Source organism: Lactuca serriola, chromosome 4 (genome assembly GCF_051521515.1).
Source record: "Lactuca serriola cultivar US96UC23 chromosome 4, Lser_US96UC23_V15, whole genome shotgun sequence".
NCBI lineage: Eukaryota > Viridiplantae > Streptophyta > Magnoliopsida > Asterales > Asteraceae > Lactuca > Lactuca serriola.
In genome coordinates this window covers 114,935,671-115,007,759 of record NC_136411.1, presented here as the reverse complement: position 1 = coordinate 115,007,759, position 72,089 = coordinate 114,935,671, and the positions used below count along the sequence as shown (strand labels likewise).

Sequence of the window (72,089 nt, the reverse complement as noted above, 5' to 3'; positions counted from 1 at the left end):
AAAGTTCAAAGACTTCAAGCATGAAGTGGAGAATCAATTGGGCAGGAAAATCAAGATGCTTCGATCCGATCGATGAGGAGAGTACCTAAGTCTTGAATTCCACGACTATCTCAAGGAATGCGGAATAGTTTCACAATTGACGCCACCTAGGACACCGCAGTTGAATGGTGTGGCAGAAAGGCGTAATCGAACCCTGTTAGACATGGTTCGTTCTATGATGAGTTGTGCTTCACTACCTATCTCATTCTGGGGGTATGCCTTAGAGACTGCCGCCCATATCCTTAACCGAGTCCCTACAAAGAAGGTTGCAAAAACACCTCACGAGATATAGACAGGGAAAGCTCCCTCGTTGGCACATATCAAGGTTTTGGGCTGTAAAGTTTTCGTAAGACGAGAAACTCATGAAAAGCTCGAACCTCGTAGTGAGCGGTGTATTTTCATCGACTACCCGCAGAAATCCTTTGGATATCTCTTCTATAGACCGAGTGACAGTGTTGTCTTCATTGCGAGGAGAGGGGTTTTTCGAGAGCGAGAACTCATAAGCCAAGGGGACAGTGGGAGGCAAATCGATCTTGAAGAGATTCAAGAGTCGAGCGATAAAGGAACCTCTAACGCTGGCGCTCAACCCAAGAAGGAAACTCCGGTTGAACCGATTGACGAGTCCTTACCCCTTAGACGTTCCGAAAGAGTTAGAGTTCAACCCCAGTTTTATGGTTTTCATATTACTACCGAAGGGGACACGTATATAAGTGATGGTACACTAATAAATCTAGATGAACCTAATAGCTATAAGGAAGCCATGGTAGGCCCAGAGTCTGTAAAATGGAAAGAGGCGATGGACAGCGAGATTCAGTCCATGTATGACAACCAAGTTTGGAATTTGGTGGACAATGTGCCCGAACGTAAGACGATTGGGTGCAAATGGATCTTCAAGAAGAAGACCGACGTGGATGGGAATGTGCACACGTATAAGGCACGATTGGTGGTGAAGGGATTTACTCAAACTCCCGGAGTTGACTATGATGAGACCTTCTCACCAGTTGCTAAGATAAAATCTATTAGGGTGATGCTAGCCATTGTTGCATTTCATGATTATGAGATATGGCAAATGGATGTCAAGACCGCTTTCCTTAATGGGAAGTTGGCTGAGGATGTTTACATGGCTCAGCCGAAGGGTTTTGTCAATCCGAAGCATCCCAATAGAGTGTGCAAGCTTGAGAAGTCCATTTATTGACTTAAGCAAGCATCTCGTAGATGGAATCTTTGCTTCGATGAGAAAGTCAAAGAGTTTGGATTTGTATGAAGTGAAGATGAATCATGTGTATATGTCAAGGCCAGTGGGAGTATAGTTAGCTTCCTCGTTTTGTATGTCGATGACATACTGCTCATAGGAAACGACGTCCCGACTTTGCAGGAGGTTAAGTCCTGGCTCGGGAAGTGCTTCGCCATGAAGAACCTCGGAGAGGCTTCCTATATTTTGGGAATAAGGATAGTGAGAGAACAAAGTAAGAGACTAATAGGACTTAGTCAGAATACTTACCTGGATAAAGTACTAAAACGTTTTAGTATGGAAAACTCGAAGAAGGGATAACTACCGATACAGAGTAATTCCAAATTGAGTAAGACTCAAAGTCTGAGTACAGAAGTCGAGATAGCTGAGATGATCCGAGTACCCAACGCTTCCGCATTTGGCTCAATCATGTACACTATGACTTGTGCTCGCCCTGATGTGGCCTTTGCTTTGAGCATGGTCAGTAGATATCAAGGGAACCCTGGCAGAGCTCATTGGATTGCGGTTAAGAATATACTTAAGTACCTTCGGAGGACCATGGAATGGTTCTTAGTCCTCGGAGGGAATGATGACTTAAAGGTGCGAGGTTATAGTGACGCAAGCTTCCAGACCGACAGGGACAACTACCGTTCGCATTCGGGCTGGGTCTTTACCCTAAATGGAGGAGCAGTGACTTGGAAAAGTTCCAAAAAAGAAACCGTAGCTGATTCAACGTGCAAATCAGAGTACATTGCGGCCAGCGAAGCGTTAAAGGAGGCGATGTGGTTGAAGAACTTCATTGGTGATCTTGGAGTTGTGCCTACCATAAAGGAGCCTATGGAAATTTTATGTGATAATGAAGGAGCGGTTGCCTTGAACAAGGAACCGAGGGATCATGGTAGATCTCGACATATCGACAGAAAATATCACTTTATTAGACATCGAGTAGAAGAAGGACACATCGTAGTAAAGAGGGTATCGTCAGAGGATAACCCAGCAGATCCGCTTACGAAGGGACTGAGCAGGGTTAAGCATTTGCAGCACGCTAGGAGCATTGGGCTGAAAGACGATATTAGTTTAGATCAGATAGTTTTGGAAACATGTAATAGATAAATGTAATTGACATTTGATGATTAAATAAAGGAGTATTATTTATAAGTAAAGCTAATGTCTTATGTTAATTGTTTAACTATTGTTTCACTTTGCATGTTTTGACTTCCTGAGTAACTGAGTTATTAAGAATAATCAAATTATTCAAATGGTCCACAATCGTTCATATGTTGGAAGTAGGTATGAATGATGATTGTCATGAATTGGTGTGTAGATTGTCTAAAAAGGTATTAGACATAGCAAAGGTTTGCTGCAACGTTCATGAGTGCTTATGAACAAGTTTTGAGCATTGGAATAAACCCGCGCTTGCTGGAATCACTTTTTGGAATGAGACACAAGTGATCGCAAGACGATAATATCATATGGTCTTAAAACCAAGATATATGGTTTATTGTTTATTAATTGGTTGTGCATTGATAATGCGAAACCGCATCAGTAAATTGATGGCATAAAACGCATTGTTGTGTATGATTGATTAGTAAATAATAAATGCATATAAGTCGAAGTTTATCTGTTACTTTTATCCTAAGATGGTAAAAGCGATATCAGGGCCGCTCGATGATTTGATTTGACTAATGTGTCGGGCCCGGTCAGGACTGAATTGATGTGTTCAATTAAGTTCTATGTCAAATGAATCTGAGATCGAGAAACCAACTGCTGGACAATAAGTTCCATAAGATTGTCTGCATAATATCTAAACAGAGGACTGTACAATCCCTTATCTAAAGGACAGGATACTGATAAGATCAAAGTTTGACAGTGTCTTTGAGAGCTACGGTTGATAATCGGGTTGTGTTTACATATATAGTTACTAGACTTATCCAAGTGGGAGACTGTTGGATTAGTGTCTAAGGCAGTAACTATATTTGGTAAGTACTTGACCCGATTGTGCATGGTCCTTTTGGGTTGCCTTCACCATAGCAACTTCACAAGATGATTTGTTAAGAGAGAAGAGATATCATTGAGAATAATATATTAAAGGAATAATAATGTTATTTGATTAATATAAGTCATATATTAATTGAGAATTAATTTGGTGACTTAAAGAGGTTAATTGAATAAAGGGGCATAAACTATCAAATGTGTGATAGTTGTGTTTTGGGCTATGTATCCTTATGGATATAAGGGTGGACGGATTTTAGGGTTAGGAGACCATAAAATCGTCCAAGCCTAGTATCTAGGAGGATCTTGGATTGCTTAGGGCCTAAGTTATTCAATTAGGGTTAAGGGTGAAACCCTAGTAGCTCATGGTATAAATAGATCCCTTGGGTGAGGGAAATCGACACTTATGCAAGGCAAAGAACCCTAGAGCCGATTTCTCACCCTCCTCTCTCTCAAGATCATTCTCTTGCTAGTTGGTGTTTGCAAGCCATTAGAGGAGTGACAATTGTGACTCTAAGCTCCAAGAAGAAGAAGTATCAAGCAAGTAATCCAAGGTATTGTTCTAGATCCGATTCCATATGATTAGACTCAATTTTTTTCATTAGATCTAGAATTGAAAGTCTTGGATACAATGCATGTTCAATTAGAGAAACCTAGATCCAAGCAATTAGGGTTTGCATGTGCACATAGGAAAGTTCTTATGGCTCAAACCCATCAGATGTTTCGGATCTAGGTCCTTAGAGGGGTTACAAGGTAGAAAGGAGTGGCTTTCACACTCAAAGAAGGCCCCATGCATTGTAAGAGCTTGTTTTAGGACCTTTTGAGCTAAAAGTCCCATGCAAGCACGTAAAGGTTGTAACTTTACGTGCTAGATCGATTGTAGAAGCTTAGATCTATCTTTTGATCAAGTGTTGTACATCAAAAATCAAAGTTTTAGTGGGGGGATGTGACCGACTCGACAAGTCCATTCTTGGACTCGGCGAGTCCAAGGTTTCTGTCCCATATCATTTGAGGGTCAAAAGGACCCAGCTGAGTGTGGAAAGGTTTTAGGGAGGGTCCCAGGGAGTGACCCAACGTTATGGACTAAGCCATTGTTCTGGAAGTTCATGGGACTCGGTGAGTGCATGAACGGACTCGGCGAGTCCAAGGCAATCTTCTAAGCTTGAAGATGAACTCGACGAGTTGTTCATACAACTCCGCGAGTCAAGGACAGGACATATGTATCAGCTGAAAATGAACTCGACGAGTTGTTCAGACAACTTGGCGAGTCGGATGAGGATTCAGTCGATGTTCATTTAGAAGGAAAACTAGTCGAGTCATCGCCTAACTTGACGAGTAGAGACGAGTATAAGGACAAATGGAAGGATAGGGACTCGTCGAGTTGGCGAGCCAACTCGACGAGTCAGGTCAACTGGAAGTTGACTTTGACTTTGACTTGGTCAGGGGTAAAATGGTCATTTTACCCTAAGAATAGTTAGCAGTGTATGACTAAGTGTTTTGTGGGAATTATAGCCGGAGGATTTCCGAAGCAGCAGCGACAGCAGTCAGAGGATTCCCGCATAGTTCAGCAGCTACTACGAGGTGAGTTACCTTCCAGTAGCGGTGGGTCTACGGCCACAATGTCGGCCCACCAGTAGGAGTTGTATGTTAGATGATTGTCTTTTGTGATATCATCTAGGTTTGCTACTACCTGATATGTTATATGTTGGCATGATATGTTATATGTGATAGTAGTAGAGTTCGGTTGTTAGGACCGAAGGGTAGGCCAGACACCCCAGATATGTTTGACGGTATGTGATGATATGTTTATATGCTGGCATGATATGTTATATGTGATAGTGGTAGTAGGAGGGGAATAGTCCCCAAGTTAGGTTGTTAGGACCGAAGGGTAGTTCGGACACCCCATATATGTTTGATAATATGTTTATGTTATGATATGTGTGATAGTTGCAGTAGGGGGTGGAATAGTCCCCAAGGGTCGGTTGTTAGGACCGACGGGCAGGTCAGCATCCCAGAATGGCTTGACACGGGTAGGACGGCACCCCAGAATGGCCGCATGAGTAGGACGACACCCTAGAATAGCCGCATGGGTAGGTCGGCACCCCAGAATGGCAGTATGGGTAGGTCGGCACCCCAGAATGGCCGGCAGTATGTATGTTATGTGATTGTATGGTATGTGGTACGATGGGGGAACTCATTAAGTTTCGAGCTTACAGTTTATAGTTTTGGTTTCAGGTACCTCTTCAGCTAAGGGGAAGGAGCTAGCGCGGCAGAGGCACATCATACACACACATTGTTTTCTGCACTATGAGTTATTCTGGGATTTGTACTCTGACATTATTATGTTTTTACGATTCATTTTTCAGACACGAGACATGTTTTTATTAAATGATATGATCGGATGATATTTTGTTACAAATGTTTTGCAAATCACTTAATCAAAATAAAAATAAAAAAAATTGGACATGAAAATTGGTTCGTTACAAGTTGGTATCAGAGCCCTGATTTGAGGGATTCGGACACACCTTCGGGGGTGTCTTGACTCAAATCGAGGGATTAAAAGATTTTATAAGAAAACGACTTTCTAAAGAATGAGACATAAGAGTTTTTGAGAAAGAACAAGTGTGTGATGTGCGCGACCGGCCGAGCTCAAGTAAGTATTCCCCAAAGTACCCATACAATGTTATACTATGTTTATCAGATTCAGTAGAACATCATGCTAGAATAGGACTAAGGATCTAGGAGTGATGCCTTAGGTTCCTGCTCTATGTGCTTTAGCTTATGTGAATTTCATGCTAGTATTGAGTAGACAACAGTAGGATAGCCTGTTTAGGTTATGCCTGATAGTATGAGCTTAGCATTGTATGCTAGTGCAACTTCTGATTATGAGAACATATTTGCTTGAGTAGTTTTTCTGCGTACGAATGTCACTTGCTTTGTGCTTTGAGGGACTCTGAGTGATGGGAGTTATCCATTAGGTGAATACGCCACGTCACATGTGATCAGGGTTGAATAATCTCAGAGTGCTGGATTTGGCCCTATTGCGCAGCTCTTGTCTGAGTCTAACCGTTGTAGAGACGAGTCTGTTACTCGAAGGATTATCTAAGCCTCATCACATGTGATGGTATTCATGTAGTGACTAATTGGCATTACAAGGAGGCCCACAACAGCTGAGGACCGGTTTCGGTGGAGTCAGAGATTTTCCCTATGGTAAGCCTAGAATGGGAATAACAGAGAATCAGCAGTGGTGAAAGGGACTTGGTGGAGTCAAGGCAGACCTTGAGGAAGGAACGGATAGATGTGGAAAGTAGTATGGGCCCGTACTACTGAAAGCAGAGGATCCGTACCCGAATTAAGGAAGGCCGAGACAAGACCAGGGAACTTGTAGTGGATGTGATCCCTCTAGAGGTATCGGTATCACTAACGGTTGGTATTATGTCTTGCAGAATGGTGGTACTACGACAGAGGCCAGTGGTTGGTAGTTCAGGAGAGGGATCGAGTTCTGGATCAGGTTCCAAGCCAGCAGATGAGAGGCTACGCGAGTTCATCGCGTCAGAGATCACCAGAGGCATCCTTGAGTCGACCCCCATCATCTTTGGGCCGATCAAGGAAGGGATTATTGAGCTGATGGAGGATCACCTCAGGGTGTTCAGGAGTGATATGACATCTGGCCAGTCAGGATCCCACACACTGTCCTTTAAGGACTTCAGGGGTAGTGGTGCGCCGGATTTCCATAGGGTGAAGGACCTAATTGCTGCCAGACGATGGATTGCAGACATTGAGTCTGCACAGTTGACCAGCTTTTGCCCCGAGGGGTCGAAGGTGAGATATGTAGTAGGGTGTTTGAGAGACAAAGCTAGAGACTAGTGGGAGTCTGTTGGTGACTCATTGGGAGCCTCGGCTGTGGAGGCTATGACCTGATCAGACTTTGTGACCAGATTCAGGGAGGAGTTTGTGCCAGTTGTAGAGCTTCAGCAGCTGGCCAGAGAGTTTTTGGACATGAGACAGACTACGGAGACTGTGGCGGAGATCACCGCCAAGTTCCGGGAGAGGGCATTGTTGGTGCCCCAGTATGCGGGAGATGAGGATATGAGGAGGACCCGCTATCATGACATGCTGCGAGCCGACATTCGGGAGCATGTTAGTTTTTCAGCTTGCCTTACCCTGGATTCCATGATTGCCAGGGCTAGGGAGAGGGAGATTGATCTGGAGCATGTCCAGAAGAGGAAGACTGAGGAGGGTCAGATGACTGGGGCTTCGGGGAAGAAGCCCAAGGGATCAGATGGTAGGCCGAAAGGCCAGTCAGGATCGGGCCGCTGCAGGAAATGTGGCAAGCCACATGAGGGGGCGTGTAGATTGGGATCGTCGGGCTGCTACAAGTGCGGCAAGACGGGGCACTTCAGCAGGGACTGTACTGCCCCTGCACCGGTTATTCAGACGTCTAAGTTGCTACGTTTCCACTGCAACCAGAGGGGCCACAAGAAGGCCAACTGCCCCCAATTGACAGCAGCATCAACGCCAGTGAAGGCGCCAGCTTCAGTGACCCTGCGGATCACCGATGGCCGACAGGGCAAGGCAGAGGATCCAGTGGTGAGGAGTCGGGCATTCCAGTTGACTACCGAGGAGGCACGCGCTGCACCTGATGTGGTGACGGGTATGATCTCTTATCTTTATGCTTTTATGATGCACTGCTGTGATTTTGATATGTTGTGTATGTGCTCTGTTTAGGATCGTTCCATGTGAACGGTATCCCAGTTCATGTATTATTTGATTCGGGGGCTACCCGATCATTTGTCTCTCTTACGCTTAGCAAGAAGTTTCCTGACTCTTCGGGCATGTTGGATTGCCCTTTAGAGGTAGAGATTGCAGATGGTCGATCGGTGAGAGCATCGACGGTATTCCGAGACTGTGTGCTGAGATTATTCGAGGAGCGTTATCTGGTAGACCTGGTTCTTATTCCATTGAGAGGGAACAAGGTTATTATAGGCATGGATTGGTTGAGACCCAGTGGGGCGGTGATAGATTGCACACAGCAGCTGGTTCGGATCAGGACCCCAAGTGGGGGAGAATTGGTAGTTCAGGGCGAGAGGCCACAACAAGGACCAGCAGTATGTTCAGCAGCGAGGGCTATCAGCAGGGTTGCACAGAATATGTCGCTTATGTCATGGACACCTGGGAGACGGGTAGGGCGATAGTGGATGATGTGCCCGTGGTGCGAGATTTTATGGATGTATTCCCTGAGGAATTGCCAAGGATACCTCCGGAGAGACAGGTGGAGTTCAGGATCGACCTAGTCCCTGGTGCGGCTCCGATAGCCAAGGAACCGTATCGGTTGGCTCCTCCTGAGATGCAGGAGTTGTCTACACAGCTGCAGGAGCTGTTATATAAGGGATTCATTAGACCGAGTAGTTATCCCTGGGGAGCCCCGATTCTGTTTGTGAGAAAGAAGGACGGGTCGCATCGAATGTGTATAGATTATCGGGAGCTGAACAAGGTAACGGTGAAGAACCGTTACCTACTCCCGAGGATTGATGACCTCTTTGACCAGCTGCAGGGAGCATCTTGGTTCTCCAAGATTGATTTACGTTCAGGATATCATCATATGAGGGTCAGAGAGGAGGATGTACAGAAGACTACGTTTCGGACGCGCTATGGCCACTACGAGTTTGTGGTGATGCCCTTCGGGCTCACCAATGCTCCTGCCGCGTTCATGGACCTCATGAACCGCGTGTGTAGACCGATGTTAGACCGGTCGGTGATAGTGTTTATTGATGATATCTTGGTTTATTCCAAGACGTAGGAGGAGCATGAGGAGCACCTGCAGGAGGTGCTGGAGACTTTGAGGAGGGAGAACTTGTATGCTAAGTTCTACAAGTGTGAGTTCTGGTTGCGCGAGGTGTAGTTCCCTGGGCATCTCGTCAACCAGAATGGGATTTCGGTGGACCCGGCCAAAGTGGAGGCCGTGATGAGATGGGAGGTTCCGAAGTCTCCATATGAGATTCAGAGTTTCCTAGGATTAGCCGGCTACTATCGGAGATTCATCCAGGATTTCTCCAAGATAGTCGTACCCCTGACCAGGCTAACAAGGAAGGTCGTGGTATATCGTTGGGGGCCTGAGCAGCAGGCCGCGTTCGAGACACTGAGACAGAGATTGAGCGAGGCGCCGATCTTAGCCCTGCCAAAGGGCATGGAGGATTTTGTTGTGTACTGCGATGCGTCCATCTCAGGGTTGGGCGCAATATTGATGCAGATAGGGCATGTCATCGCCTACGCGTTGAGGCAGCTGAAGCCTCACGAGGCGAACTACCCGAAACATGATTTGGAGATGGGGGCTGTTGTATTCGCCCTCAAGATTTGGCTTCATTACCTCTATGGGGTTCGCTATACCATCTTCACGGACCATAAGAGTTTGAGGTACCTCACGGATCAGCCGAATCTAAACATGAGGCAGCGTCGGTGGATGGACGTGGTAAAGGATTACGATTGCGAGATCATTTATCACCCGTGGAAGGCCAATGTGGTGGCTGTCGCTCTGCTGCAAGGCAACGCCGATCAGGGATATTTGCCTGAGGATGACAGAGGTGACTCCGTTGTTGGAGCAGATTCGGGAGGCCCAGCAGGAGGCCATGAAGGAGGAACATCGAAAGAGCAAGCGGATTGTGGGGCAGGTTTCCTCCTTCGACTATGACAGCCGAGGATTACTGACACTACACCGTAGGGTGTGGGTTCCGTACCACGGGGGTGTGCACCAGGTTCTGATGGAGGAGGCACACAAATCTCGATTCTCCATTCATCCCGGGGCGACGAAAATGTATAGGGATCTTCGTCTGGACTATTGGTGGCCCTGCATGAAGCAGGATGTAGCATGGTACGTGGAGCGGTGCTTGACCTTCCGGAAGGTCAAGACCGAGCACCAAAGGCCACACGGAAAAATGCAGCCGTTGGATATTCCGCTGTGGAAATGGGAAGGCATTACGATGGATTTTATCACAAAGCTTCCAAGGACCGCGCGGGGAGTGGATTCAATTTGGGTCATCGTCGATCGATTGACCAAGGGCGCCCATTTTATCCCGATTCAGGAGAGTATTTAGGCCGAAAGGTTGGCCAATATCTATATCAAGTAGGTAGTGGCGTGGTACGGGGTGCAAGTATCGGTGATTTCAGACAGGGATGTGCGGTTCACTTCCAGGTTATGGAAGAAGTTTCATGACGAGCTGGGTACTCGTCTACATTTTAGCACCGCCTTTCACCCGCAGACGGATGGTCAGAGCGAGCGGACCATCCAGACCCTGGAGGATATGCTGCGAGCTTGTGTGTTAGACTTCGGTGGTAGCTGGGATACCTACCTTCCATTGGCAGAGTTCTCCTATAACAATAGTTATCATGCGAGCATTGACCATCCTCCCTTCGAGATGCTATATGGGAGGAAGTGCAGGACCCCAATATGTTGGGGCGATGTTGGCCAGAGGGTGATGGGGAGCACTGAGGTAGTGCTCAAGACGACAGAGAAGATTCAGCAGGTCCGGAGCAGGCTTCACACTGCTCAGAGTCGGCAGAAAAGCTATGTCGATAAGCATCGATCAGACCTGGAATTCCAGGTCGGGGATATGGTTCTCCTGAAGGTGTCGCCATGGAAATGCATTATCCGATTCAGGAAGCGGGGCAAGTTGGGCCCCAGGTACATTGGACCGTTCAGAGTTATAGTCCAGGTGGGCAAGGTGGCGTAGAGGCTGGATTTGCCAGCCAAACTCAGTCAGATACACAACACTTTCCATGTTTCTCAGCTGCGAAAGTGCCTAGTGGACGCCTCAGCAGTGGTACCCTTGGAGGACATTCAGGTTGATGGCAACCTGAACTACATTGAGCGACTGATGGCAATCCTCGACCGGAAGTCGAAGGATTTGAGGAACAAAAGAGTGGAACTCGTGAAGGTACAATGGCAACACCGAAAGGGGTCGGAGTGGACTTGGGAGCTGGTGGACGAGATGATGGAGCATTACCCGAGCTGTTTTAGGATCGAACAACAGACTTCGAGGACGAAGTCTAAAATAGCTGAGGGAGATTTGTAGCACCTGGTTCTTGGTACGTATTCTCTTCTTTAAAATATGTTGCATTTTGGCCTTGGACTCGACGAGTTGGGTCCCGGACTCGGTGAGTAGGTCCTGTTTGGACAAAAACCCTAACCCGAGGGTTTGCACCCTATTTAAACACCTTAACTCGGCCTCCTTCGTCCAATTTGCTCCTAGAAGACCCCCATAGCAAACCCTACCCGTTATTGAAGCAATCTAAGGCATTTGGAGTGATTTTGGTGCTTTTTTGATCCAAGGAAGGAAGGAAAAGCTTGAAGGATCAAGAGTAGGCTAGAGGGATCCGATTTTGAACATCATTTGCAGTCTTCAGAAGGTATAGAGTCTATAACTTGTTTGCTCTTTTGATAGATCCCATTTTGTGGAGTTTTAGGTCTTTTCTAAGCCATTTTGGTCACCAACCATGTTTGCAAGCATGGTTGGGGGTTGATGTTTCGGATCTAGGTCCTTAGAGGGGTTACAAGGCAGAAAGGAGTGGCTTTTGCACTCAAAGAAGGCCCCATGCATTGTAAGAGCTTGTTTTAGGACCTTTTGAGCTCAAAGTCCCATGCAAGCACGTAAAGGTTGTAACTTTACATGCTAGATCGATTGTAGAAGCTTAGATCTATCTTTTGATCAAGTGTTGTACATCAAAAATCAAAGTTTTAGTGGGGGGATGTGACCGACTCGACGAGTCCAAGGTTTCTATCCCATATCAGTTGAGGGTCAAAAGGACCCAAGTTGAGTGTGGAAAGGTTTTTGGGAGGGTCCCGGGGAGTGACCCAACGTTCTGGACTAAGCCATTGTTCTGGAAGTTCATGGGACTCGGCGAGTGCATGAACGGACTCGGCGAGTCCAAGGCAATCTTCTAAGGATGAAGATGAACTCGACGAGTTGTTCATACAACTCGGTGAGTCAAGGACAGGACCTATGTATCAGCTGAAGATGAACTCGACGAGTTGTTCATACAACTCGGGGAGTCGGATGAGGATTCAGTCGATGTTCATTTAGAAGGAAAACTCATCGAGTCATCGCCTAACTCGACGAGTAGAGACTAGTATAAGGACAAATGGAAGGATAGGGACTCGTCGAGTTGGCGAGCCAACTCGACGAGTCAGGTCAACTGGAAGTTGACTTTGACTTGGTCATGGGTAAAATGGTCATTTTACCCTAAGAACAGTTAGCAGTGTATGACTAAGTGTTTTGTGGGAATTATAGCCGGAGGATTTCCGGAGCAGCAACGGCAGCAGTCAGAGGATTCCCGCACAGTTCAGCAGCTACTACGAAGTGAGTTACCTTCCAGTAGCGGTGGGTCTACGGCCACAATGCCGGCCCACCAGTAGGAGTTGTATGTTAGATGATTGTCTTTGTGATATCATCTAGGTTTGCTACTACCTTATATGTTATATGCTGGCATGATATGTTATATGTGATAGTAGTAGAGTTCGGTTGTTAGGACCGAAGGGTAGGCCAGACACCCCAGATATGTTTGACGGTATGTGATGATATGTTTATATGCTGGCATGATATGTTATATGTGATAGTAGTAGTAGGAGGGGAATAGTCCCCAAGTTCGGTTGTTAGGACCGAAGGGTAGTTCGGACACCCCAGATATGTTTGATAATATGTTTATGTTATGATATATGTGATAGTAGCAGTAGGGGGTGGAATAGTCCCTGAGGGTCGGTTGTTAGGACCGACGGGCAGGTCAGCACCCTAGAATGGCTTGACACGGGTAGGATGGCACCCCAGAATGGCCGCACGGGTAGGACGGCACCCCAGAATGGCCGTACCGGGTAGGTCAGGCACCCGATAATTGCCCGACAGTATGTATGTTATGTGATTGTATGGTATGTGATACGATGGGGGAACTCACTAAGCTTCGTGCTTACAGTTTATAGTTTTGGTTTCAGGTACCTCTTCGGCTAAGGGGAAGGAGCTGGTGCGGTAGCGACACATCATACACACACATTGTCTTCTGCACTATGAGTTATTTTGGGATTTGTACTCTGACATTATTATTTTTTACGATTCGGTTTTCAGACACGAGACATGTTTTTATTAAATGATATGATCGGATGATATTTTGTTACAAATGTTTTGCAAATCACTTAATCAAAAAAATGAAATTTTTGGACGTGAAAATTAGGTCGTTACAATGTGATGCTTCAAATGCTTCACACAACACCACCAACAATTGGAATAACATGAGAGAAGATTGTATTGCACCAAATTTGGCTAGTCCTCACTTGTGTAACCTTAAGTGCTGATTTTACAAGTATAAGGCTTCTTTATATAATGTGCTCATTAGGGTTACACCATGTAACTCATGTCTTTCAACATTCTTCATGATCCATGGGTTTTAACCTCCATGGAGTCTTTGTGGGTCACCACATGGGTTTAGCCCATCATGATGAACTACAGATCATAAGCCCACTTTATAAGAATGAATGATTTACCAAATCAATCCCCATTTATTTAATTAGTCTCTTTTGATCACAAAATTAATTCCAAAATAGTTCTTGATCAATACTAATTAAATAATTCATATTAATATATTAGAACTTATAATATATTAATAAACCATAAATATCCTCTTCTCACAAAAGTCTATCCAAATTGTTCCGATACCATGCAACCCAAATGGACCATGCTAAATCGGGTCAAGTACATACCAAATATAGTTATTGAGTTAGACACCTTATCCAACAATAGCATGGTTTGTGGAGCAGTGCTTGACTTGCATGAAAGTCATGGTCAAACATCAGTGACCTCACGTCAAAATGCAGCCGTTGGAGGCGTGCCTCGTACTCACTTGGAGGCTTGTACACTACACGTACTTGCTTGTACGCCTATCATACTCACTCAATCAGCCCCAAATTGATTTCCCACTTAATCCATTAAGACAAAGCTCCACAACATAGATCTGACCTTATTGAGTTGGACTAACGCATAAAGTTGCCAACTTTATGTCCATACATGGCTAAATGAAGGTCTTAAGCTAAAAAGGGACTTAATGGTTGACTTAATGCATACATGACACCATAAAGCACATAAATCTTGCACCTTTATGCCCAAGGACACTAAAATGAACTTAGATCTGAATGGAAAAACCCATAAGCAAACTAACTCATCCATAAACCCAAAAAGAAGACCAAAACCACACTAAACTAGCCATGAAGAGATCTAATCACACATAGGTCAAGATGAAAACTTGTTACCTCAAAAGGCTTCCCCACAAGGTGATGATTCTTGATTTAGGGTCCTTCCACCAAGCTAAACAACTTCAAGTTTCTCTTCTTTCCTTCCCAAGGGCAAAATGTGCACCAAAAGCCTTCTAAGAGCTCAATAACACCATAATGAGGCTACAAGATCGATTTAGGGTTTTGAGAGGATGGAGGATGACTTAGAAATGAAGAAAAGGGCTAACATTATGCTTATATATGGTACAACCCTAAAATTAGGGTTTCAACCTGACCCTCGTACGCCCAACGTATGAGGTCTCGCACCCCGACCTAACCTCGCACTTACAATGTGTGTCCCTCCAGATACGCCTCGCGTAACCTACCTCGCCTCGTTATGTCATGTGTACCACCTTGGTACGCTCCGCGTACTAGGGTTTTCCCCAAAGCCTAAATCATTCGAAGACCATAGCTTTCTCGCAATAACTCTGATTTCGACCATCCCTATATCCATGAAAAGGTATCGATACAACTCTGATTTCTTGATACAACTTTCTCAATGCAAACTTTATCTCTTTAAACCATACAAATCAAATCATAGGGACCAAAACATGACATAAAACCTGGATCTTAGGAGGTAAGCATTAAAAGATGGAAACTTGAGGACTTACAAAGAGTTTAGAAGATGCACACAAGTGAGGGACATGTTTTCTAGCAAGGCACCAACTCTTCTTCTTCTTCCTTCAAAACCACCAAAAGCTTGCAAAATGAGCACAAAAAGCCCCAAGAGGCTAAGGTTTGCTTCAAGGGTCGATTAAAGAGGTGATGTAAGTTGAGGGTGGAGGAAACTCTAGCCATCACTTCATTTAAATAGGGCCCATGCCCGCAAAATTAGGGTTTCGATCATAACAAGTCACCCCGTCGTGACCCAAAGAGTGTCACGTTGTGGGATTCAAGATAAGGTTCGCGATCAACCTTGTCATGCCATGTCGTGGTGGTGCCACGTGACCCTTCATTTAATGCGAAAGTCAACAAATAATGTAATAAGTAATACCTCAAGATTTCGGACGTTACAAAAATGCTAAAAAAATTGTAATATGTAAAAAATAAAATTTGGTCTAAGGTTTTGAAAATCTTATTCATTTTATTTGTAAAAACTTCATCATTTAATAATATATATAAAAAAAAGTTTTTATCAATTAAGAAGTTTAACTGCTATACTTGATATTAAAAATAAATGGTTTTTAATGTTTGATAGTTATAGTTTAGAAAAAATAATTTATCATCATTATATTTTAATTTTAGTTTATATCTATATGTATTTTTATATACTTTTATATATTAAATTTTTTTTTTATTTATGTCAAAAACTCTTCTACTGTTCTACACATAAAAATTCTAATTTTCATTTGGGAGTTTTAACGGTCCTAAAAAAACAAACAAACACGATTATACAAAAAAGAAAAAAAAAAAACATAATTTTTATTTTTATTTTTATTTTAATAATTATTCATTCTCGTGACATTACTTTGGCTTCAAAGAAAACAGATTTTACCCTGAAGTTCATAACCTCGTCCTTCTCTCCTGCAACACCTCAAAAACCCCATTTTCCTTCTCACAGATCCTCAAACTTTCATCAACCAAAAAACAAAATCAATCTCCATACAAATTCAGCATCTGGTTTCCTTTCGATCTCGATCTGCATCTCCGTCAGTAGAAATACTTTGCTGTGTGTGCTTCATTGGTGATGAGAGAGAAACAAAATGCGAACACCATCACCAAGTGTAGCTCCATTGAGCAGTTGTAGTACAAGCAGAAGTACCAGCTGTACACTTGTAGGTAGAGGTGTTGGTGAAGACGATCAACATTGGAGGAATTTCGATAACTCGGTCAGTGCGGTGTCGTTTGGACTTGTCGCTACTGCAATTCTCATTTCTATGTTCCTTGCCATGGCTCTGTTTGAAAGGTTTCTCCGGCCACCTTCCTCCGCCGCCGCATCCACCGGCGCCCGTAATCGTGGAGATCTAGAGTCACAAATGGTTGCCCATGGGAAACTGGAATTTCCATCTCCAAAAGTACGTTATCCTCCTCCTCTGCATTTCCCCAAAAATAAAAATTCTTTCAATTTTATTTTTTATTACTTTATTTTTATTTGTATGCTAATTTATGGGACAACGTAGCCTTTTTTTCCTTTTTTGATATATTATTATTATTTGTTTTTTTTTTTGAATTGCAAGATTTTCTATTTTGAAAAAATGATATAGTATATTTGAGAAAACGAATTAGGGCAAATTGTTAACTTATCAGATTAAGTTTTTGTCGTTGTTAAGTTAATATAAAAGTATAAACGCCAACATAATTGGTAAAAAAAAGTATTTTATTCCTTTTAGGGAGAATTATAATGAGATGATACGCATCCACACCATTCAAGTTGGAAGGACAATGGGTTCGAATCATTCTGATAATTAATAAAACAGGAATTAAGACATATTTATTGTGTGTTTTAAAGTGAATAATGGCTTTATTTCAATTTTTTTCCATAATTGTATGTGTTTAGTGAGTGAATAATTGCTGTTAGTGGATTCAAAAGTAGATTTTGGGAATTTTTCCATATGATTTTGTCCAAAGGGACGGAAAAGGGAGATAACTGATAAAGATTAGACAAGAGAAGATTTGAGATTAAATAAAGATAAAATTAAATCGGGGAATTAATGTTTTAAGCTCAGTATTATGTTTTTAAACAATCATCATGCAAAGCAAAAGAAAACACACGAGTTGGCATCAAAATTGTGAATAAAATAGTTATGTTCGTGAAATATATTAGTTAATTAAAGGGCTAAAACGTCAGAAATAACAATGTAGTTTTATTAACAATGTGCTTTGGAAAATCTGTCTAATTATAACTATGTCATTCAAATACAAAACATTTTTTTTATAAATGAGTAGATTTTTCAAAATACAGCACCTTTAATTGATTTTTACCATGTTGTAATTAAAAAATTGTTGAGTATTATTCTATAATACACACATAAAAAGGTTAGAATTTAGCATGATGCAAAATGCTAGTCATCTACTCCATGTGTTTTCTGTTAGTTATCTTTCATTGACGTTAAATATTAAATATTTATTATTATTATTATTATTTTATTATTATTTTATTATTAACTTTAACACCATATATTTGTATTTCTGTCTTGTCTTTTTTTATGTAATCATTAGTTTCTCTTCAAAAAGTGATAGTCAAAAATAGAAAACCAGTCACTATTTTATTGATTTAGTCATTTAACTGTTTTATTTTAATAATTAAAACCATTGTATAATTTTATCCTTCAAAAAACCATTTGATTAGCTACGTGTTCTTTTGAAAGGCATAAAAATACAACATATTTTCACTATTTTATCTATTTAATCGCTTAACTATTATTTTTATTTGATTATAATAATATTAGTTCAGTGACTAAATAAACAAAAAAGATAATAGCTTGGTCATAATCAATAAAAAAATGGGGAGTTTGTGTTACATCTTTTCCATGGCATTAGAACCGGGTAACTAAAAAATAATTAACGAAAATACATAGATTTTTTTTAATATATAAACAAAAATAAATGAATGTTCTTTCATTTTCAAATTATGGTTTAATTGACGCTTCATGTGCATTTAACTAGAAATATTATTTTGTTACTGACAACAAATTTAAATGTTTCGTTACTTTTACATCGTCAACTTTCATTTTGTGGACCACCTTTACATAAACGTCCACCGCCATCATAATGTCATATAAGTTACCCAATATATATATATATATATATATATATATATATATATATATATATATATATATATATATATAAAATAATAATAAAACTAAATTTAAAAAATAGATTAAAAAAAAGTAACGATAATTCCCCTTTAGTTGATGAAATTCAAAAACCCAATAAAATGTTGGCAGTTATCAGCAAATTTTCAAAAATTAAATTCTTGGATTGTCGTGTGGTCATTGTACTTGATACATTTACTTAATATTTGCCTCACAGTTTTATGTGTACTATATAATCATAAGGACAAATTGCAATAAATTACAACGTACATGACTCTTTTCACCAATTAAGCTATTTTGTTATATTATTTACTCATAATAACAATGCATTTACATTTCTTTACCTATAATAGCAATATACATTTTTTATGATAATAGATAGCAATATGTTACTTTAAACTTGAAGAATCTAATTTATTTATTATTACTCATGATAACAATCTACTATAATAGCAACACACTTTCATTTCTTAATAACAATATATAATAAAAAGAATAGATTGTCCAAAAAATACATGTTTGATGTTGTTATTGGTTAAAAAATAAAGTACATTACCGACTATTATCTTTTTTTGTAGTTATAAAATGGTTCTTTTCCTTAAAAGTAGTAGTAAGAGAGTTAATAAAATAATAATAAAAAAGGGGAATTATTAAACAAGTTGAATAGAGTATAATGGTGTGTTTGCTTTTTATGATTTGTTAGGACCAAGAGGTCACCTATTTAGGCTACAAACATGTGGTGATGTCCAAGTTTCAATTAGTAAACCAAACAAAACTTTATCTACTTTTAATATCTCCTTCAATCTTGGTACCCTAAAAACATTATTGTTTATTACCAACCCCATGTGACTTTTAGGTACAACATCAAAATAACATACATTTTTCACTCATTCCTTGTCATCTAACTTTTATTTTTCTCTACTATAATAATATTATATTATATTTTTTTGATATATCTATCTTGGTTATATCAAAATTTATATTTGGATAAATCTTTTCGAGATATAATGTCTTAATAAAAAAAATTAGTTGTAAAATACAATGTGCAATAGCCAAATATGTAACATCGTAGCGAATGTTAAATCGATAAGTTTCCATATGCTGATGGTATGTACAGAAACTTAATTTATTAAATAAAATAAAATCTAATCCATGATTTGAGGATAAAAGAAGTCAAACGTCTTCATGTCGTCTGTCTTTTATTGATTATTATAGATTAATTTTAACCCAACATATTGTCTTATGTATTAATATGGTGATATAAGAGTGATTAAAGTCAAAAATGCCTTCTAATGATCGCCTATGGCAGCCTTAACTATATTGATTTTTCATATATGATGAATAAAAAAATACCAATTACTTGCACATTTGTTTTTTTTTTCTTATTTAATACAAAATTACAAATAGAGATATTTAGTTTCTATTAAGGTCTATATTTTCTTAAATATGTCCTAGTTTATATTTCGATCAAATTTTAAATACTTTTTGATAATTATTTCTTACATTTAAGGTACTTTTTTACTTGTTATGAGTGCATGCAGGCTAATATTTATGCAAGAGAAGTTTCTGTATTAATGCCCGGAGAAGAAACCCCGACTTTTATCGCGAATCCTGTCCCTTCAGTAAACAAGTAAAGAACATGTTTAGAGGAATTTTATTTTTTGGGTTCATGTGTTTTTATATTTATTTTGTGTATTTTTTTTTATGTTTATTTAAAATCATGTATTTGCATACTATACAAAATGCTACAAAAAAGACAACGCGCCATCATTTTATCGTTTATTTAAGCAAATAACGGGGATGGTTAATTTGATAAATATGTATTAGCCATTAGGTTTAAATGTTTATTTATGTAACAAAGTGTTTTTTAGACAAAACATATGATAACGTTTTGATGTAGGAAAAGATATGCAATATTTCACATGTAATATGTTTTGAAGCGTGGTAAATAATTTGTTTTGGTTAAATATATTGCAAAAAAGTGAAACAGTGTTGAATGATGTCTTTTTTATAGTAGGTATCTAGCTAATCGAGCCCATGAGGTGAATGATTGTGTGATAATGTTACATAATGTGGTTGCAAATTTTTCTAAAAACATGTTATTGCATAAATTGGAAGAAATATTAAATATGTTTGTATAAATTGGTGACATGGTGAAACATTGTTGTACAAAATTGTAAAGAAATGAAACATTAGTGTGTAAATTGATAAAAGGAAAATAAAACAAACTATATCATGTGGGCCTTACTTGTTTCAATAACATACTATATCATGTGGGCCTTACTTGTTTCATATTGCATTACAATATTACATAACCATTTGTTATGTGTTTGTCATGCCCTACACCAACAGTTGAGATCGAGACAAACATCACCAGAACAAAAATTGCAAATATTACGTACATCTTTTGTGCAAAAGATTAAACTATTTCGAATATATTTGACACACACAATATAACATTCGAGGAAAAAAAAACTAACACACATGTTTTATCAACAAAATTAAATTGATAACTAAACATAATATAGCGCGGTCTAACAGTGGCGGACCTATGTGGAGAATTGGGGGTCCCGGGCCACTGCTCAATTTCCGGATCGTAGTGTAAATTTTTTTTTAATTTTTTCTTTTAGGTGCACCCGCTTGAAGTATGAGAGACACCCCTACTAAAATAGTCTGCGCCCGCCACTGTGGTGTAATATCGTCCGCCCTCAAGACTTTGCAAAACAGAAATACATATTTAAATAAATGAGTGAAAAAAATTATCCTATAAAATGATCAAAATACCATCTTAACTAAAAATGGAACTTAATTGCTAATTAGAAAGGGGAAAATGCTACAAAAGTCTTTAAGTTTGCTTTTTTTTTTTGGGTGAATTTACCCAACATTGAAGTTTTTGTGTGGAAGTCTTAAATTGTAAAGTTTTCCAATATTGATATTTATCAAGTAACTATTCTCTTATTTGGTTATCTCTATTGATTTCGCATTCAACATGGTCGTCAAACCCTTAAAACCAGGGCCGTTCCAAACGTATTTTGGGCCCAGGGCGAGAGAAAAAAATGAGCCCTTAAAATATATAAATATCGTCAAGTTTTTATTATAATAACTCAATTACGTACTTGATCAATCATGATTTCTTGGGTATTTCAAAGAAATAATCACGAAAGAAGTGTTTAATAGGAAACAAAATGTTAGATTTGTATTTTATTTAGAATCAAATAAAAGTTTAGGTAATTCAAGGATTTGGATAAGATATACATGCACAAAGTAAGTTTGTATTAGTCCAAATTAATGTAATTTTTGTTATCTTTCTTTAATTTTGGTTTCTTAAAAGAATGTATTGGGTTTTTGACATTTTGGTGGTGTAATGTTGTGTATGTGTTAGAAATGGCTTCATTAGTGGATTATTTCAAGAACCCATATGTTGGTTTATACAAACCCTTTTTGGATCGAATGGAGTGAACTTGGAGCTTCATGTTACATGGATCATGAACTAGAGAAATAATCCGTTACAACAATAGATAAGTATAAGGACATATTTCTTAATAGTTTTATTGAGTGATGAAAATTTACATAATACAAGTATAAGTGATGAAATTAGAGCTCAAGTTTACAATGCTAGTGGATGGCAAAGTGAAGGAGGATGAGGAGGAAATAAGTACCAAATACATGATTTATGATCTAACTACCGAATGGAACAAAATGAAACCAATGGTTGGTGATATTTGTGAGTCCCTTGTGCAACTCAAATTTTGTATAGCAAACTATGTTGTCTCAAGTTGTTATCATATTTCCTTAGAGAAGTGTGACACTACAAGGATTGTAACAAGATAGGGAAAGAGGAAAGAAAAGAACTTATGCCCATTTAAACTTTATGCAACATAAATGTACAAAGAAATATTATTCCAAATTAAAGGTGTGATTGATACCCATAAATATTAACGGAAGTTTAAATTTGTGTCTATATGATAATGGACTTAAACTGCTGATGTTAGTCAATCTAAGGATTATGTTAATAAAGTTGCTACTGTTGAACCTGAGTTTGATGAGGACATTGAATATCAGAATATGATAATGTCTTTAATATAGTGATGAACTTATCATGTTACTAGAGTCACGGTACAAAATGAGGAAATTGAAAGCAATAGACATAACAAATTATACATCATAACATGCAACCGGTTGGGTTGGTAATACTAAAGTCATTATATTTTTAAATTATGAAACATTTCTACATTTGTCCTATTACTTAAGCTATATATCTATATATCAAAAACATGAATTAAATGAGGATGATGATGGTGATTGTGATGCTCAAACACATGGTGATTGTGATGTTGATGAGGGTGTTTGTGATGCTCAACCACATGAAGCAAAATTTGATAAGGGTAATGTAGGTGATGATGTATGGAATGAAGTTGATGCTAAATGGTTAAAAGCTCGAAACAAGTTGAGTCGTAACGAGCTCAAGTTCAAACCTAAAACAAAAGTTCATTTAATAAGTGAGCTTGATTTCGAGCCTGTATGCGAGAGTTCGTTATAATATAATTTTTATTTTATAAATTATTATTTATTACTTATATATTAATAAAATATAAAATAAAAAAAATCGGTCCCAAATTTGACAAGCCAAGCTCAAGCTCGAACCTTTAAAATCTTAGAGCTGAGCTTGACTCAGTTAGGTGTTGTTTGTTTTTTCGAAGCGAAAATTCATGAAGTCTGCGGACCACCTCTGCAATCCTCTGTAGCAGAAGAGATGGAACAAACGGCTGCAGCCTATAATAAGAAGCATGTTTGTTTTTTAACATCTGCAGACTGCTGCAGTAAACTGAAATTTAAATAAACTAATTTTATAAACTGAAAATAGTTCTCAACACCGAAATTTAATAATTCTAGTTTTAAAACATTGAAAAAATAATAAAAAGAACATATAAAAAAACAAAAATATAAAACTTTTTTTTTAAAAAAAAAACTTTAAAAACTGTAAAAGAAGCTAATAGTTTTATTCTAGAAAAAAAAACTAATTTTAAAAAACATTAAAAAAGAAAATAATAAAAAAATTAAGAAAGTATTGCAAACATTGTCTACAAAGTTCGTAAAAAATTACATACGTTAAAAAAGATGCAACTGAAATTGAAAATATTATTAAAAAAACGATAAAAAAAATTAAAAAAATTATGTTAAAAAAAATCGTGGAAATTATAAAAATAAATTGTGTCACATCCGTAAATAAAAATTTAAGAAAATCAAAGTTTTAAAAAAAATTTAAGAAAAAAAATTATACAAAAATTCTTAAAAAAACACTTAGAAAAAATGAAAGCTGAAGAGGTTAGAAGAAACAAGTCAAGTGCTGCGCCACGCAGCACACGCGCAGAGGTTTTGTAGTCTGAAGTCTTCCAAAAAACAAACTGCTGCGAGAGGGAAAATGTTGCGCGTGTGCTGCGCCGCACAACAATAATTGGTTTGAAGAGGTTTTTATAGAAAAACAAACAATCAAGCTCTAATTGACCACATCTCCATGTGGAGGTGTCCCTATATGGCACACAAACCAGCCAAAGAAATGGTTATCTGATTAATGCCAACTTTGAAAGAAAAAAAAAAACTTTGCATGCTTTTGTAGCATTTTCCTAATTAAAAAGTTGGATGTTAGGGTAAAAAAAAATTAGCAAATGTAAAAGCTTTTGTAGCATTTTCCTAATTAAAAGGTACTAAATAGTAAATACGATATTTACAACCCAAAAAATATCATTTCGATGAAAAATAAATAAGTACATTTCATCAAAAAAAACAAGCCAAACGGCGTCGTCTAAGTCGGCGACTTGGCACTATAGGAAAATGAAACACTCTAGGGAAACAAGAGGGTTTTCCAACGACTCGGTTGTCTGCGGCTCCGGCGAGGCAGCACCGTCGTCGGCCTTTTCCACCGTACTCTTTTCTTCACTTTCCACGGTGTTAACAGGTATCACGTCACTGGATTTCTCAGCGGGACTTCTGTCCCTTACTTTCCGACGTTGGCCTGCTTCACCACGCACTGCCGGTGACCTCGATCTCCGAGCCGTGACTTCTCTCCGGGCATCATTGGGTTGTCCTACATTTCGTTGGCGTTGTACGTTCGTCGTAGTCCTCGACGGCGACTGACGTTTTTTCTCCGGAGAAGGAGCCATTTGCCTTCTAGCCGCAGGTCTGGTGATTCGTTCCTTCTTCCCAGCAAGTTCGCCTGAAGTCACCATCGGGCGTTTTCTGACAACCCTCTTGGCCGGCGGAGACCTGATTTTCACTTTCTGGGTGACTTCACCTTCGTCGTCCATCTCGATTTCGTCTTTCTTAGCATCCGCCACCGTCGCCGTTGTTGCAGCAGAGAAGCTCTCACTGTAACTATACATCTCCGACATCTCGGAAACATTTTCTTGAACTTCCTCTGATGGTTTTTTGGTTAAATCAACGGCGCTGCGTTCCTCCGATTGAAGAGTCTGTGGGCGGTCTACGATGACTGTCGGTGGAGTTTTGGGGACGATGGGGGTTTCAGAAAGGACTTCCTTTACCGTCTCTTCTTCGAATGCCGGCGGAGGAGAGTGGGAAGCTGGTCGAGGCTCTGTTTTGAGCTTGGATTTATCCGGTTGACGGTGGTTTGCGGCGGTGGTGCCTAGACAGCAACCCATTGGGAAGGAGGATTTGGTGGTGGGGTCTGAAGAGTACAGTTGAATTTGGGGATAAGAAATGCTAACTTGCTTAAGGTTGGTGCATTAAATTGGAGCAATTTGAGGCGATAACTTTGTGTTTGGAAACTAGTGATAAAAATGGTATTTTAATTTTTAAGGGAGGTTAAAAAGAAAAAGAGTAATGTGTAATAAAAATGGTATTTCAAATTTTTAGCGTTATACTAATTTATAAAGAAAAAAGAGTAGCGTATTTTTATTAATTTGTTTTTAAAATATTTCGTTTATATTTATACTAAGTGTGAGACCTGTGTATTACACGGGTTAATTTACAAAAAGATTAAACATTAAATTAAAGTGTAAACATAAAATATTTTTTAATCTACAACTTTAAAATAAGAAAGATAGAAATATTTATTGCAATTTAATATCATATATATAATATTTAATATTATATATATATATATATATATATATATATATATATATATATATATATATATATATATAAATATATGACTTTAATTAAAACAAACCAAAAATTGATAAGTGTATATTTATTTCAAAAATAATACAAAATCACAAGTGCCAAAATTCATGAAAGATTGAGGTGTGACAAAAAAAACTTTTATGAAGGAGGATTTTTATGAATTCTAACCTTTTGTTTCTAAAATCTAATCCAAATAAAAAAGTGTCGATAAAATACTATAGTAGCCAACGCTAAGGTACGAAGGATAGGGTTATATTTTGTTTTCGACAAAATTGCAAGTTTGGTCCCTGTGGTATGTCAAAAATTGGATGTTTGGTCCAAAAAGTTTTGGGGTTGCGCTGGTGGTCCAAAAGCTTTGATTTGTTGTGGAATTGGTCCAAAGGCTTAAGAGCCGTCTACCCCCTCCGTCTGTGTGAGGGTATTTTTGTCAATTCACGCCCATTCCTTTGATATCTTATTAAATTAAACCTCATCATCCTAATTAATTGATACCTACCGCCAAATCCTCTGTGCATTTCGTCGATTGACTCTCCTGTCACTTTCATCTTCATTCGTTACCCATAAGCCCTAACCTCCAAGTTGAGTTTTTTATCGTGATCGGTGTTATTTCAGTGTATGAACATACCAATGTGGAATATAAGGCTCTTAGACAAACCGTTCAACGCAAAGGTGGCTTATGGTAAGAATTTTGTAATTTCTCTGTACATTACATGTTTTGTATGTGAAATCATGCTTCTGAACTTATTTTTGTTGTTGGTTTGAAGATGGCCACCCAACATTATTTACCATCAAGGTATACCATGGAGGAGTTCACCAAATTTCCTGATGTTCAATACATTGACGAAAGTGTGAACTATGTTGACATGGTGGATATAGACACGTTTTCAGTTCATGAGTTGGATGCTATCATGAAAGGGTTCAGGTACTGTGTTCCTCCTGTGATTTACTATCACTTCCTTGTGCCTGGTGGAGACTTCCACTTTGGTCTTAAACCCTTAGGCAATGATGATGATTTACAAACTTTTGCCCAATATGTGTGTGATCATAAAATCATGAGGGTATATACTGAACATGGTGAGACAAAGTTACTTACCTACTTTATGAATCCTAAACCTGTTAAGAAGGTAACTATTGTACAAATGGATGAAATAGATGAAAATGATGACAATGAAAACCACACAGCTGAGGTACAAGATTTACCAAGCCCACCTAGATCATCCCCTGTTGAAGTTGAGGTACAACCATTACATGATATTACAATCAAATGCAGATGTTCATGAACATGTACAAGTAGAAGTGGAAGAACATGTTCAAGATGAAGTAGAAGAACATGCACAAGTAGAAGTAGAAAAAAATGTACAAGATGAAGTGGAACTAGATCATGGACATGAGGCTGTCATGGAAGATAACTTGGATAATTACATAAACAACAACATGGATGATTACATGGAGACTGAAATGGAGCATGAAAATGGGAGCAAATCTGATGGAGAAGATGGGAGCATATCTGATGGGAGCAAATCAGCTGTTCTAAATTACAATTGTCTTGCAGGTAGACCAATCACAGACATGCTTTTAAATAACCTATGTGAAGTGTTTAACAGTAAACTGATAAAAGGTAGGGATAAACCAATAATCACATTCCTAGAGTACATTCGGGAGTACATGATGAAGAGGATTTGCAATGTGATAAAGGTTCAACAGAAGTGTGCAGGTCCATTAACTCCAACAGCAACAAAGATCATGGAAACAAACACAACAAATGCTTCTAACTACATAGCCAGGTGGAATTCCTCAGACAAGTATGAAGTACAAGGACCATGGCAAGATCAACATGTTGTTGACATGGGCCAAAGGGTATGCAGCTGTAGGAAATGGGAATTAACAGGAATTCCTTGTAGGCATGTGATTGCAGTCCTATTTGATAAAACTGACAATGGTGAGGATGTGGGTGAACTTTACACTTATGTACACAAGGTGCATCGGCTTGAAACTTGGAAAGAGGCTTATTCCTACAAGGTAGAACCAATCAAAGGTCGTATCATGTGGCCTGTTAGTGATTGTCCAATAAAGATCAGCCCTCCTCCACATCGTAATCAGCCTGGTAGGCCCAAGAAGAAGAGGCAAAGATCAATGGAGGAAAAATCTCAAAGTCAGGCTCAAACTCAGAGCCAAACTCAAAGTCAAAGTCAAATAATTGGTGCTAGTGGTATAGATGGTCATGGTCCAGGGGGCAGTGGAAAACTCACAAGGAAGTTCATTACTGTCACTTGTAGCAAGTGTAAAAACAAGGGACATAATGCAAGAACATGTAAGGGGCAAGGAGGAAATTGATGTGTTGTCTTGTTGGATTAAGACTATGTAATGTGTTACTTTTGGGAACCATTGTGTTGTTCTTTTGGGTGTCTGTTTTATGGTTTTGATGTTTTTTGGACAACTTTACCCTCCGTTTAGAATGATGTTTTTTTGGGACAAAAACAAGAATTTGGTATGTGCAAACAATGGTTATTAACTTTGGATGTTCTTTTGTTTATGCATCATTGTCCTTTACTTTTTAGCATCTTTATGTTACTATTAGGTTATGTTAAGCATTAACAGTTTGTCCCATCACTGTTATGTCTAGTTGAACCAAAATATTTGGATGTTTGAAACAAATAACTTCATTACCCACTAACCATAACAATACATTCACTTGCATGTCCAAAAGATTACATTCACAAACATAGCAATTTTCCCAAATCTACCACAAAATAAACCACTAAAACATGGACGAACTACTTCATCAGAAAAAAAAAACACACCCAAAAAAACCCAGCTACATATCAGGTACAACTTTAGTTTTGATTTTTCTTCCTTTATTTTTCCAATATCATACTTGAACATTTGATTTTCTTCCTTCAATTTTCCAACTTCAGTCTTTAGCTTGTTGATTGATCTCAGCAACCCAGGTATTATTGATTTTGATCGTTCACACATTTGAGGGTCGATCCATCCCACAAACCCACATGTCGAATCCTACCAAAATATAAGAAGGAATTGAGTGATCAGTGAAAAATCTTCATAACCAACTACATGAATACTAACCTCTTTAGGGTATCCCCAAAAACATCGACCAGGGTTCTTATCAGTCCAAGTCGTTCGCACTATCGCCATTTGACCACAGAAACACCTCACCATTGTTGATTTTGAGTTTGGAAGACACGATTTTGATTTTAGCAGGAGGAGATATCGATTTAGGGAAAAGATGAAACACACGTTCGATCTATTAATAAGGAGAGTAGATGTTAGTGGGGTTTAATTTAATAAGATATCAAAGGAATGGGCGTGAATTGACAAAAATACCCTCACACAGACGGAGGGGGTAGATGGCTGTTAAGCCTTTGGACCAATTCCACAACAAATCAAAGCTTTTGGACCACCAGTGCAACCCCAAAACTTTTTGGACCAAACATCCAATTTTTGACATACCACAGGGACCAAACTTGCAATTTTGTCTTTTGTTTTCTTTGCTAAAGCAAAACTTTTTCACATGTTATCAATTATTTTTTTTTCTCATTTATTCGGTTCTTAGATAATCTTTTGTAATACATAAAGTCTTATTTCTCAAAAAAAGAAATCCAAATGATCAAAAATTTAGAAAAAAGTACATATTTTTCCCAGCATGATGTATTTATTTGACTATGTGACATAATCAAATAACAAACTCAAACCTTGCAAAAAATGTCACAATTAAAAGGAACAACCTAGCAAGTAACCATCTTTGATGATGTTAGTGGTGTCATCAAACCTAACAAGTAACTTTCACAAATCACGTATTAAAATAATTACATATTGATGGATTTTTTAGTAACACAATCCAGTTATTATACTCAAAATTTCAAGCATATATGTTTGTAGAATAACAATATTGTTGGTCCTATGTTCTAGAAAGACAACAGTCTTGTTGGCCTTGACCTGGAAGCTTGCAAAAGAGCTTAAGGTAAATCACTAATCCTTTTCAAGTCTTGGATCAAATCCAAAATTTACAACATGTAAATGTAAAGCTCCTGATATGTGACATATAATGACTATCTAAAATTTACAACATGTAAATGTAAAGCTCGTGAAATGTGACATATAATGGTCATCTATTGCATGAGTTCATATATACCCGAAAGGATATTTGTTTTAGTCATAATGATGTGCATCGGGGAGAAATGACAATTAGAGAAACCTTGGTTTTCTTTAATTGATTCCAATGAGTTGCAATCACATTATGGTTACTTGTATTGTTGTTGATTACCATCAATGGCGGTCATTAGGTGTGCGAGTGGTACGGTTGCTTTGGGCTTTCGAATTCAAGGATAAATATATCGTAATGGTGTTGGCATTTTCATAAATACATTTTGTGTTATTATTAAAGAAAGTTAGCATTTAGCTATACACACAATGTAATATTTGGTTGCAATCTTGAAGTAATTTTAATTGTGAAAAAATCAACGAAATCAATAAATCAAAATCTTATCATAAATTCTATTATTTATCAACAATATAAGGAAAGTATCTATATCAAATAATACATATATATGTTTCTAATATAAGTTCAAGAAAACATTATAGATTTTTATAAAACTCATTAAAAAGATCAAACCCTAGCAAACCAGATAATAGTGTTAGTAGATCGTCGGTATTGCTTGTCTCTCTCGCCGGAAACTGCTTTTTTGTTGTCTTGAATCTTGATATCTCGATGAGTGGGCAATTGTATTTTCCTCCTCTAAGTCCTCTAACTGACTCCCTAACTACATGTTAGTATCTCTTATCTCTTTAAATTTTCCAAGTCCCAACCGTGCTTAACTACTTTCTCTCCGAGGCTAGATTTTCATTTTTATTTAAATGATTTATTTATGAATTCATAATGAAATTAACGAATAATGAAATAGAGAAAGTCAAAAACAATGTTTTTGGTTTGTCCTTTTGTATAGTATAATGTCTCGTGAATTGTATTTATGACTCAATCACTATGTTTTATTACTTTAGCGTTTTAATGTATGGTAGAGAGGGTCAGAGTAGGGCATTAGCAAATTTTAGATTGGGGTTGGGGGAGGGGGCAATGGGCTTCTTATTTTTTGGCTACTAATATTAATATAATATAAACTAATACTTAGAATTAGAAAACAAGAATTTTGTTTCATGATCTAACTATTTTAAACATTAAATTTTTGATAAATATTACAAGTATATAATGTTAAGTTATTAACATTGATTTTTTATTTAGAAAAGATGCATTTAACTAGAAAATTCGAATCGGGTTATTCTAAACATAAAAAATACAATTTATTCATATTAAAAGATGATATATCAATCGATTTATCATCAAATAATAATCGGAATACCATCATAATAAAGAATCGGTTGTGGAAGAACAAAATGAAGAGTGATAAAAAGTTGAATCGTGTGTGCCAAAAAATGTGAATGAAGTTGTGCAAAAACTTATAGAAGAGGTTCATGGTGCAGTGGAAGAAGCTAGATAAGAAGAAGTTGAACTACAAAGTGTTATGAGATATTCCTTGTATACATGTAACACCTAAAAAATCACAATAATATTATTATTTTTTCAGTTTAGTAAAAATAATTGTTTCAATCAAAACCCAAGTCATAAGAACCAAATATCCAATACAAATATCTCAAAATCAGAGTATCATGAAATCCACAAAATCACTTCACTAAAGTAGGGATGAACATATGGACCGAGGAACTGGTCGGAACCGGTCGGGCCGAGACCGGGACGTTGTTTTTGTGGATTTTTAGAACTGGGAACCGGTAGGAACCGGAACCGGAAAAAACCGGAACCATATGATGCTCTTTTTCGAGGACCGGTTCCAACATTTGAAGACACGACAAGAACCGATAGGGACCGGGAACCGGTAGAACCACCGGGCCGGTTCGGTTCTTGCTTTTGGCTGAGGCCGGTTCGGTCCTTTTTGCTCATCCCTACACTAAAGGATGTGTACGATCACGCCCTCGCCTTGCCCCGATCACCAAAAGTACCTTAAACATAACACTTACATCGTAAGCCAAATCTTAGTGAGTTTCCCCAAAATACCACCATATAACATATAACAACATGCATATTGGGTCCACAACCATCGTGTTGGATTACCCTTGAGCCTACAGACTAGGGTACGAAACTTCTTCCCATAAAAAAGCTCAAATGCTTGCGCACGGATATTGGAGTGATAGTTGTTGTTGTAAGAAAGCTCAGTTAGGGGAAAGTAGGAGCTCCAACTTTGACCAAAATCTATGACACAAGCTCTCAACATAACCTCAAGTTTATGAATGGTCTGCTCGCTCTGGCCATCAGTCTGTGGATGATAAGCGGTGATGAAAAGCAATTTTGTACCAGGTTCGTCATGGAAACCTCTACCAAAACCGAGAAGTGAAGTGAACATCTTGATCAGATGCAACGGAAACTGGAACACCATGCCGAGCGACAATCTCGCACACATACACATCAACTAATTTCTCAACCGAGGGGCTCTCCCAAATAACCCATATCACATCAAACCCCTTAGCTGTATGAGGTAGCTTGATGATAAAATCCATGGTGATATGTTCCCATTTCCACATGGAAACCTCCAAAGGTTGAAGCTTTTCGTGCGGTCTTTGGTGCTCGAACTTGAACATCCGACATGTCAAACACCTCTCAACATACCATGCTATTTCCCTTTACATGCACAACCACCAGTAACTAAGTCTCAGATATTGGTACATCTTGGTGGCTCCAGGGTGTATCGAAAATCTGGACGTATGTGCCTCCTCCATCACAGTCTATCTGACCCTGCCAAAATCTGGCACCCAAACCCGACCACACCAAGCCAACAATATGTGGCTCTCTCGGTAGAAAACTTGTCAATCTCACCCCTAATCCACTCCTGCTTCCAATTTTCCTTCTTGACTCCCTCGGTTTGAGCCTCCCTAATCAAATCCAAAAGTGGAAAATCAATAGAAATCCTCATACATAAGCCCTTAACATAAGAACTAAATGACTTGTGGCTCAAGGCATCTGCGGCCACATTTGATTTCATTGGATGGTACAAAATCTCGCAGTCATAATCCTTGACCACGTCAAGCCATTTACATTGCCTTATATTCAGATTCGGATGATCCATGAGATATCTTAGACTCTTATGATCCGTGTAGATGGTACACATGACCCTATACAGATAATGTTGCCAAATATTGAGGGCAAACACCACCGCCACAACTCCAGATCATGCGTCATATATCGAGCCTCATGCGGCTTCAGCTGCCTAGAAGCATACATAATAACTATCTGTTGGGTTTTGAGCATTCTAACACTCCTAAGTGTACATGCAACCCTAAATACCTTGGATCTATGTTTTCTCTATTATACATACAAATAAGAACTTCCAAGGTATTATCCTAATCTAGCATACAAAACAATAACTATAGCAAGATAGAATACATACCTCTTTGATGTAGAAAGTCTTCATGAAGCTTGAGTGCCTAGTGCCCCAAGTGTGACACCTCAAATGGAATCACAATCATCAAAACACTTAGAATAGCTTGAGAGGATTCTACACTTCATGAAATCGGCTAGCCCTTTCTTTTCACACACACTAGTGGCCGATTTTGGTCAAGAATAAGATGCTTATATAGTTAGGGTTACACCATGTAAACCCTAATTGACATGGCCTTTCATTTCCATGATCCATGGGTACAAATACACCATGGAGCATCCATGGACCATCCTATGGGTTTTAGCCCAACTTGATTATCCATGGAGCATTAGCCCACTATACAAGTATGGATGATTTACACAACCAACCCATATATTTAATTAGTCTTCTTTTGATCACTTAATTAATCCTAGATTAATTCTTGATCAATACTAATTAAATAATCTTATTATTCTTATTATTAATATACTAGAACTTATAATATATTAATAACCATAAGTGTCTTATTTCTCTCATTATAGTCTATCCAAGTGCATGATGGTATGCAACCCAAATGGACCATGCCGGGTCGGGTCAAGTCTTACCAATTAAAGTTATGGACTTAGACATTAATCCAACAGTCTCCCACTTGGATAAGTCTAAAACTATTATTGCGTATGACTTCAGGAACCAACTGGCAATCGTAGCTCTCAAAAGCTTCTGTCGAACTCTGACCTTGTAGATGAACTCTGACCTTTGTCAATGACTTGTCCATTAGATAAGGGATCATATATTCCTCCATTCTACATATCATATGGACTGAGACATGGATTATAATCATTCTCTTTGTCCATTTGTTGTTTCCCGATTTCCGATTTATGACGACTGACTAATTGAATAAATCAAATCAGCCCTGGCTCGGCCGAGCACTTCCATTTGTCATCATCAAATCATCGAGGGGCCCACAGATATCGCTTTTATCCCGAAGGTAAAAGGAACGGATAAACTTCGACTCATATGGGTTGTTCTACTACTTGTTGAATCATACACAAAGGCACGTTTTATAGCACCGAGTTACCAAATGCGGTTTCGTGCAATCAATGTACTATCAACTCATAGTAACAACTCATATCTCTAGGTTTGAAGAATATAAGATATTATCGTCTCATGATCACTTGTGATAAAATCCATGAAGTGATTCCAATGAGCACGGGTTGAATCCAATACTCAGAACTTATGAGCACTCATGATTGTTGTAGCCTTGTCCAACACCTTAGACCTCTACAACCCATCATGACAGTCTTAATTCATATCTACTTCCAACATATGACCGACTGTGGATGGTTTGAATAACTTAGTAATTCCGGAAGAATAACCTAGTTTATTCGGGAAGTCAAAACATGCAAAGTGAAACACAATAATAATTGAATCCAATATGGTATCAAAACCTATGAACATAAATAAAACACCTTTTATTTATTACCATATGATTACACATTATTCATTATATACTGTTTCAGCTATCAACTTTATTCTTGAATTTAAAACAATAATTGTCCCATGCTCCAAGCATGTACACTATGTTTTCTAAGCACTAGTCATGCCATACACCAAGTATGCATACTATGTTTGTCTATGATCTTTACTTTGTGAACTAGATCAATTGAACATTACTTAAATGATTCTCTTTTCACACTCCCAAATCCTTACCGCAATTACAAGAATTCCAAATTCATGCCATTTACTGAAATCTGTTAGATTCTAAACTTATATGCATTGATCCTCTTGTAATGATTATGCACAAAGTCAGAAAGACTTGACAACAAACATTACAGAGCATTCAAAAGGAGATCAACTCCTTTGGAAACATCCTTCTTGCATTAAGTTTCCTTAATCTTACACAGATTGAAAATTCTAACTTTGAAACATTTCCAGAATCCATTTTGACTATCACTTCTGAACAAGAGTTGCCTCCTTCCAGATTATGTCAATATGGTCCTTCCAGAATTATCACTATACTTCCAATTGTCCTTGAGTAACCAATCTTTGGTAAACCTTAGATTTTCCTTGACAATTGTTTAATCCTTTTAGTCATATCCAGTTCTAAACCTTTTTCCCTTCTTAATGCCCTACGCATTTGGAAAATTTTAGAAAGGATGAATATAGCACATGTAATTGATCCTATATCCGAAGCATATGGGACACGATTCATGATGTCTTACATAAAGACTAAACCAGTCTTTTGCTATAATATTTCCATTTCAATTTGCCAAGTTCTCATAATTCAGATTATGAAAAGGGATGCCGTAATCATAATCGAATTTAAGAACGCAAATAATGGACTCATATACAAAATTTCCTTATGTTGAGCCATTCCAACATGAAATTCATATATATCCTTGACTAAATGATTAAAACCTCACGATCTAAGCTTATAGATTTGAGATGAAGTATAATTTCCTCTCCCTTAATTATAGCAAAACAACTCTTTCCCAATTGAAACTTTTGTTTTCTATAATTAACATTGCTAACTTGCAATACTTATCATAATTATCATGCTCCCACTAACATGATGATTATTAGCATAACACTTATGCTCCCACTAGCTTTGACATGTACTCAAAAATCAGCTAACTTTCTTACCAAAGTTCAGATTTCTGATACTAGATTGTTTTGATAAGACTTTATCAAAAATCATACACCTTCCTTTAGATAGCACACTTGTGTGTCTAAACAATTATGAAGAGGTATGCTGTAATCATAATGGTTAGACCTTTTTGCCACTTCTCACAAGTCCATATTAGTGTGCCGGTTAACCACACGCGCTCCACTAACGACTTTGAGAATGCAAATATCACAATTGCTATCTAGATAAAATCTACTTAGTGAAAGTGTTTCCTCACCATCATTTTTCATGAATCGGAGAGAAACCTTATGACACTTAGATTTAATGGTGTATGAGTTCCTACCCATATGAATTTATCAAAACCATAATCATAAGACAAAGATAATGACAACTCCAAAACCATATGGATTGAACTCAATCTTAACTTCTTGCCACTTGGCAGCTCAAGGGCCTGCCATTGCTTCCAAGTTGTTATGCAACACATTGAGAACTCTAAGAACTCATATGCAAAGCCAACTTCAACTGGAATGAGCACAGTATATGTCAACACAAGAGATTATAAACCTCAAATTGTGTGCTAGAGAGGAACTTTAGGTTTTATTCTTGATTAGTTCTTGAGACTTTCAAGACCTTTAAGACTCCCACTGTCCTCTTGACATATAAGACTCCCTTGTCAAATATCCAAGAGATAGTGTGGATTCTAATCAAGACAAACACTTCACACAATTGGCCTAAGTTGGTCTTTGTTTTATCCAAAACATCACAACTTACCAATTTCAAATGTACAAGAGTAGAAAACTTTTACTCTTACATTTGACAAGTGTTTTAACCTTCTTTTGAGACATGTCACTCAAGTTACAATCTTGGAGTATGACTCTAAGACTTGTATTGGAATGAAGTATGACTCATCTTCTTGATTTAACCACTTCAACAATTCAAGTTCCTCTTCTTAGTCATAAGAATGCACTAAGATTTTCTTAGAGAACTAATTGTGCTATGGTTTCTTAATCATTAAGATGATCACAAAACTGATACTAAAGTACTCTCCCATCTTTTCAGATTTGAGAAACTTTTATCCTTCTGCCATTTTGATTCTTCTTATTCGCTCTGCCATACATTGGAACCTTTTTCCAATGTCTCAGAATTACACTTAAGCTTGTAAGTATAATCATATTTACTGTGCTTTAGTAAACTATGACGAATAGTCTTATCAATCTTTTGTGGTGGACTTAATCAGTGCACAAGACTATGTACTCGATCCCTTAGTCCATTACTTGACTCACACATCCATGTGAACAAGTAATTAGTCTTAATTTTTCCAAAACTTGAAAGTTCTCATTCATCATGCTATACAACTTGCATGATTCCAAGTTCCGGTCCAATTGAAACTTGGGTGATGAGAATCTTTCCTTATTTGGTAAATTTAGACATTACCACAAATGAAAGAATCAATTTCATATTTCCACTCTTGCTATTAATGGAATCATATAAGCAACAATTTTCCTCAAATGCCATTGTAAGGATATTTTAAAATAAATAAAATCAAAAATTTTCTTTTATTTTAAAACTTTGCGGAAAAACTTATCCTTACAATCCAAATGAAAACTTGTTGTTATCTATTCCTAAGCAATATCTCATAACTCCTAAGAAGTAGCTCAAGAATCCGATCTTCAAACTACGCGATAGAAATCCATCTACGCGATCAGATTCAACATATTCTTTCTTTAAGTTTCTTCACCTTTCTTTGATTCTTAAAACATCACCATGTGACCCAGTCACATCATGTATCAAGAATCTCAGAATAGAAACTTAACAGAGTTAGATAGTGGACTTTACCTGAAGTAGAGTCAAACTTATTGACTTTAACATCCTTAGGTGAATCTGGCAGCTTCGCAACCAATGCCCCTTCCTTTGGCAATATAAACATATGGACCCTTTGATAATGGTACACGGGACTATCACAGACTTAGCTTTCTCTTTACCATTTGGTCAACCGAGTTGACTATGGCCGATCCCTTTCCATTGGGAAGAGAATGTTTTTTCTGGATTTTCTGTGTCACTATTGTCAATGTCCATAAAGTTTTAGAAAGTTGATCTTAGCAAATAGATAAGATCATTAAGGGTCTTGTCATAGTCTGTTTCATAGGTGTTCCAAAAGAACTCACTATGTGACTTAGAAAGTAGTTGAACCACCAACTTTCTCAAGACTTTGACACCCAACTCTCCCGGCTTGTCAATATGTGACTACATCTCCAAGATGTGATCACACCTAGACCTTGCCTTGCCAATAGGGCTTGAGTGACCTTAAACTTTTCAAGAACTTGTGGGTTAGGGAGAATAATTGGAGGAGGAGAAAGAAGTATGATATCCATGGGACATCATCTTCATTAGGAAACCTTGTTTCAAGAGATTTGGGAAGATCATAGGTGTCTATTACAGACATCTTTTGGGAGATATTCAAGATAGTTGATTTAAAGTCCTTAATATGACACCCAATATGAAATATTAAGGCTAGGACCCAACAAACTATTTTATAACTTAGAAGAGGTATGCCGTAATCCAAGCTATAAAATATTTGAAGGTAGGTGAATGACGATTCACCAATTTCCACCAAGATAAACGAAATGTATTATTAGGTTTTAATTGGTTTTGAAACTCCTAGATCTTTGAGATTCATTGAACTGTTCAAAGGCATGTTTCAATCTCGAGTGTGCCCTTCAGGTTTTGTGATTGGGATGCCGAGGATCACAAAACAAGGTGTGAAGTAACCATGCAAATCACTTGGTACCGTTAATAAATTACCCCTCAATCGATGTGCCGGTTAACCACACACGCTCCATCGATACTATGATAAATATTAAGTCACCCTTTACCTACCTTGTTAAGTCCAAGTTAGTGTGCCGGTTAACCACACACGCTCCACTAACGACTTAGACAAAGTGTAAAGTGTAATTTCATGGGTTAGCACCTTATTCACATTTTTCCTAAGTAACTAAGATTGGGTATTATTAAGAGTTTAGTTACTTAGTATTATCATTAATACTTTTAATGAAGGGAGAATTCTAGTCCTGTCAAACCCGTTCGGCTAACGACCCTCCACCAGTCAAGCAAGCGGTGGGTGAGAGTGGACACCCATTAAGTTGCCATTTTATAGGCAACAACCTTATACCCACCTTATAGACCGGCTTCGTGAATGAGGCGTACTAGCGGTAAAACTGACTTTACTCTTATACATATATATATATATATATATATATATATATATATATATATATATATATTATTAACTTATAATATTATAAAGTATAAGGGTTGAATTTTAACTTTTAAAATTCTAAGGGCTAACTTGGAATTAAAGTATTCATAAGTGAAAACTTTAAAAATTCCAAAACTTGAGGGCAAGTTTTGAAACTATTCAAAACTAATTAATTCCATAACTTATGTGTTTAAAGTAGTTTTAATCCAAAAACTCTTCAAGTTCCATAACTTGAGGACAAGTTATGGAAGACTTTAAACTAATAAAAGAACTAACTTTTTCTTTATTTTATAACTTATGGATTTAATTATGGTTACATATTTTTCTTTAATGAAGTGACTCTTGAACTTCCATAACTTGAGGACAAGTTATGGAGTCATAAAAAGTTATTCAATGACACAAGACTCTTCATTTTGTAACCATTGCCAACTATTATGAGTTTTATGAGTCTTTAATGTGACTCTTCATGTAACTTGAGGACAAGTTACACAAACACATTTTATACTCAACTCTTAGATTAAAATGGATTGAAAACAACTATTTCACTCAACATTTCTATTAATCTAAGCAACTCATAAGAACAAGATAATTCAAATCAAACTTTTTCATGTAATTAGTCTAAACCTTAAACTAATACAAAACATGAATCTATTGACAATTATCTTTGAAAATGGATTAGCATGAACATTACCACATCAAAAACAAGTTTATAAGTTCAAAAACAACTTAGGGTAATGTTCCTAGTCCATTTCTAGCCAAAAAAACTCGAAAATATGCTGTCTGGGGGTCCAACTCGTCGAGTGCATGAACCAACTCGGCGAGTTGGATCGAATTCATCACTTTTTAGTCATGGACTCGCCGAGTCTCCTGATGGACTCGCCGAGTCTCCTGATGGACTCGCCGAGTCTGATGGCCAGACAGCACCAAATTCGTTTTTTCAGCTTCTATTGCAGGTATAACAAGAAAACAAGCCTAGGCTCTGATACCACTGTTGGGTTTTGAGCATTCTAACACTCCTAAGTGTACATGCAACCCTAAATACCTTGGATCTATGTTTTCTCTATTATACATGCAAATAAGAACTTCCAAGGTATTATCCTAATCTAGCATACAAAACAATAACTATAGCAAGATAGAATACATACCTCTTTGATGTAGAAAGTCTTCATGAAGCTTGAGTGCCTAGTGCCCCAAGTGTGACACCTCAAATGGAATCACAATCATCAAAACACTTAGAATAGCTTGAGAGGATTCTACACTTCATGAAATCGGCTAGCCCTTTCTTTTCACACACACTAGTGGCCGATTTTGGTCAAGAATAAGATGCTTATATAGTTAGGGTTACACCATGTAAACCCTAATTGACATGGTCTTTCATTTCCATGATCCATGGGTACAAATACACCATGGAGCATCCATGGACCATCCTATGGGTTTTAGCCCAACTTGATTATCCATGGAGCATTAGCCCACTATACAAGTATGGATGATTTACACAACCAACCCATATATTTAATTAGTCTTCTTTTGATCACTTAATTAATCCTAGATTAATTCTTTATCAATACTAATTAAATAATCTTATTATTCTTATTATTAATATACTAGAACTTATAATATATTAATAACCATAAGTGTCTTATTTCTCTCATTATAGTTTATCCAAGTGCATGATGGTATGCAACCCAAATGGACCATGTCGGGTCGGGTCAAGTCTTACCAATTAAAGTTATGGACTTAGACATTAATCCAACACTATCCCTCGTTGCATGATTACTGCCCCCAAACTGGTGACATAAAGCATCACAATAAACTACAAAAATCCTCTACACCATATAGGAGAGTTAACACTGCGACCTCACATAATTTCTGTCTCAGATTCTTGATTGTAGTCTGCTGCTCAGGCCCCCAGTGAAAATCCACACCCTTCCTCGTTAGATGAGTGAGAGGTACAACAACTTTATAGAAATCCTGAATAAATCTCCTATAGTATCTTGCTAATCCCAAGAAACTCCTGATCTCCGAAGGAGACTTCAGGACCTCACACTGCATAACTGCCTCAATCGTGGTTAGGTTGACAAGAATCTTGTTCTGGTTAACGTTGTGTCCCAAGAACTGGAGCTCCCATAACCACAACTCATACTTTAAGAACTTGACATAAAGCCTCTCCCTCCTCAAAACTCCCAACAACTCTCAAAGATGCTCCTCATGCTACTCCATAGTCTTGGAGAGACCAATCTATCATCGGTAAAAACAATAACTGATCGATTGAGCATCGACATGCATACCTGATTCATCAAATCCATAAATGTCGTCGGTGCATTGGTGAGCCCAAACGGAATCACCATGAACTCGTAATGACCATAACAAGTTCAAAACATTGTCTTCTCCTCGTTTCCTTCTCTAACCCTCATCTGGTGATAACTTGACCTCAAATCGATCTTGAAGAACCAAGATGCACCATGCAGCTGATCGAAGAGTTCATTAATTAGTGGAAGTGGGTAACGATTCTTCACCTTCAACTTGTTTAAATCCCGGTAATCAATGCATATCCGGTGTGAGCCATCCTTCTTCTTCACAAACAAGATCGACGCTTCCCAAGGTGAACTTCTCAGTATGATAAACGCTTACGCAACAGCTCCCAAAGCTGAGAGGACAACTCCTGCATCTCTGGCAGTACTAAGCGATATGTCTCCTTAGCAATCAGGGCCGCGCCATGAACTAAATCAATCCTGAACGTAACTTGTCTCTTAGTAGGCATACCGGGTAATTCCTCCGAGAACACAACTGGAAAATCTCTGACTATAGTCACATCCGTAACCGAAACCCCCTTCTCTACCCGAGTGTAAATCACATAGGCTAAATAACCCGAACATCCATGCTGAAGATACTGCCGAGCCTTAGCAGCAGAACAAAAGGATGATCCAACCCTGATAGTCGGGGTTGGTGTCTACTCTGGTCTGGTGGCTAGCAAGGGACATTTGGCCTTTACATGGCCAACCTACTCATAATGGTAACAAATCTTGTTGCTCGCTAATGGGGCCTGCTAACGATAATCCTTCATATAATGGCCCTCTATTCCACATTTGTGGCACCTGGAAGAAGATCAAAAACACCCTTATGAACCTTGCCGCACTTGCCACAAGTACGACCCCTCTATCCCCCAGATCATGAATCAGTAGGCTTAAACCGCTTCGCTGCAGGTTGTGAATGAACGAGATCCTACCTCTGCTCCTTCATCTGAGTCTCAATCTCAACCTCCCGTCTTTGTGTGGCATCCTGAAGCTTGGAAAGGGTACTGCAACGGTTGGTAGACACAAATTGCCGGATATCAGTCTTGAGCATGCTCAAGTATCGCGTCATATGGGCCTGCTCTGTAGCAGCATACTCAGGAAAGAAAAGAGCCTCTCAGTAAACATCTTGGTGATCTTCGCCACCGAATCCTTCGTCTGCCTCAAATTCAGACACTCCTAAGCCAACCATTCCTCTCCACTAGGGGAATATACCTTGTGCGAAACATCTATGAGAACTGCTCCCAAGTAGTAACAATCCTCTGCTATGAAGTATAAGAACTAGGTTCCTCCAGTCCTTCGCACCCAGATGAAGAAGGTTATGGGTGTATCTGACCTTCCAATCCTACAGACAGAAACATGTGAAGAAACAGCTCTCTAAATCTGATAACCACCTTATAGCAATGATCGAGTCCTTGACCTCGTCGAACTCTGGGGGCTTCGTGCTGCTGAAGTCCTGGTACTGGAATGAACCTCCTCCTCGGCCTCCCGCAGCAGCGGCGACTGAGGTGGATGCAGCAGTAGTAGTCTCAGTGAGGGCAATATAGTGCTCATCAATCAACTCAATCATCGCAATCTTTATAGACCCAAACAACTCCGGAATAGCACCCTAGAAAGCAGCAGCCACCTCAGCGGCAATCAACTCCCGTATCTGATCATCAGTCAACCCCGACCTATCTTGGCTACCAGCTCCAGATCCTGAACCCCTCGTAAACACCAAACTAAAAGTGAACCAAAAAATATATCAGAAACGCCACAATTCATACTATTTCAATCATTACGGAAAGACTACACCCTCAGGGTTCGTCACTTCCTTGCTATGTGTACGAGTTTTGTACTTTCAGTAGTACGATCCCATACTACCTTCCATATTTACCCATATTTGTCTCAAGGGGTCTTGCAGACCACCTGATCATAAAGCCCAACAGTTAAGATACACATGCATCCTATACTCACTATCTCAATAGTGGCTAATCACTCCTCAAGTTGGCCTACTTCAACCATACTTACTCATGAAACTTCCACTAACTCTGCAGCCACTCGTTCATGCTAATCATACATAATGTTGGATTCCATAGGTAGTTGAATACTTGATTCTAACCTAAGGCCACAACCAGACAAGGAACATGAAATAAGGCTGAATTAAACATTATTAGGCTATAATATCTTAGTTATGTACAAGTATGATGCACATACTAAGCAACTATAATAATGATGTCAATTTCATCTAACATACAAGGGATTCTCCTAGGCTATTAGGCATCACATTAGGAAATTCTATCATGCAATTCTTGAGGATCCCTAGTCTACAAATTAGCATGCGATTCTATCTTAATCATCATAAGCAAATAATAGTGTTGATATCTAGGGGTATACTTTATTGCTCCGGCTGATCGTACACATCTCATCCTTCTATGGTTACCTTAGAAAACAAATTTGAAAATAATTTTTGAAAACAACTTCTTTTTAAATCAATTTTGAAAACTTTACAGATCCTTAGTTTGAGTTTGGATTCACACGAAAGCTTATCTAATTCGCTCAAACCAGGGCTCTTATACCAACTTGTAACATCCTAAAAATCACAATAAAAATTTCATTTTTTCAATTTAGTAAAAATCATTGTTTCAATCAAACTCAAATCATAAAAACCAAAATATCCAATACAAATATCCCAAAATAAGAATATCATGAAATCTACAAAATCATATCACTGTAGTGTACCCCTGGTATGCCCAACGTACTCAGCCTGAATCTACTTTTTCATAAGATCCTTATTTAAATTAAGGTCTTGTTGAGTGTGACCTTTTGTTGTTACTAATGTTTTTGATAATGGTGTCATATAGATCAAAAGTGAGCAAACATGTAAAATTTTTAAGGTTAATGGTCACCGGTTCAAACCATTTTTAATGAAGGGCTCCAAGTCACGAACGAAGAAGTGGAGCTTGTAGAGGTCCCGACATAGCACAATTAAAGAAACCAAGTAACAACGTTGAGCCAACGACATTAAAAACAGGTAGCTAACTGGGAGGCAACACAGGTGTCTAAAGTTATTTTTGTTGGTGTTTATTTGTTTCTTACCGTGATTTTAGGATTTTAATAGTTGTTTTCATGTTATACAAAAGAATGAGACGAGAGAGAGTTGTGTTTTTCTTGAAAAAAATAATAAAAAAAAAATTGGACTTCAAAGCTCGGGCATGACTTGGACCAGCCAAGGGCAGCTTGTGCTCCCGAGCCCGTGCTCCCTCATCGCAAGTTTGAGAACGAACAAAGAAAAAAGTGTTTTTGCTAAGTACATCGAGCAGGCACGGTCGAGTACAGTAAGCACGTCTCGTGCTCTCTAGCGTGTTTCATGTCATCGTAGCTTCGAAAAATGAAAAAAAATTCTAAACTTTATGGCCAAGTACAGCCTGACCTAGCGAAACACGACCCGTGCTCATCAGCCCGTGCTGCTATAGTACCCCGAGTTGGAATAAATATCAACTTATGTCCTTCATTTATCACTCTTACACTCAAGAACTCTCTCAAAACTCTCTCTCTCTCTCTCTCTCTCTCTCTCTCTCTCTCCCATTCCAACCGAATTTCAACTATGAACACTTAAAATCTTTCATTTTTCTTGCTAAAAATCAAGATCAAAGGTATGGACTTGATTTCCCTTGCTACTTCAACTTCTATGGAGCTCCAACTCCATTTCATGGCTACTTCATATTCCCTACTAAAAACCTAGATTTTAAAATAGATATGATGTTAATAGCTTTCATTTAAGAATAAAAGTAAGTTGACATAGATGCCTTTGATGATAACACGAAGGGTTAGGGTTGTAGGTTGGGGTATCGACAATACTGTCCATGGGACGATTCCGAGCAATAGTGGTACCATAAGAAGAAGTTGATTATGGGTTGTGGAACCCGCTCCCTCTACTCTCATGCTTCAACATTTGTAGATTATGTTTGTTTACTTGTATCGTATGTCGTTTTGTAGGTTTTGATTGACTAGATAGAATGGGTTGGAAAATATGAATTTTTATATGTTGCGTGTTGGAAAAGATAAAGAGGGAGAAGAGAAAGAAAAAAAAATCATGTAGCAAATGGGTTAAATGGGTTGGAAAGCACCCTAAGGTTCCTAATCTTTAGAAGTTATTATTTGATCTTTTATATATATATATATATATATATATATATATATATATATATATATATATATATATATATATATATATATATATATATATATATATATATATATAAAGTTTAATTTAATTACTTTAACATAATTAATCAATCAAACAAAACATAGATTTTGGAAAATAACGTGTGGTTGACTAAAAGAGAAACCAAAAAACGTTTCGTCACGTTATAAACTAAAAAAAATTGAAAATTGAAAACGTGGGAATTGAATAGGAAAATAGAAATTTGACTGTCAAAACTTCATCAGTCAAAATAAAATACTTCATATGTTGCATAATAGATGACATAAGTAGATCCATGTGTTATTTTTATTTAGGTGTAACCTCTCAACAAAGTTAACAATTATAAGATTTCGATAAATACAGAATATTATCATTACTAAGTAAAATCTTCAAAATGACAAAAGTATATAATAACATAAAAGTTATTGTTAATCTCATAAAACACTCTATAAATTAGAGTTTTTTTTTCTAAATCAAACAGAAAAAAATTATAAATCTATACACAAAATCAAAAGTTTAAGTAATGAGTTGTTCAATCAAAAGTTTGAGTTATGAATCGTTAAATCTTATAAAAAAGTTGAAAATTTATCAATATTGGAGCAAAATAAGAAATAGGATGACTTAACTTTTTCATTGACTAACTTAAATGTATAAAAAATTTAACGGTTCAATATGTACTCAACATTCTACCTTCATCCTTGGTTTTCAAAGAAAGGACACTTGGAAGACCGAAAGAAGATAATTCTTTCTAGCCCTAATTCCTTTGAACTTATTTCATCTATTTTATACGGATTAACAAAATTAGATTTTAGAAAAATTGATTTTTGTTGATAATATCTGAAGAAAAATAAAAAGTAGTTTTTAGAGATGACGTCATAATTTTTAAAAATATTAACAATATTACATTGATATAACGAAATATGAATTTTACTTATTTTTGAAGATTTTAAAGTAATTTTGTGACGATGAATAATTCACACTTAGAAATTTAGCAATTGCAAAAAGTGGTGGTCATTGGTAAAAAAAACTGTTTTTTTTTTTTTTTTTTTTTTTTTTTTTAATATTGCAATTTATGATGGCCTTGGTTCTAAATATATTTAAATTCAATTTTTGTTTATCAAACTTCAATATTTTAATTTAGTTCCGATAACAAATTTAAATGACGGAAAAGGACGTGTAATAGCAACAGAAGGAAGGACAACGTTGGATTACAAGTTCACAGTAGCCACGATATGACGATGTTGACGCGTCTTGAAACTTTTTGCTTTTTTGCTTTTTTTGATTTTCCATTTTTCAAAACAAATTACAGTTTCTCTTTAAACAAATATAGGAGTAATATATTTTCAAGCTTTCCTAAAAAAATATATTACCATGTTTTAGTAGACAATATCATAATTGTTTTACTACTTATATTTAATAATAATAATCAGATTTCATTTTCATGTCCATAAATTTATGTTCGATAATCGATATTCTATATATCTTGTAAAATATCATGTTTTAGAAAAAGTAACCAAGTATATCAATAAGAATTGCCCTTGATGACTTTGCCAGAAAAGTAGAGCAAAGATATTGTATGCTGTCACATGAAATCAAAAACGAAATCTTTCGGTTGCTTTGCTTAATTTACAGGTTTGTTGAAAGTTGAAACACAAAACGAGAACACCGCCCCTAGCATGCAGTATGCTCAAAAATTACACCGCATTCACGCATTGACATGATTATTTCAAAGAGAAAGAGCAGCTAGTTTTTGAATTTTTTAAATTAAATAAATATAGTTTGATGTACAAATGAAAATGTGATAGACATTAAAATATCTGCCCACAATTCGGAATTATACGAAATCCGCACACGACATGTAAAATGAGTCAATTAAGAAAACTCATTGTTTTATCATGATGCGTGGTGTTTTTCAGTGATTTCGATTCGTTTAGGGCATCAAATTTTGTTTTCATGGGTTTTTTTCGACAATTTTATTTTTTGAGATTTGATTTAGATAACTGATTATGAATCTTATGGTAATCAATCTAATCTCCTAACGTTTCATTATAACTATTTCCTTTCCTATGTTAGACAATTTTTTCAATTATCAATTTAGAATCCGTTTGGAGTTCTCTTTTTCTTTATTTGTGTTCTTGTCGGTTGTAATCGGTCATTCAGTCCGATCGTCTAGGGATCATATTTACTAAATCTTATTCATTTCCATACCATTCTTGCAACCTTCTATTTAGACCTGGCAATGGGGCGGGTTTGGAGCGAATCGACCTTGATCCAAACCCTTTTAAGAAATTTCAAAATCCGATACAAACCCGCTCCATAACCCGCAAGGTTTTGAATAATCAAATCCATATCCTTATCCACCAAATCAACGGATATCCAAACCCGCCCCATAACCCATAGACTTTTTGAATTATCAAACACATTTTACTTAATTCATAAAATAATATTTTTTAAATAAAACAAATGTTGATTTAGAAAACACATTACGTTCTCGAGGACTTCCGATTGGAATTAAAAATCACTATTGTAGTAAAATCTGATTTATTTTTTACTGTCAATTGTAGTGATAGAAAATAGCAATGACAAACTTTCTTTCAGTTGATGAATGAATTTATTGATTTATGAATGAAATACGATGATTGCTTGATGAAATATAAATCAAATGACATCATAACTCTTAGTAGAAGACTGAAAGTCTAGAAGTCGACTCCTTGATTTTTATGTATAAACAGTTTGGACTTTGGCATTTTCTCTTTGGACTTTTGATTGGAATTAAAAATAAACTTTAAGCAATATAAAATATAAACCAATAATTCAAAAATTATACGGGGCGGGTTATAAATGGAGCGGATCAGTGATGATCCATACCCGACCCTTTTAATAAAAGGGTTAGCGGGTATGGATTGTTAATGGGTAAACGAATAAAAAACTATGCTCCAAACCCATAAAATTCTTGAGGGTTTGGATCGGATCAGGGTCAAACCCGCTCCATTATCAGACCTACTTCTATTCACTTATTTCTTTTTCACCTACATTTTTAAGTTCCTAAAAATATTTTCGGCATACATAAAGGCTAAAAACTTGGGTTTGTACCATGAAAGAGACAACACTACAAGTTCACAAGATCTACCATGATTTGATCAATCACAAATACCATTTAGTCACATTTGATCAATCACAAATACCATTTAGTCACATGTTTTCCTAGCAATAATTTCAGTATCAAACTCAAACATGATTTAACCCAATGTTCTTGCATATGGCGATACAACAAGCGTTTAACGATTTCCAACTATCGCAAATGCCGACACAATACAATGATAACTGAGCAACGGAAAGTCTATCAAAACTTTTTACAGAAACACAACCTCAAAGTTCTGAAGAGAATAATGATGAAAAGCAACCTCACACGCAAGACCAAGAAGCATCCGACGAGTCAGTAGATGCAACCCTCCACCCATGACTACTTCAAAGAAGAAATCAATAGTATGGAGCACTGATGAAGAAGTCATGTTGGCCAAGGCTTAAATCAACATTGCAAAAGACTCAATTACTGCAAATCAACAACAATTAACTTCTCTTTGGAAGCGAATTCTAACATATTTTAAACAATAATTGGTAGTTATTGATTGTAATGTCTATCAAATGAATTCAAAGTGGGAGGACATGAACACAAATACCATTAATCCAAAGTTGATATAATTCACGCAACACACGTTGAATATATAAACCCTTACAAAAATAAAGTGGTTCCTTACGAGGTGGCAAAGACAATTAGGCTATCCGGAGTGGGCATTAACCCACGTGAGTTTCCTATGCGACACACTAACTCACTAGTGAACACCGACCCGTGGACCGATGAAGTGGCTTGGAGTGGTTGTGAAGATGGAGCAAGACGACCAATTTGATTGGCTCTCTCCCCCCCCCCCCCCCCTCTCTCTCTCTCTTCACGACCTATCCACTAGTGGGCACCATTTACACAACCTAATGGATTGGTTGTGGAATGGTTAAATAATGACCTAAAATCCTCTTCACTCACAAACCACTTGTGACCATTTCGTTTAGCCTTATGAAAGAACACACAAAATGTTGGACCATAATGACATCATAGTTGGGTATGAAATGTAATTTTTATTATTAGTCTTGTTATTTGTTATAATTGAAAAATATATTTTTTAGTGTTTTAAAATTTTTATTTAATGAAATTTGGTTTTATATATATATATATATATATATATATATATATATATATATATATATATATATATATATATATATATATATATATATATATATATATATATATATATATATATATAATGGGAGAGATAGTAAAATGGACACGACACGCTAACCTAACATAAAATAAATGAGTTTGGATAAAGAGATTTTAACCGAGTTTAATTAAACAGGTTGACAAGATACGACACAAAAATTAAATTGATAAAGTTAAGGTTGGTAATTTCAAATCGAAAATGAAGGGTTTATTTATATAAAAGCTTTTTTTTTTTTTTTTTTAATTTAGATAATTAGACAGATCCAAAACCATAACCAGATATAAAAAAAACATTGGATTAAGTCATTTTGTAATGTAGAATCTACTTAACTGCCTATATTAAAAACTTCATTTTTGTTTTTCCTTTCTCTCCTATACTCCATAGTCCCACTAGACTATTCCATCCGCCTCCCCAACTTTTAGTTTTCCTTTAGAACTTACTATGAATTTTGTCGTTCCACTTCTCCAAATCCTATTTCTTCAACATATTTAATGTTTCTAACCCTACACTGAACACAAACAGTTACAAGGTCTTAACCCTACCCTGAACACTAACTTGACACAAAAAATATCGAGTCGACGCGACATGATAATTAAACAGGTCAAGTCAGCGTCAATAACTTGTTTCAACTCGTTTAACGTCTAACCACGACACCTTTGTTAGATCTACTCAACAATATAGGAAAGAAAGTGATATTATTATGGCTCAAAAGGGTTTATCAATAGAGATATAAATAATTTACAAGCTTGGCCCCTATAGTTATAGCTCTTACTAAATGGAAATTTCAAGAGTTAAACCGTGAAAGAAAATAGAACCATGAAGATCACCCACGGCAAAATTTTGAAACTTGCACAGAAACTGCGGCCTCATGCAAACTACATGGCCAATGAAAGTATTTTGTTACTCTTTGTATTTAACCTTACATAAAAGCATGATCGCTGTTGCTTCAACAGTCTCCATAGTTATTGTCCACAAAGGTTTACAAAAAGTTTTGGCATGTTTGACCAAAAATCACTGATATTATTATTAGTAATAACATTTACAGCGATGGGACTTAAAAGAGGTAAACAGAAATTACACAACATAATTACAAAGAATTAGGTTTAGGTATACAAGTAACAACAGTAGTATGAATTACTGATAGCAATCGAATCAGAGATGACAAAAGTTATGATTAATGAGATTGGGATGAAGAAGTAATTATGCAGATGCTGCACGATCTTTCTCTATCATCGACTTGATGTAAAACTCCCCTGCTTTGTATGATGACCTCACCATAGGACCCGATGCCACATATCGAAATCCCTGCCATGCCATGTCATCACACTTATGTTCATTTCTTTATTACAGCATCCTACTTTTATTTCTTTTTTACTTGATGTAAAAAGAACAACTTAATAGATAAATTTTTCCCATAAGTCTAAACCTTTGTTACAAATGTGCCTTGGTTTATTTCTTCCTTCCATTTAAAAAAGTAGACAGGGAACGTTTTATGACTTTATCTTTTTTTTTTTTTTTTTTTCTTATTCTATTGTTATTGTTATGATGGGTGTTGGCTTTTGTGTTGCATATTTGTTTGTTCCTAAACTTTTATAAACTGTGGTGGGGCCCATTCCTCTCTTAAAAGGTTAAAAAGGAAAAGGAATAGGCATGAAATACACCAAAACAAATGGGCCCACTCTTTTTACCAAATTAGTGAATGCAAGCACTTGCTGCTAAACACTCGTGTAGGAATCAATTTCAAACTCGGTATTTAAGTTCATATAAACAGCAATCTACTTTTTCAAATAAAAAAAAGATTCAAATTGTCATTGCTTTTTCTGCAAAAAAAATAAAATACAATTTGTATATTTTGTGTTTTTTCCATATTAAACCCCATCTTTAATTTTTTTCATGAAAAAGACCTTATATTTTGTCATTTTTCCGAAAAAACCCCTCAACCTTCTAAATGTTTCCAAATAAATCCTCAACCTTTTAGTTTTTCCTGAAAAAACCCTCACATTTTACAACTTTTAAAGAGAAAAATGACTAAAAGGGTGTTATATATATATATATATATATATATATATATATATATATATATATATATATATATATATATATATATATATATATTATACCATTTTGTAACTCTAAGCAAAGAATAGATAATAGATGAATGAGAATTTAGCATACCATTTCCATGCCAAGTAATCGATATTTCTCAAAAGCTTCGGGTGTTATATACTCAGAAACTGCCATGTGGCGCTTTGAAGGACGCATGTATTGGCCAAATGTCATGACATCAACACCTGCAGCCCTAACTTTCTCCATTGTAGCCACCACTTGATCTGGTGTTTCCCCACAACCCAACATCACTGATGTTTTTGTAAGTGTTCCTGGTGGAGCATAGTCTTTAGCTGCCATTAAAACACCCAAAGATTGCTTGAAATTAGCCCTGTGATCTCTTACTGAGCTTTGAAGCTCTTCCACTGTTTCAATGTTATGAGCAAATACATCAAGTCCTGATTTTGCAACTTTCTCAACACATGACACGTCTCCTCGGAAATCAGGAACTGTATGGAAAACCGGAATCACAACAGGGGAATGGAATCAGTGATTACATTCCGTGATGATGTGAAATATTGAAAAGATGGAGAAAGTCATACCCAAGGCTTCTATCAGCATACTAGGTTTCAATGTCTTTAACTTCTGAACAGTTTCAGCAAAATGGCCACTTCCTTGATCAGATAAATCATCACGATCAACACTGGTAATTACAACATACTCCAAACCCCATGAAGCAATTGCCTCTGCAACATTTGAAGGCTCATTTGGATCAGGAGGAGGTGGGGTCTTTGAAGTCTTCACATTGCAGAATCTGAAATCACAACAAAGTAGAATTGATTTGTATTTGAATATTGGTAGATATTTCAAAGTACAATGTTGTAATACAAAGACATGAATGTAGGATGCTATGATAAACAAATCAATGGAAGTATGTTGCTATTTCTTGGATTTAACATGTTTTGTGTCAGAGCCACCATAAAACTCAATCTCAAACCTTAGTCCTAGATCGAACTGGTAGCTAAACCAAAGTTGCACTAGATCTTAACAAGCTTCTATCTGTATTGAAAGTTTTCATTTTGTGTTCCATTTGCAAATTTGACATATTTGAAATTTTGAATACCTTTCTAGGGTTTGTGAATCCAGGGGAGCTTTTTGCAAGTGTCCCATGTTTATTAATTTTACTGCACAGTCTGCACTTCCTTTGATTCGGTGATTATCTACATAATTCCAGGAATCTATAGACTTTAAACTTCCTATGATTTACAGGGATCTATTCTAATGGCAGCTTTTACATTCTGGTTTCATTGCCTAGCTTCAATCGAACTGGTTTGGTTTCTAGTGTCCATTATTGACTGCCAATCAAGATGGATACATGAATAGCACAAAACTTCAATGGCTTAAATATATATCTCTGATCAATATAGAACAATCAACAAATTAACATGTCTTATACAGAAAGGAGAACCATTTACCTGCAGCCTCTAGTACAAGTATCTCCGAGGATCATAATAGTAGCGGTAGCAGTACCAGTTTCTCCACCGGACCAACACTCTCCCAAATTGGGACATTTGGCTTCTTCACAAACCGTATGAAGTTTCAATTCCCTAAGCTTCTTTTTAATATGCGTGTACTTTTCTCCACCGGGGATCGATTCCTTCATCCATTTAGGCTTAGGTAAGGGTTTCTTCTTCGTACCAACCTCAACAGAATACTCCTCATCGGATTGGAGACGGATGAAGTCGTTTAAGGTAGGTGATTCGGCGGCGAGACGGTGGCGGAGCTCGGTTAGGGTTTGTGGGTGTTGGATTTGAGAAGAGAAGGATCGAACTGAGATTGAAGAAAGGAGATTCGAATTGATTAGGGTTCGAGATAGAGATTTGAATCGAGAATGCATTTTCGAGACAACTTTTGTCGCTCAAAAACGATCTTCACTTGAGGCTACGCTGAAGATGGCGATCCTTTTGCCTGGGGGTGGTTGATCGTGTCACGCGTGCGATGCACGTGAGTGGGTGGCTTGGTTATTTTGACCATGGAAAATCGGGTATAGGATTCGGGTTTTGAATAGTTTGCACCGGTCCCTACCCGAAACCCGTCTATAATAATATTTTGAGTAAATTACAGATATAGTCCATGTGGTTTCTGAGAAGTTGTATGTTTAGTCCTGATGATTCATTTGTTGAATTCATGCTCCTTATTTCCTCGTTTTGTGCTCACTGTCAAGTGTCAATGTCACTTAACATCCCACACTGATGAACCAAAATGATGATGATGTTATCATAACTTCAAAAAAAACCAAAAGTAATACTAAAAATAAATAAACAAGAAGCTTTACAAACTAAAATTCAATGGTGTTAGAAGTAAGAATACATAGAAACTATACTTCACACACTCCATAATGATGAACATAAAAAGTACCGAATGGGCCAAAGGGTTGTGAACTCAAATGAATAATTGTCCGTAATTTAAGTCAAGGGATTAAATGTACTCTCAATAAGCATAAAGAGGAGATAGAAGGTGTAAAAGACAAGAATTTAGAGGCTCTAAGCAAACAAAAAATTTAGGGCCCTTCAAGTAAGCAAACAATTTAGAACTTGAGACCTTTAGTTTTATAAACCAATACTTTTACCACCAAGCTAAGCTTCAACTTGTCTTTATATCCCAAGAAATATATATATATATATATATATATATATATATATATATATATATATATATATATATATATATAAAACACAATAAACTTTAAACTTGGGGGCCCTTTATAACTGGAGGCCCTAAGCCCTTGCTTAGTTTTGCAAAGGGTAGAGTCGGCCTTGATATTGCCCACATGTATATTGTACATGGAAAGAGTAGTTAGGGAGAGAAAACAAGTGTAAGCCTAGAGGATGCACCATAGGCACAACGAAATCAGAAAAGTGAATAATTATACTATGTATATTATAATTATACTGTATATTAAATATAGACATTTTTTAGGAACAGTGAATTCTAACTGTTTTTGGCAAGAACGATCCTTTGTTTATCCCCGTATGTGATGTTTTGGGTTGGTTTGTATTTTGGGTAGTATTTGCCATTTTCTTATTATGTGTTTTTGTTATTGTAGTTGTTATTCACTAAGTCGTGAGGATTACGTTGTTTGTTTGTAAATGTTTTGCAGGATAAAGATTGTAGCACCCGACTTGATCTTAGGTTTGTTGTCAGCATGATCCTTGTGATAGTTTCTTGTGCTCCCTTATGCCAATGTATACCAAAATGTTTTGTACAATTTTTATAATTAAGGAATGTATTTTGGGGTATACCTGGTGTGAAAAAATATGGGCGTAGTTTGAAGCCTTAAATTACCAAAATGACATTAAGGCCCTTCTTGCATAAAATTCTTGAACTTTGGAACCAAATGCACTATAAATGAATTAAAGGGTTGAAATTTGAAGTACCTTATCATCGGGATGTTACAACGTGTTATTATTGTCAACGACTATTTTAGATGGTAATGGTAACATCTAAACACATTTAACAAATTTGATGGTCAAATATATACAATAAAAAACTACCAAATATTAACAAAACGAAAAAAGTAATTATCTTAATAAGTCTATTTTTTTTAAAACTAGTATAAAAACAATAAATTTGTTTTTTTTCCCTTTCAAAATATATCTTCTCACGATGCCTCCCTTTTTCTAGGTTTTTGCTTGTATGATATTGTGTTTGTAACATATAATAGATAATAATAGTTTTGTCTTATATCCTTGTTTTTATTTCTCTATTTATTATTCTATCATTGTTTTTATTTCTTCTTTTATTATTTTAGTTTTCAGAGATACTTGAACTTAAAAGACTAGTTCTTTTTGTTATGCATTTTTTTTCAACAAAATGGTAGGATCTTCCTTTTAATAACGATTCAACAAAGGGTAGATCTAGTAATTATCCTGATAATTCTATTTTTTTTAAACTAATATAAAAACAATAAATTTGTTATGTTTTTTTTTTCAAATGTATCTTCTCACCGAAGCCTCCATTTACCTAGGTTTTTACTTGTATGATATTGTGTTTGTAGCATATAATATGTAATAATGGTTTTGTCTTTCTATCCTTGTTTTTATTTCTTTTTTTTATTGTTTTAGTATATAACACGAGTTTCCAAGAGATTTGCAATATTTTTTTTGTATTATATATATATATATATATATATATATATATATATATATATAAGTCAAATAAAAACAGTAAATAGCGTGAGAACGTAAAAACACTATGTTTATGTTATTACTTTATAATGAATGTTGTATATGTGTATTGTTGAAGTAATTCTAATATGAATAGTAACGTTTGGTTATTCGTATATATATTCATTAGAATGTTATTATTCTATTAAAAATTTATGTATGTGCATTTTTGTAGTAAATTATAATTTTAGTTTTAACCTGTGATTATTCATATATTTTTTGTTGAATAATGAGATAAAGTTTATGGATACAAAATTTATTACACAATAATAACATAAAAATAATGTTTTTACATTCTCATAATATTTACTGTTTATATATATATATATATATATATATATATATATATATATATATATGTCACACCCCAAAACCGGAACGGCGGAAACGTTCTGGGGTGGATGACGTCATGTCAAGTATCACAACACATGCATTATAGTAATCAAAGTACAACAAAACATTGCATTAATAGTAATAGTTTTACATGGTTACATTACAACAATTCAAAGTAATACAAGTAATAGAATAGATACAACATGATACTAAGTTATCTTCATCAACAGCTCCGAGATATACCTGTCTAATGCTAATCTGAGAATACAAGTTATTTGAAAAGCGAGTATCAGCATTTTTACAAATGCTGATGAGTTCATAAGCATTTAGTGACTTTTTATTCAAATAACTTTATAATGTAGTAGTTTAAGAATTTACAGTGCATTAGAGTTCTTTCCAGAAAATCCTATATTTTCTTTAAATAAAGCAGCCTTCTACCAAGACTGGACGGTGTTAGTGTGGTAAAAGTAGTTTTTCCCTTAATTGCTATCACTATCAAAATACATAATTTGATTATTAAAGAAAGCCAGAGAAGTCAGGGAAAATACATATGCCTCAGCAGTGAGGACTGCTGACTAAGGCAAGGGAATCATAGACTCCAGGAGAGTATCGAACGAACGACACGCCTGGTTAAGTCTAACAAATGGAGACACAGACCCCAGAAGATACCAAATGAAAGGTACAACTGGTAAGGTCTAAAACAGTGAATACAGACCGCATACAGTATCAAATAAAAGATACATCTTGCAAGGTCAAAACAGAGAATACAGACCGTAGACAGTATCAAATGAAAGATACATCTCGCAAGGTCAAAACAGAGAATACAGACCGCAGACAGTATCAAATGAAAGATACATCTCGCAAGGTCAAACAGAGAATACAGACCGCAGACAGTATCAAATGAAAGATACATCTCGCAAGGTCAAACAATGTGACTCTGAAATTGAGTTACCAGCATACAGTGTAAATTGCCGGTGAAATACCGTTACCTTAAGGCCATGAATTATAAGGCAACCTAGGATACTCGTAACCATACTAACCGACACTAGAGTACCAGACGCCCTACAAGCGTCTAAAGAATATGACATTTGTCACCCCTTGGATTGGTGGGCCGTGGACTGTAGCTAGTAGTCAGGGTGCGGGGGTGTCAATCCCGTATAGATCTATACACACAATGTCCGCTCCCCCTACAGGAGACTTTGGTTACCAACTAGACGACGGAGAAGGCCGTGTCCTGAAGATGCATCCCAAATAGTGGGTAGTGGGTTTCTAATGTAAGTGCTGAACTAGAGGTAGAGACTCATAACTGAACTGACTGAAGTAAACCCGTATGTCTATGCTTGTGTACATAATATATAAATAATGAATCAAACGAACTTCGGATGGACATCCGATCCCACCAGACCACATCTCAACGAAGAAAAGGAAATAGGGCGGACAAGCCTTCCTAAGTCCTTCAATCATTATTTATATGCATCTATACAAGCACAGACATACATCTAACTACGCTTGACTGTGTATCAAGTGGAATCATATTGTGAAGTATAAGTGTACAGTGTGGAATAACCGACTGGTGAAGTATAAGCGTACAGTGGAATATCCGAGTCGTGAAGTATAAGCGTACAGTGAAATATCCGAGTCGTGAAGTATAAGCGTACAGTGAAATATCCAAGTCGTGAAGTATAAGCGTACAGAGTGGGATAATCGAATTGTGAAGTATAAGTGTACCAAGAATAAGTGTATCACGAAGTAAAGACGACAATAAGTGAAGTGAAAGCGTCTACCAGGTATAAGCGACTACAAGTATAAGTGAAATAGAGACGATACAAGTATAAACGCATTACGAAGTGAAAGCGTTATCGAGTAGGAGTTTAAATTACATGAAAACGAAGCGGCAGTAACTAACAAGTAAAAGTATACATGAAAACCTTGGAAAAATCTTTATACTTAGGAAAATCGCATTTTGTATTCTTTGATAAAATAAGTGTGAAAACCTTTAGAAATATTTGGAACCTTTATAAACCAGTTTGAAATGAACTTTGATAAAAACAGTATAAGTAAGAGTTTTGAACAAGTGAAAACCTTTTTGAAAACCATTTATAGCATCCTACTCGGTAAAAACAGTGTACAGTGGTAAAACCTTGTGCATGCGGGTTATCAATCACATGTGATTGATATGATAACTGGCATGTTTAACTTGTATTCCCCCCCTATAAAACATGTAAAAACATTGAAAGGTTCATTCAGGGGTATGAACTCACCTGGTGTAAGTAGGTCCGACGAAGGTGCCGTTTGGGCGTTCGGTGTCACGCAAGGACTTGAACACACACAATGACCTATTTAACATATGATAATATATGTTCACATACAATTATTATATTTAATACTAATTAAACAAATATACGCACTCAAAGGAGCGGAAAACACTTTGGTTAAGTGTTTGGGTGTCCCGGGTAGTGTCTAAAGGTGTGTATGGCTAAGGAATGGAGTTTACTCTCCAAGAGTAAACCCTTACTACATAGTTTACGGCCCAGGGACTACTCACCATGAGTTTACGGCCGTAAACTCATGGTGAAGGGTTCTAGGGTGTTTAAGGCTTCTAGCTTGTTCATGGGATTATTCTAAGTACTTTTCCAAAAAGGCATGAGTGGGTTTAAGGCTTCTAAGGGCACCTTATAGGAGTTTACGGCCGTAAACTCTCATTCTTTGAGTTAAGTGAAGTTTCAAGCCCCTAATACCTTCCTAGCAATTTATAATAGAGTGTGATGCCATTTTGGGGGATTAAAACTATCATTTGGGTGTGTTTTGGGGAGTTTACGGCCTAGGTACTTGCTTGGGCCGTAAACTCCAAGTCACCCCATATTTCCTTGTGTTTAAATGTTCCAAAACCTAAATAGCATGTCCTTATTTTATGTCTTAAGCCTATGGGTGGTTTGGGAGTGTTTGGAATTTGATTTAACAAGTTTAGAGGGTGTTTACAGCCTAAGCATGTGCTTGGGCCGTAAACCCTCTTTTATGCCACAAATCTTGTTGTTTTGGGGTTCAAACACTCCTAGGCTAAATCCCCTAATAGTTTCTAAGCTTAAGGATGAGTTTAAAGGCATGTTTGGCACCATATTAGGGGTTTACGGCCCTAGAGTGTTCTTGGGCCGTAAACTCCTTATTCCATGCCTTCTTGGACGATTTTTGAGGTATACACACAAGCCAATATGTTTAGAATAAGCTAGGGTAAGTGGACTTACGATTTGGAAGCGTTTGGTTGCGGATTTGGGGCGAAAACGGGTCTAGAGAGAGAGTGTAAAAAGTCTCCAATGGACTCCACTCATCTTTATATAGGGTTCCGAGTCTGGGCTCAGTGGAATTTTACCCGATACTGCCGTTAAACAGGGCTTTTGGTCGCACCCGATTTAATGGTCGTAATAGTAAAACTTAACATTTTCCAACTAAATGGAAATGTGTGTTATGTGTTTTTATTTCCTTTTATCACGACTTAACGGCCTATTAAATATAAACAAACTGAAATGTTTATTTAATTGACGACCTCTAATTAACGGAACTTTTATAAACTGGAATATTCCGTTAACGGTAACGGGGAAATGTAATGGAACAACTTGGGTTGTCACAATATATATATATATATATATATATATATATATATATATATATATATATATATATATCGATGATGAAATTAACTCTTAATTGTTTAACCTTAGGGCATCTCCAACCCACCCCTAAACTCCATTTTTCCCCCATTTCTTCCCCATTTTTCTCCGTCCCTACCCCATTTTCACCTTCATTTTTGGAGATATGAATAGTATCCCCCCATATATGGGGGAATACTATTCATATCTCCAAAAATGGAGGTGAAGTTTGGTTGTCAACTTTAGTCCCTTTCATTTTTATTTTATACATTTTTAGTTTATTTTATCTACTAATTATAATTTAAATGCAATATTTAATATTTATAATATCATGTTATATACTAATTTATATTAATTATTCATAAATATAGAGTTTAATTAGTAGAAGGGTTTATTTGGCAATATATAGAAGTTATAAAAATAGAATATTCTAGAAATATACTTTTTGGGGTAAAAATGAGGTAGAAAATAGAGTAGGGTTGGAGATGAAACACTATTACTCCATTTATGGGGAAACATGGAGATGGGTTGGAGATGGTTTTAGGAACACTTACTTATTTTTCACATGCTTAGACTTTTGCTTGTATGATATTGTGTTTGTAGTATATAAGAGGTAATAATGAGTTTGTCTCTTATCTTTGTTTTCATTTCTTCTCAATTATTGTATCCTTGTTTTCATTTCTTCTTTTATTATTTTAGTATATAACAATATTAGGTGTGAAGCCCGTGTATTACACGAGTTTAGAAAAAAAAGTTTAATATAAAATTATAAACATTACATATTTTTTAAAATAATAGATTTATATAAATACAAATAATTTAATAAATAAAGTAAGTTATTTAATATATAATGTAAGATATTTGAAAGATTGTAAAGCATTTATTATGAAATAATAGAATGATCTAATTTACATTAATCTCACTAAAATATAGATTTTAAATTTAAAAAAATAAAAATTACAAGAAAATGACAAGTGAAAAAAAAATAACTCAAAAACTTTTAAAAGATGACATGTGGCAAATTAATGTGAACATGACATTCGGCAAAATTGATTTTTATTTATTAGGTTAGATATGAGTTTCCATATAGATTTGAACAGACGGGTTCTTTTTATTATGCCTTTTTTTTTCAACAAAGGATAGGATCTTCCTTCTAACAACATGAGTTTTCAAAGAGATTTCAATGTGTACACTTAAAAACACAAGATCACGAAGAAAACAGCATATGTGACATGATGTTCCATCTAATTCGAGATAATGAATGAAATATTTGATGCTATGTGAGATTTTTGCGACATACAATGCTTGATTTTAATTGAATTAGCAAAAATTTGTGACTCGATTATATAACTTGTTTTACATAGATATCGATAACAAAAACATAAAGTGATTTATGGAATTTATTGTATAAGGAATGCCAACAATAAAGAAAGATGCATGTATAATCACTCTATAAGATGTTTTTATTAGTAAAAAATTAAGACCTTTTATAATTTTGTATATTTTGTTTATTGAATATTTAAGAATTTTTGACTATTTATTTAAATAATATATAAATTAATAGTAAAAAAAATGTGTTCCTATGAGAAAAGAAATGGTGTCATGTGAAAAATAAGTAAGATAGTTCCTAAGAGATTTGGACCGAATATCCGAACCGGAACCCAACCCGAGCCGAACCGATCTGAATAAGATATCTGATTCGATTCTCAGTTATGTATTTTAGGCTTATTCGGTTCTCGGGTATTTCGATCTAGGTTACTCGAATAACTGTTTAATCGGTTCTAACGAAATCGGACTGAATTAGAATCGAATAAACTATCTGGTTCGGTTCTCAGTATATACTTTTGGCTTATTTATATTTTAGTTTTGGTGTTTAATGTTTAACTTTATATATATATATATATATATATATATATATATATATATATATATATATATATATATATATATGGATATTTGTTATTATTATTTTTTTTATAAATGAATTGATACGAGTTAGCATTTAAGCGTAGCATCATAGTATTTTAAAAAGATAAAATAAAAAAGATTATTTTAAAACTTGTGAAACCTAATGATAGAAATAGCTTAGTACATCCGAAAATATACCTTATTATATTTCTAATACCTTAAATAATTACAAAACATCCCTAAATTTAAAATAAAAAAGTACCAAACAATAATGTTTATTTCGTTCTTTTCAGCTTTATTATGTTCTTTTTAGTTCTATTCAGTCCTTAATCATATTGAGATGTTATTCGGTTTATTAGTAACCGAATGGCTCGATTAATACTTGTACCGATCCGGACCCGTATTGGTTTAATTGGTCTAGTTTTTGGTTTATTCGGATATGATCCGGTTCGGACCGGTTCCGGCCCAAATAACATCTCTATTCCTAATTAGGCTAAAAGAATAAGCTTATAAGTACTACCATTTAATTATTTATAACTAGCTATTAATATGAAACTGTTCATCTAACACTAATTATTCGACCATATTTCGTGAGATAAGACAACTACTTTGACTCGATTACCTTAGGTAAATATGTTGGTATTTTTTTTATCAAACAAAAATAAACAATATCAATATATTATTAAACTATAAAACTAATATAAATTAGCCAAATTATGAAATTACACCACTAACTCCACAAGTTACAACATGAAAATTGAAAAGTATTAAATGACCAAAAGTTGTTGGTTGCAGATTTATTTGGGCTTCGTATGTGGACTGCTAAGTCTCAACGTCGGCCTTGATATTGCCCATATGTATATTGTACATGGAAAGAGTAGTTAGGGAGAGAAAACAAGTGTAAGTCTAGGGGATGCACCATAGAAATCAGAAAAGTGAATAATTATACTATGTATATTATAATTATACTATGTATATTAAATATAGACATTTTTTAGGAACAGTGAATTCTAACTGTTTTTGGCAAGAACGATCCTTTGTTTATCCCCGTATGTGATGTTTTGGGTTGGTTTGTATTTTGGGTAGTATTTGCCATTTTCTTATTACTTTCTGTCTACGTGTTGGCATTTTCTTTTCTCTACCATTATTGTAGCCAATGGCGGTTGGATTGGTGTGCTTCTTTCCCACGTCTTCCCACATGTTCCTCACATATTATCTCCACCGATTTTCCGCCCAATCACTTTCCACAACCTCTGTTATCACCGTTGTTATTTCATTACATTTTATCTATTCAACTGCAACTAATCTGTGCCTACTTCCACCGCCTTCGAACCCAAACTCAAACCGCCGTTCATTAGCTTCTTCTTCTCTACATCTACTACCGGCCGACCCCTCAATACATCGAACGCAGGTATTTTTATTTAATATTTTGAGATTTTGGATTTCATTAACATTGGGTGTATTTGTGCGATTACATGATAGAAACAAACATGAGTTCGGATCGACTATTCAGATTCAAATATTTCGGTTATTTGCTTTCTGACTACCTGCAAGTTGTAGGATTCCGATTTCAAGTAAAGACATTTCCTCCCTGGACATTAGTTTTGTTGTTGTTGTTATTATTATTATTATTATTATTATTATTTGATTTTGGTGATGGTTATGTCGATAGAAGGGGCATAATTTTGATATTTGAGATGTTTTGATGTAGGTCTGATCCTGTGTTTCATTTGGAGGGTGTCTTTTCCACCTATCGGTTACCGTATTTATATCCCCTTCTCCCCTATGCCACCACCATTAGTCACTGCCAGTTAGACTCAAGGGTTCAACAGAGGTTGGAGAAGAAATGTTTTTGTTATTGGTCGGTGCCACAAATCAATCAGGTTTGTGGCGATTAAGGGTGGTAACTCTCGACCCAACCCGTAACCCAACACTGACCCAACCCGAAAATAGACGGTTTAGGGTTGAGATTTTTGACCCGCCAACTCGTCAAACCGGCAACCCACTAACCCGTTTATTTCATGGGTTGGGTTGGGTTATTTGTTTGGGTTCGCGGGTCAACCCGCCAACCCGTATATATATATATATATATATATATATATACACACACACACACACACACACACATTACATTTAAAAAATGATATATTTAATTATTAATGAAATTTGATTTCCTTCCGTATTCGTAATATTTCGAATCATTGTATTCCTTCCGTATTCGTATGTGACTAATGTACGTTTGCGGTTCGTTAATCAAAAACGAAAAAATACATGTTGTTATTTTTTAGATAGTCACGAGTTACGAACGAAGAACACATCCACATTCTATGAATGTTTTGATTTTTCATTTTTATTTGGATGTTATTAACTTTATGAATTTATGTTGAAAACCTTTTTATATGTTAATTACTTTAATCATTTTATGAATTTATATTGAAAAAACCTCACTTTTTAAAATGTGTTGCTTATTTATTAAATGGATTATACGGGTTGTGTTTGACCCATTAACTTGTGAACCCGCGAACCCATATACTTAAACAGGTTATATGAGTTGGGTTGGGTTGAGGTTTCCAACCCACCAATCCGTGACCCGCCAACCCGTCAACCCATATATTATATGGGTTGGGTTAAGTTTATGTTTTCTGACCCGTCAACCCGCCAACCCGTGACCCGCCAACCCGAACCCAACCCAATTGTCAGGCCTAGTGGCGATGACCGATGATTATGATGTTGGAAAGGTAATCGGTCACTCCAGAAAACCACTGCCACTGCATAGATCTCCTTACCCTCACCATGCTCTGTCTTCACTGTTTAGCATCATCACTCCTCATGAACACACTCCCAATTGAGATTCTAAGCAGGTGCGACTTTCTTAACTTTATGAATTCACCACCACTTTTACGGTAATTTCAGTTTCTGGATTTTAAATGCTCTTTCACTTTGAATTGGTGAGACTATTGTTATACAAATTTGAAGAGATTCAAAGATGCACACCATGTGTCTGTTAAAATGCTCTTCACTTGTCTTCTTTTCTATCATCTTTATTTCTGACAAAAGGGACACTTCTTTGATACAAGGGAATGAAAAAATTTGGGATTGAAAATTTTTATCTTAAAATGTTAGTGGTTCCCTACGAATCAATGGGAATTCTTTCGATCATCGATTGCAATTAAATCATCCGCAATTCATATACTAGAAAACACGAAGAAGCAATTAAGAAAAGATTAGAAGGAGATGACCTTGAAGCAATAACGTCGATCAGAAATAACGCATAAAAAATGACAGGTGAACGAGGCTTCGATCAAACGGCAACGTGGTCTGTTTTCGTTGTGATAAGAACCAGAAAATTAAGCAGGCAAATGATTTAAACTTTTATAAAAGGAAGGCCAAATTCGAGATGGCAAGTCTCCAATACAAACAAGATGACAAAAACTGAATTATTCCACAACTGAATTCAAAAACAAAGCCTGCTAAAATATTAAAGACTGAAGTTAACTGCTCCTGAACTAAAGGATTTGAACTGCTCCTCTCCCTTCAGTTTTCTCGGTAGTTTGTTAACCCAATGGGTCTAACCAGAGTCCGAAAATAGTAGTAAGTTGCTCCCATTTGCTGCTTTGACCCGTGTCTTTTTCCTAGAATATACCTTGAGGTTTTTATCATTACTTCCCCCTTGGTAAAAGAACTTGTCCTCAAGGCGAAAATTAGGAAATTGCTCAGCTAATAAGTCGTATGTCTCCCAAGTAGCTAATTCCACAGGTCGGTGATACCAAGATACCAGTAATTCTAGCACCAGTTAGCCTGCCTCTCTCAGCTAATGATGATCTAGAATTGAAGCAGGTTGGACATCAATTTCCCAATATTTTGTTATGGGTAATGGCGCAATTGAATCGGAAGAGATTGTGCCATGAGCTGGTTTGAGCATGGATACGTGGAAGACATGATGAATCTTAGCAGTATCTGGTAATTCGAGCTCATAGGCAACAGGTCCAATGGCGTGTTTGATATGGTAAGGGCCAAAAAATCGAGGATAAAGCTTTTCATAACGACGTTTGGCCAAGCTTTCTGTCGATAGGGTTGAATTTTTAGAAAGACATGGTCTCCAACCTGATAAGTTACCTCCCTTCGTTTAGAATTACTTGATTGCGCATGAAATCCTGAGCCTTAGTGAGATTGACACGAAGAAGTTTTAACATATCATCACGATCAATCAGTTGATGTTCTAACTCAACATTTTTTGTTTTTCCTTTGACATACGGCAAGAGAGATGGAGGTTCTCATCTGTAAAACACCGAGAAGGGTGTAGTGCCCGTCCAGGTATGGTATCCGGTGTTATAAAAGTACTTTGCCCATGCGATGTAAGCGCTCCATTTGTTTGGTTGTTCATGAGCAAAACAACGTAAATAGGCTTCAAGACATCGATTGAGTACTTCGGTTTGACCATCCGTTTGAGGGTGGTAGCTAGTACTTAGCTGCAACTTGGTTTGGTTTAAACGAAATAGTTCCTGCCAAAAGGTACTTAAAAAAATAACATCCCGATCATAAATTTGATGGGTTTTAGCCATAAGAACATCCTATATGCTCATGCAAACCCTAATGCTTGGATCTAGGTTTCTCTATTGTACATGCAATTCATCCAAGACTTTAAACCCTAGATCTAGCTTACTATTAATCATATTAACATAAGAATGGGGTTTAGATCTTACCTTGATTGTTATGTAGCAATAACAATCTCAAATCCTCCTTGTAATGGCTTTAGAAAGCTTAGAGTCACAAATGTCACTCCTCTAATGGTTCACAAACACCAAGAGCAAGAGGATGAAGAAGAGAAGAGAAGGAGGCTGCCCAAAACGTGTGAAAACCCTAGAGAACAAGTTCCTTACGTTTTTGGGGCTTAAGGGTTCCTTAAATAGTGAGGCTATTAGGGTTATCTAACAAGGAAACCCTAATTTGGATGCTTAGGCCCTAAGCAACCCATGAACTCCTTTCTTAAAGGCCTTTGGACGATTTCTAATGGGTTTCCCCATAGAATTCGTCCACCCTCTTAATAAGGAGTCCATTAGCTCAATATTCAACTATCACACAATTGACAGTTCTAGTCCCTTAAGTTTAATTAATGTCTTTTAGCCACAAACTTAATTCTTATTAATTCTTGACTAATATTAATTAACCAATATGATTTCTCCTTTAATATATTATTCCCATAATATATTAATAAATCATATTTAATCCTTTCTCTCCATAATTCATCATATCAAGTTGCTTTGGTGAAGGCAACCCAAAAGGACCATGCACCATCGGGTCAAGTACATACCAAAATAGTTATGGACTTAGACACTAATCCAACAGTCTCCCACTTGGATAAGTCTAATAACTATTCTGCGTATTACTTCAGATCCTGATCTGCAATCGTAGCTTTCTAAAGCCGCTGTCAATTCTGATCTTATCAGATACGCGTGTCCTTTAGATAAGGGATCATATATTCCTCCATTCTAGACATCGTATAGACTTAGACATGGATCTAAATCATTCTCTCTGTCTATGTGCTGTTTCCCGAATCCAGATTGATGACGACTGACAACAGACTACAATTGAACACATCAATTTAGTCCCGGCTTGGCCAAGCGCTTAGGTGCCATCACTAAATCATCGAGGGGCCCACAAATATCGCTTTTATCCTACTTTGGATAAAAGGAACGGATAAACTTTGACTCAATGCTCGCTTGCACTCACTCACCAAATCACACACAACAATATGTTTTATAACACCAAGTTACTGGTGCGTTTACATATTATCAATGTGCAACCGACTCGCAAGATACAACTCACACATCCCGGTTTCAAGAATATAAGATATTATTGTCTCACCAATCACTCGTGATAAAATCCATGAAGTGATCAAAGTGAACGTGGGTTTAATCCAATGCTCAAATCATATTCATAAACACTCATGAACGTTGTAGCAAACATTTGCTTATGTCTAATACTCTTTAGACAATCTACACACCAATTCATGACAGTCTTCATTCATACCTACTTCCAACATATGAATGACTGTGGCCCGTTCGAATAATTTGATTATTCTTAACCAATTAAATTATTCAGGAAGTCAAAACATGCAAAGTGAAACACAAGAATAATACTAATCCCATATGACCTCAACCTTTGAGTATAAATAAAACACCTTTTATTTATCACCATATCGATTACTCATTATTTGTCGTTTCGGGTAATCAACTTCTTACTTGAATTATTACCACACTTGTCCCATGCTCTTAGCATGCACACAATGTTTACCCATGGTCAACTACAGTTATTTTGTTGAGTGCGCGATAATCTACACACATCCTCCAAGTATTATCCTTTTTCTTGACCAGTAGAATTGGGCTTGAAAATGGACTATTGCTTGGTTGAATAAAACCTGCTGCTAACAGTTCTTCCACTTGCCTTTCTATTTCAGCCTTTTGAGAATAGGGGTATCTGTAGGGTCGTATGTTAGGTGGGGTTGAATTTGGGAGTAGGGGAATAGAGTGGTTTTGTAAGTGGTTTGGAGGTAGAGTTTTAGGTTCTTAAAAGACAAGGATGTATTGGTTTACAATAGCTTGTAATATCAGTGGAATTTCTGGATTAACACCCGATTCAACAGCCAAATGTTGAAAACTAGCCGACTTTTGAGGTCCCGTTGAAATACCCTGCCATTTGTAACGTTTACCATCTAGATAAAAGATCATAAGCATTTCCTTCCAATTATCTTAAACCGTGTTTAATGTCGCCAACCATTGAACTCTCAACACCACATCTGCTCCACCGATAGAAAAAGGATAAGAGTCTTGAACTATCTTCAATTCATCAACTTGAAGTGGAGTATTCTTGCATACATCGTTGTACTTGATTACATCTCCATTTCCTATTTGAACGTCGAAAGGTGCTACTGTTTGGGTCTCGATTTTCAACTCAGTTACCAATACATTGGAGATGAAATTGTGTGTAGATCCCCCGTCAACTAAAACAAGTACCTCGGTAGAATTAAGCATACCTTGTACCTTCATTGTTTTGGGCTGCGGTTTACCAAACATAGCATGCAAACTGATCTCAACAATTTCGTTAGTTTCCCCTTCAATGTGATTGACTTCGTTAGTTGGTGTTTCATCGAGAGCTTCCTCCACTTCCAGCACCTTGAGAGTGATAGTTTTACATCGATGACCCGGCCCATATTTTTCCCCACACCAAAAACATTCTCCCTTGAGATAACGAAATTGTTTTTCAGCATCTGTGATTCGTGAGGGTGTTTTGGAACTGTTGTTGGACAAAACTGGGGTGAAATTTGGAGTTTTGGGTTCTGATCATTGGGTGGGTTTTGAAGGTGTTGTCCTGGTTTGCCCTTTGATGGGACGAGTATGACTGAGTTTTGATTTGAATTCCAAGGCGATACTCACAACTTTATATACCGTTCTTGGTTTCTGAATTCTCACATCCACTTTTAGTTCTTCTTTTGAGACCATTAAGAAACACCCCTCAAAGGCAATGTTCAGGCCAATTAGAAACCTGAGAAGAACGTTTAGCAAATTCTTGTCGATATTCTTATATCGGTCCAGTTTGTTTTATATTGCACAAATGCTCGTTTGGGTTTTGAAACTCAGTAGGCCCGAAGTTTTTCTACAAAGCTTGAACTAGTTCTTCCCAAAACTCTATCGTTTGATCTGTAGAAAGCCAAGAATAAAAGTCTAAAGCATCTCATTCCAGGTGCATTGAAGCAACATCTACTTTCTCTTCTTCGGGTATGTCGTAATAACGAAAATACTTCTCAGCCTTAAGGATCCATCCTCGAGGATCACCATCGATCACTAAAGGTGGGAAAAGGAATTTTATTATTTGGACAATGCATTTGATGACGTCATGAAGACTCCCCTTCGTCATGCTTTCCATAACTTTTACCCGATCTATCCCTGTGTGTGTGATTGTGATTTAAGAGCTGCAACATCCTTCTGTAAGGCATCTATAGACTCCAATTTCTTCGCTATGGCAACCAATTTCATGGCCACTGGATCTGGTGGCTGATTGCCTTCTTTTGAACTGCTCCGGGTCTGTACCATGTTTTCGAATTCCCGACAATGGAACCAATGATAAGAACCATAAAATTAAGCAAGCAGGCAAATGATTCAAACTTTTATAAAAGAAAAGCCAAATTCGAGATGGCAAGTCTCCAATACAAACAAGATGACAAAAACTGAATTATTCCACAACTGAATTCAAAAACAAAGCCTGCTAAAATATTAAAAACTGAAGGATTTGAACTGCTCCTCTCCCTTCAGTTTTCTCGGTAGTTTGTTGACCCAATGGGTCTAACCAGAGTCCGAAAATAGTAGTAAGTTGCTCCACATCTGCTGCTTTGACACGTGTCTTTTTCCTAGAAATGGCTAGAATATACCTTGACATTTTTTATCACGTTATTTGTGCAATCATTGTCATAGTTTCAATTGGGTTGGAGCATGTTCTTCACAACGTACATCATGTAATTCTCCTAATTCTTATCATGAAATCACATAAACACAATTTGATTTTGTTGCACCTTTCTCATCTACGACTTTCTATTTTTAACTTTTTAAAAACCGAAAGAAGGCGGGGCTGTTGGAAGCACTTGACAAGATTAAAAATGGTACGATTTTTTTTGTTTTTTATATTCTTTTTTATTCTAAACTTAAAGGTATATAGTTTAATTTGATGATATATTTGGGATTGCATGCAGAGCTTATGGTACTTGGGTTTATTTTGTTGCTTATGGTGTTTAATTTGCCAGAGCTCTATTGCATAGATTTGTATTTCAAAGAAGCTTACGAAGGATTTCTTGCCATGCCAAAAAGAAAATTATGATAAAGAAGAAGGAGAAGGTGGTTATGATGAGGACGCAAAGAGAAGATTATTGTGGTATGAACAAAAAGGACGGGAGGATGTGCTCCGGTAGAATGTAAAGAGGGAACCCTTTTTATAATTGTTATTTTAAATATTTAAGAATCTATATTATTGTCGTTCTAAAAAAATCTATATTATTTTTTATTCATATCAACTATTTTTATTTAACTATGTCTTGAATTTATCAAAGCTATAACCTCCATGTTTTTAGATGTGTTTCTTTTAGAATATAAAAAATATATACAACTGAAATGTTGTGTTTTGGAAGCTTAAAGACAAGTAACAGTTATGATTTTACCTTTTCATATTCTAACAATTATAATGATTCATATACCAAATTTTTATCCAAACCAATTATAACTTGCATTATTGTGACTAGGGACAGTTGCTGGATTGCATCAATTGCATATCTTTATATTCTTCTTGGTTGTGTTTCATGTAATTTTTAGTGCCTTCATAATGATTTTTGGAAGAGCAAAGGTTAGAATTTTTTTATTCTTACATATTTTATATATATATATATATATATATATATATATATATATATATATATATATATATGAATTTAGTTGATTTTTGAACTTTTTCTTACAAAACCAAAGTAACAACTTACACCCAAACCGACCAGCATACGATTTGTTTCGAATTCTGTGTATCTATATGTCTAAATGTGCGCATTTATGTATTGTGCATGTGTATAATTATTGATAAATCTTAATCTGTAGTAAATTCTTATCAATTGCTAACTTCCCATCAATTAACTACGAAGATGTATGTTTTATTGGCACTTTCTTTATGGGAGAACCCATAATGAGCTACCACTTTTTATGCCCCGTGGTAAGAGATGTATTGGTGTAATTTCAGGTAAATATTAAACATATACATAACTACATGTGGATTCTTTATCATGAGTATTCATGACGTTGACATAAAAGATTCATATGAAACTCTTACCAATCATTTTTATACAACCTTTTGTTCTTGGTTCTCTGCAGATCTATCTGAGGCAAATGAAACAAATGGATACATAGAAATTCATGCAAACGGTGGACTAAATCAACAAAGAATGGCTGTAAATTCTATTCTTTATTAGATTTTAATAATCTTTTTTATAAATCTTGTGTTTTTATTGTTGGTGATTTTGCATCATCAATGTGTATTTAAGTGTAATGGATTGACTTGTTGACCAAAAATCAATCTTGATGAATATTAAACAAGTAAGGAAGGTGCGGAGTGCACACTTGTTTGAGTTTATTCAAGATTCAAAGTAGACTGTCATTTAAGGGCGAAGCCCCTAAACGAACGGGGGTCCAGGGGTAGCGCCCCTGGGAGCGGGGTCCAAGGGGCAGAGCCCCTGGCTGGGATCGAGCTGAATTTTCTATAAATGAACCCAGTTTTTTGACTTCGTTTTAACTCTTTTTAATGATCCGGTTTTAGTGATAGTTTGTGACTGTTATAAACCATTTTGACAGTTGGAGT

The 72,089-nt window shown here is 36.5% G+C and overlaps 4 protein-coding genes across 4 annotated transcripts; 2 read left to right on the top strand and 2 right to left on the bottom strand.

The window, feature by feature from the left end:
* Window positions 1–16,043: 16,043 nt before the first annotated feature.
* Window positions 16,044–20,295, top strand: LOC145102374 (uncharacterized). Its single transcript, XM_079039761.1, has 2 exons — window positions 16,044–16,585; window positions 19,870–20,295. The coding sequence occupies exons 1-2, from the start codon at window positions 16,274–16,276 to the stop codon at window positions 19,960–19,962; spliced, it is 405 nt and encodes a 134-aa protein (XP_078895887.1). The 5' UTR covers window positions 16,044–16,273; the 3' UTR covers window positions 19,963–20,295.
* A 3,757-nt stretch (window positions 20,296–24,052) lies between these two features.
* On the bottom strand, window positions 24,053–25,105 carry LOC145102373 (uncharacterized). The gene has a single exon (XM_079039760.1). The coding sequence runs from the start codon at window positions 24,982–24,984 to the stop codon at window positions 24,151–24,153; it is 834 nt and encodes a 277-aa protein (XP_078895886.1). The 5' UTR covers window positions 24,985–25,105; the 3' UTR covers window positions 24,053–24,150.
* Window positions 25,106–25,569: 464 nt separating this feature from the next.
* LOC145100319 (uncharacterized) lies at window positions 25,570–27,965 on the top strand. Its single transcript, XM_079037637.1, has 2 exons — window positions 25,570–26,150; window positions 26,236–27,965. The coding sequence occupies exon 2, from the start codon at window positions 26,624–26,626 to the stop codon at window positions 27,803–27,805; it is 1,182 nt and encodes a 393-aa protein (XP_078893763.1). The 5' UTR covers window positions 25,570–26,150; window positions 26,236–26,623; the 3' UTR covers window positions 27,806–27,965.
* A 22,559-nt stretch (window positions 27,966–50,524) lies between these two features.
* LOC145102372 (lipoic acid synthase 1) lies at window positions 50,525–53,587 on the bottom strand. The gene is made up of 4 exons (XM_079039758.1): window positions 53,068–53,587; window positions 52,195–52,406; window positions 51,722–52,101; window positions 50,525–50,851 (listed from the first exon to the last, which is right to left on the bottom strand). The coding sequence occupies exons 1-4, from the start codon at window positions 53,487–53,489 to the stop codon at window positions 50,747–50,749; spliced, it is 1,119 nt and encodes a 372-aa protein (XP_078895884.1). The 5' UTR covers window positions 53,490–53,587; the 3' UTR covers window positions 50,525–50,746.
* Window positions 53,588–72,089: the final 18,502 nt, after the last annotated feature.

Excerpts from the sequence above, each read along its gene's own strand:
- LOC145102374 (XM_079039761.1), top strand. The coding sequence starts at position 16,274 with ATGCGAACACCATCACCAAGTGTAGCTCCATTGAGCAGTTGTAGTACA. Across the intron at positions 16,586-19,869 it reads TGGAATTTCCATCTCCAAAA|GCTAATATTTATGCAAGAGA; the intron begins GTACGTTATCCT and ends GAGTGCATGCAG.
- LOC145102373 (XM_079039760.1), bottom strand. The coding sequence starts at position 24,984 with ATGGGTTGCTGTCTAGGCACCACCGCCGCAAACCACCGTCAACCGGAT.
- LOC145100319 (XM_079037637.1), top strand. The coding sequence starts at position 26,624 with ATGAAAATGATGACAATGAAAACCACACAGCTGAGGTACAAGATTTAC.
- LOC145102372 (XM_079039758.1), bottom strand. The coding sequence starts at position 53,489 with ATGCATTCTCGATTCAAATCTCTATCTCGAACCCTAATCAATTCGAAT. Across the intron at positions 52,407-53,067 it reads ACTTGTACTAGAGGCTGCAG|ATTCTGCAATGTGAAGACTT; the intron begins GTAAATGGTTCT and ends TTGTGATTTCAG. Across the intron at positions 52,102-52,194 it reads TATGCTGATAGAAGCCTTGG|TTCCTGATTTCCGAGGAGAC; the intron begins GTATGACTTTCT and ends TTTTCCATACAG.